General features: G+C 41.1%; 3 protein-coding genes across 4 annotated transcripts; all 3 read left to right on the top strand.

Moving 5' to 3' along the window:
* The first annotated feature begins 3,248 nt into the window (after positions 1-3,248).
* Positions 3,249-8,131, top strand: LOC148115918 (vomeronasal type-2 receptor 26-like). Its single transcript, XM_087885289.1, has 3 exons — positions 3,249-3,359; positions 5,417-5,543; positions 7,094-8,131. Exons 1-3 carry the CDS (start codon positions 3,249-3,251, stop codon positions 7,996-7,998), a joined length of 1,143 nt encoding a protein of 380 aa, XP_087741415.1. The 3' UTR covers positions 7,999-8,131.
* Positions 8,132-17,857: 9,726 nt separating this feature from the next.
* LOC148115917 (uncharacterized) lies at positions 17,858-30,544 on the top strand. Of its 2 annotated transcripts, XM_087888180.1 has the most exons (9): positions 17,858-17,884; positions 20,323-20,358; positions 22,545-22,580; positions 23,247-23,285; positions 25,271-25,342; positions 26,000-26,038; positions 28,171-28,206; positions 30,052-30,087; positions 30,183-30,544. In XM_087888180.1, the coding sequence occupies exons 1-9, from the start codon at positions 17,870-17,872 to the stop codon at positions 30,462-30,464; spliced, it is 591 nt and encodes a 196-aa protein (XP_087744306.1). In that variant the 5' UTR covers positions 17,858-17,869; the 3' UTR covers positions 30,465-30,544. The 2 variants fall into 2 exon arrangements, with proteins under 2 accessions (XP_087744306.1, XP_087744307.1); XM_087888181.1 differs by lacking the exons at positions 28,171-28,206; positions 30,052-30,087; positions 30,183-30,544 and adding an exon at positions 28,263-28,339.
* Positions 30,545-33,233: 2,689 nt separating this feature from the next.
* On the top strand, positions 33,234-56,116 carry LOC117658627 (galectin-9-like). Its single transcript, XM_060690037.2, has 14 exons — positions 33,234-33,296; positions 35,051-35,083; positions 38,055-38,143; positions 38,554-38,752; positions 39,663-39,794; positions 41,032-41,120; positions 42,680-42,890; positions 43,431-43,562; positions 45,229-45,317; positions 46,285-46,483; positions 47,812-47,946; positions 53,050-53,138; positions 54,655-54,814; positions 55,765-56,116. The coding sequence occupies exons 1-14, from the start codon at positions 33,294-33,296 to the stop codon at positions 55,909-55,911; spliced, it is 1,707 nt and encodes a 568-aa protein (XP_060546020.2). The 5' UTR covers positions 33,234-33,293; the 3' UTR covers positions 55,912-56,116.
* The last annotated feature ends 15,744 nt before the right edge of the window (positions 56,117-71,860 follow it).

Genomic DNA, 71,860 nt, shown 5'->3' with positions numbered 1-71,860 from the left:
AAGTTACTTTCTCTGGAGAAGGAATACAAGGGAGAAAGGAAACTATCTCAACTTTTTGTGCTTCAAAAGGCCAACAAGTTTGGCCCATCTAATCACTTGTGGATAATTTTCCAAAGAGCGGGTACCATGACCTATACATTTTGATATTAAACAGTATTCATTTTATAATCCATGCATTTTTAGATGAATTCCTATCTTTGTTTAATTTGTGATTAGCATTTTAGATTTTTATGCTCATAAATTTGAAGGAGACCCTGAGACCATGTAGCACCACACCTCTTCTTTACAAAAATCCCAGTTAAAGCTTCTTTAAGTGATGGCTGCTGGGTCTTTGCATTAAAACAACCAGTGAAGGGGAGACTAAACTTCTCTCCTTCACTGGATAAGCTCTATAACTGCTCCTCTTTTTAGGATGTTTTTCATCTCCTTCAGCCAGAATCTCCTCTCTTGTGACAGAGCTCAGTTTCTCATTTTACCATGTCCAACACTCTGGAATAACAGGAAGCTTCCATCTTTCAGTTAGTAGAAGAGTACTGTATCCTCCCTTTTCCAATCAAGAGGTTCTTTCAGTTGGAAAAGGTGCTTCCAGACTTCTTCTGATTTTCAGCCTTCAAAGAGCAATTTGGTTGTTCTCCTCCTTGTCTTCCCTTAAGGCTAAGATCAACTCCTTTGATCTCTTCCTTGATTTCATTGCCTTTCCTTAAAGCTGATCCAGTATTTGTACAATGGCTTCTCAAGAGTGTGGTGCCTGCAAGGTGTTTTTCTACTTGACTTAGTGTCTCTCCAAACCAGGACCTTCACTCCTGAGACTTTTATGGATACATTTGCCTTCTTTCCATGAGCATCACACTGCCAAGTCACATTTGGTTTGCAACCTACTATTTTGAGATCATCTTCACAAATATTCTTCTCAAGTGCAGCTTCCATCGTCCTTTCTGCAGTGCATCATTAATGACATTATTATCCAACTGCACACAATTATTATCCAATCATTAATACAGTACTACTAATTTATTATAATCAGTGACCAGTATGAACACAAACACACAGACACAGACACACACACACACACGAAAGCATACAAATGAAATCTTAATGAAAGATTACGTTAAAGCCACCATCCCTTTTCTCTTATGTCATACTTCATCAAAGTCCTAGTTGCTACAAATCAGATATTTTTCTAATGGCTTTCATTTATGCATTTATCTATATCAGGAAATCATAAATATTTTTCTTGAAGTTTGGCATTTTTAAATAAATTCAAAATACCTTTATGTATGACTTGGTATAAATGTTTTATCCAAAAATCATGATTTGTCAACTCTACTTTTCTGTATTACAAAAAATGTAGAATAGATGACCAAGGACTAATTGCTATTTATAATTAGAGAGTTTTATAAGGAACATTGAAAATTATTGAGTGTAATAGTACAACAATTTTTATTCACATCATCCAGCCGTCACTTACTAGATTCCTAATCGCATCAAAAAAAAAAATGTTTTACTGAAATCAAATTATATCACCAGCATTTCCATAATCTATTTAGGAAATATAATGATATGTGAGAATGATGTTTGGGACAGGTAGAAGAAATGCTGCCTATGGAAGGATCTGATAAGAGGATGGGAATATGCAGGTTCATAATGGGTAGAGAAAGAAAATTAGAAATAATCCTCTCTATTTTTCAGGCTGTAAAAAGAGTTGGTGTGAGAATTGGACTTTAAGACTTGCAAGTTTCTGTTAATGGAGCTTTACAGTACAGTGGAATTAGCTGATGTGGTTGTGTTTTATGTCTGCTCTACCTGGTAGATCATTAGCTTTGTAACTTTCTTCTTGACAAATCTGTGCTTTCTGGTAACTACCCTGTTGTTTTCAAGGGCCTACAGCTGTATAATATGACAGAAAGAAAATGAGAAAGGATTCTCCTAAATTTTCAGGGTGAAAACAAGTTGGTAGGAGAATAGAATAGAATAGAATAGAATAGAATAGAATAGAATAGAATAGAATAGAATAGAATAGAATAGAATAGAATAGAATAGAATAGAATAGAATAGAAAATAACAGAGTTGGAAGGGACCTTGGAGGTCTTCTACTCCATCCCCCTGCTTAGGCAAGAAACCCTATACCATTTCAGACAAATGGTTGTCCAATCTCTTCATCAAAATTTTAAGTGTTGGAGCATTCACAAGTTCTGGAGGCAAGTTGTTCCATTGATTAATTGATCTCACTGTCAGGAAATTTCTCCTTAGTTCTAGATTGCTTCTCTCCTTGGTTAGTTTCCATCCATTGCTTCTTGTCCTGCCCTCAGGTGCTTTGGAGAAAATCTTAACTCCCTCCTCTTTGTGGCAACCCCTGAAATATCAGAACACTTTGTACTTTCAGAATTGCAAAATTCTGTTATAGTAGCATTACAATAAAGTAGAATTAGCTCATCTGGCCATATTTCATTTCTAGACTACCTGGGACAAAATTAGCCTCACAACTTTCTTCCTGACAAATCCATGCTTTACGGTATTTATTTATTTGTTTGTTTGTTTGTTTGTTTGTTTGTTTGTTCAACTTGTATGCCGCCTCTCTCCGAAGACTCAAGGTGGCTTACAATGCATTTAAAAACCATATATAAAAACATTAAAAATTAAAACATTAAAAACAATTAAAACCCATTCACACCATTTATGGCCGGATCTCGCCAGATCACAAGAGCGAGATCAACGGCCCCAGGCCTGCTGGAAAACCCAGGTCTTCACTGCTTTTCGGAAGGCCAATACGGTGGGGATGGTCTGGATCTCAGGAGGTAACTGGTTCCAGAGATCAGGGGCAGCCACAGAGATTACCCTGTTGTTTTCAAGGGCTTTATGAATAATCTTTGCATTTGTCTGTTTGTTCAATTTATTTGTGACCCTTGTGATATTTTATCAGTTTTATCAATTATTTATTTTATCAATATATTGTTTGTCAATATATCATTGACAAAATTTGCTAAGCCTTTCTTTTTCTCTTTTGAGGATAGTGATAGCACTTGTTCTCTGAACTCAGGATATTTGCAAGTTACACAACTTTAGTAGAAAGATTCAGTTGTGAAAAGAACATGTGGAATAAGAAACCAAAGTTTCTCCTTTTAAGATTCTTGGATGTTTCATTCCAGCTTCATCCGTTTCTGAAGAAGAATGAATTTTGCAATCTTTCCCTTTTTAAACTGTACTTGGACCAAAATGGTGATATAGCAGCAGATCTGAACATTAGAAGCATGTTAGTTTTTTCCGGGGAAGATCCCATCAGTAAACAACTAGGCAGTTTTGAAAGACAAAGAACTATTATCAATCCAGATGCACTTTCACAGCTAAAGTTGCTCAACAAGGTGGGTGAAATATCGATGTTTTCCAAAGCCTTGAGACACATTTCAAGTGGCTAAGCCTATTCACCAAATACAATGACCTTCAGTGAGAATATAGTTTATAGTTTTCTTAAATGGCTTGGAAGGCTTCAGTACAATTGGTAAGGTGTCCTTCAGATTAGTGGTGGAATTCAATTTTTTTTACTACCGGTGGGCGTGGCAGGGGAAGGATACTGCAAAATCTCCATTCCAACCCCATTCCAGGGGAAAGGTATTGCAAAATCCCCATTCCCACCCCTCTCCTGGGGGATGGATATTGCAAAATCTCCATTCCCACCCCTCTCTGGGGCCAGCCAGAGGTGGTATTTGCAGGTTCTCCGAACTACTCTGATATCGGTTCTCCAGAATCTGTCAGAACCTGCTGAATTGCACCCCTGCTTCAGATGCTGTAATATGGAACACTGTTTTAAATTGACTCAGTTGTGTGCAACATGGGTGATGATTCTCTAGGACACAAATCATGGCTATTTTGTGTCCCCTATGCAATCTGGTATCAAAACTGGTGAAAGGGGACATCAGGTGTTGTGGGTTTTGGTGCTGATAGCATCAACTTGTCTTGTTTCCTTGCCTAAGATAAGCAAAATACAATGAAAGTCTTTTGTCCAATGCCAAAGTTCCCAATGCGGTGAAAGAGGCAAGAATAAGTCTAATCAAGACTAGACATACTTCTTGTTGATACCATTGGGAAATTTGCTCTGAATTCAGGTTTATCTTGCCATGGTTGAGCAGGTTTATAGTCTGTGATGTTCTTAAATAGAACATACATGTTCAGAGTTGTCCGTAGTTGTCTGTCATGCCAAGTGGATAGAACAATAGGCCTTTTGCTCATGGGGAGAAAGTCCAAGGCTTTCCATTCATCTAAAATGATAATGACTCTTCTGATGTGCCCTGAGTGAGAAAACTAAAGCACTGAAACAAGGTTTGATTCAAAGAAAAGAAAAGACAAGCCCTTCTTTGTATTGGAAGGAATGAGGGACAATTTTTTTAAAAAATGGTTTTTAGCTTATCACTTCATATAGAACATCCTTGAAAGCAATTGTTTATTTTCATTGTTAGACACCTTAAATCTCTCTGGAAAAAAAGAAGGATACAAATTTAACCAATAATAAATGTAGCTCTGTCTTTTCATGCCAATTGCTGTCACCTAATTGTAGTTTTTCAACAGAAAAGACCTTTTTTTGGATTGACTTCAGAAACATCTCTCTCTGTCACAGGGATCATATTCACGTCTCATGTGATACAGCAAAAAATGCCTGACTTACCATTTTTGAGGAACACATTCTGAGGACTCACCTCCATCTCATCTCATTCCAGTTCTGGAAACTAGGCAGTCAGTTTAGTCTTAGTTCACCAGCATGGTGACCATATAAAATTATCAAATAAGTATATCAATAAACAAAGAACAGATGCATTAAGGTTGACAGCACTAATCTGTAATGAAGTTTTTCTTTATATCTTAATTGGGAGATTTTCCTTTATACCTTAACTTTCAAATAGGGCTGGCTTTGCAATGATACATATAGTCCAGAAGAAACCTTTCCAGATCCATCTGGTCAGAAGTTTCTTTCTTCATCACAGTTTTATTCTATTTTGATAAATTTAATAAAATAAAAATTTCATAAACTTTTCACAATAAATTTCATTCTAAACATTCATATGACTAAAGCATCTTAATTTAAATTCATGGGTACATGAAGAGAGGAGGAATGTATGCTAATATAACCATGTGGAGGAACCACTAGTTATTAATCCTTAAATCTTTCCTCCATTGCTTCTCTCCAGAATTTGTTAAGTAGAAATGTCCTTTCTTGCAATGTGATAGAACAAAAGCAAAAGGGAGGAACTAAATGAAGAATCTGCAATAGTTTTCTCTCTTGCAACATTGGGAGATTTCTAAAGATTTCTTATTTACCTAAGTGAAGTCCAGCAACTACTTGACTAATGATCATGTTTACCTCCATTTTTAATTGATGGTTAGTTCTAACATACATCATTTGTCATTCCTTGTTTTTTCTGCTTAGTCTCTGCCTCAGTCCAAATGTGTGGAAAATTGCCGGCCTGGATTTTTCAAGAGGGCTCGGAAAGGAGAGCCAGTTTGCTGCTATGACTGTGTTCCTTGTCCAGAAGGGACCATCTCCACTCAGGAAGGTGGGTGACACCACAAAAAAGGGTACTGGATTAAGCCAAAGCATTTTGATCTGTGTGTGTGAGTGTGTGTGTGTGTGTGTGTGTGTGTGTGTGTGTGTGTGTACAGCTTCTAAACGAGATAAGAGCCTGAAGATGACAGGGTTTTGAGCCTGTCGAAACGTTGCTATAAAGAAAAAGTTTTAAGGTACTGGTAGGATTTTACCTAAGGTTTTAAAGGACCTTGCAGAGTGCTCTGTAAGAATTTTTAGAAGATTTTAAGCTAGGATTTTAACCAGAATTTTAAACATTTTAACTAACTTATTTAACATGACGCGGGAAAACACCAGAGATTTTAATTTTTTGCATATATATATTTCTTTTAGCCAGGTTTTTCTTACGTAACCAAGGTTTTTCTGCAGCCCTAGCTCAGTGGAGTCACATCCACTCAATTCTGGGCTTTTTTCCTTCTGGCAGCCAGCAGGCCCTTGCTGCCTGGTGAGAGACTTATATAGATCTATTTCTGGCTCGTTAGCCACCATCAGTAAGCCACGCCCACATCTCAGTTCACAATAAACTGTTTTTATTTACATAATAATAAAAACAATATCTATTCAAATACTAAATAGTATGTCATTCCTTTTCTTAAATATCCTGTCAGATATATATATGTAATCGCTCTATGTGATTATAGTTCTGGCTATTCTTCCTCAGGAGTCTTTTAATACATCAGATCTACCTCTGATATCTAATCTTAACTCTCCTAACTGCCAATTTACTGATGACTAACTGTCTTCAGAACTGCCCTTTAGAACTGTCTTCTAACTGACTACTAACTGACATTTAAAACTGCAGAGCTGCCCTCTAACTGAAAACTAACTGACTACTAACTGATAATAGTTTTTCTGTGAGGAATCTCCTTTTATACTGTCATGGTGACAGTTAGGGGAGGGAATATAAAATCCAGGGAGTTTCAAACCCATTAGCTGCTTTCTGATTGGCTTATTTACTTGTCCATTCCAAATGCCATTAATAGGCACAGCAAATGAGAAATAACTTTTCTATAACAAATATTTGTTGAGAGTTTGTTGAGAGCATGATTGTCATTCAGGTACAGTACTGGTGGCTGAGGTACAGTTCCAAGATGGCATTGGTTGCTTTCACAGATGATCTCTGATAGGAGTCCTGCAAACATTCTGACCCTTCTGGATTTCTCAGTGGCTTTTGATAATATAAATCATTATATCCTTCTGAACAGGCTTCAGGGTTTGGGAGTGGAGGCAGGGTTTTCCAAAGGTTTCCCTTTATTGATGGTTGCTTTCAGTTGATGGGTTCCTAGGGAACAGAGGTGAAAACCTAGGCCCTGCAATAGGCCATCTCTCAGGACTGGAGTCTCTCTCCTTTATCTTTTACGTGAAATTGATAGGTGAGGTCATTTGCTGCCATGGGCTTGTTATCAAAGTACACCACCCATGGCTTGTTAGATGGTAGTATTGTGATGCTGAATATGACATCCGTAGAAGATCTTCCTTGAAAGGTGAAAAGAGATATAAAAGAACTTTCTGTTTTCTCAGATACTGAAAAATGCACCAAGTGCCCAGATGATCAATATTCAACCGGGAGCAGAGTCCAATGTATCCCAAAAAGAATAACCTTCCTCTCCTATGAAGAACATCTGGGCATTATCCTGGTGTCCATTGCCCTACTCTTGTTCCTATCCACAGGATTCATTTTAATCATATTCATTAAATACCTTGAAACTCCCATTGTCAAAGCCAACAACCAGGACCTCTCTTACATCCTCCTGATCTCCCTCTTGCTTTGCTTCTTGTCCTCCTTTTTCTTCATTGGACGACCAAGGAAGGCCACCTGCCTTCTCCGACAAACTGTGTTCAGTATTGTCTTCTCAATAGCTGTGTCATCTGTGTTGGCCAAAACTATCACAGTGGTGCTGGCATTCTTAGCCTCAAAACCAGGGAACAAAGTGAGAAGATGGTTGGGGAAGAGCTTGGCCAACTCTATCATCCTTTCTGGTTCTGCTGGACAAATTTTCATATGTGTCTCATGGCTTGGAATTTCTCCCCCATTTCCTGACTCTGACCTGCACTCCCAGCCTGGAGAGATCATCCTTCAATGCAACGAAGGCTCTGTCACCATGTTTTATGTTGTCCTTGGCTATATGTGTTTCTTAGCTGCCATTTGCTTCACTGTAGCTTTCCTGGCCAGGAATCTGCCTGGGGCCTTCAATGAAGCCAAGCTGATCACCTTCAGCATGCTGGTCTTCTGTAGTGTTTGGATCTCCTTCCTGCCCACCTATCTGAGCACCAAAGGAAAGTCCATGGTGATTGTTCAGGTCTTCTCCATCTTGGCCTCCAGTGTTGGACTCTTGGGCTTCATCTTCTTCCCCAAATGCTACATTATAATCCTGAGGCCAGATCTAAACACTAAGGAATGTCTAATGATAAAAGTAGGGAAATGACTGTGATATTGTTTCTTAGGCATGTAACATTTAATTTTTTCATTGCAATTGTTGGGCTTTTGTATTCTTCCTTTGCATTTGTGTGACAATTAAGATTATTTAAAACTGAAGGAAATAAACATATAAAGACTGTAAGACTAATGAAATTAAATTCCAACATAATCATCAAACAATAAAATAAAAAATTAATAATTAAAATTGTCATGCAGCCAGAGATGAACAAGCTAAGAAATCATAGTTATATTAAGTAAAAACAGCTGAATAAAAGAGAGAAGTCTCCCCAAAGAGAGAGGGAAGGAGTCTTTTGCCTGAGGTGTCTTGAATATGAAACTCTAAATCTGTGTGAACATGGACACTTTCTCTCTACTGTATGTGACTTTCTCTTCAAAGTAGGTGTGAGCAGTGGAAACTGGATATCAAGATCATGCAGATGACTCCTCATCCAACACTCTGGATATCTACATCAGTTATTTCTGGAGGTATTAGGTGAATTACAGATCTTATGGGACCACAGAATTCCATGACTCTCTGTGGAGTCACAACTATCCTAGCATCCTTTCTGGACATGTCCAAAAAGCAGTGACCCTGCTTCAAAACAGCACCTGGAAAGACCCAGAGAAGGAAACGGAAAAGAAGCTATAAATCCAACTGACCTCTTATCCAAATAAGGCATAGAATCCTCTTGTCCCCAAATCAGAAGCTTTCAGCATTCTGCTATGTGAATGGAAAAATAATCCCATTTTCTATAGATAGAAAATAGCAGGAGGGCATTTTCCCTGAGACTTCAATGTCTAGACTTAATTAGGGAGCTTCAGGAAGAGTCCACCTTCTCTGGAAGCTATCCAGAGACCAACTGTGTTTGCCACACCCAATCCTAGGGAATTTTTAGAAATGCAAATTTCAGGCATATGGGAGGCTATGTGTGATAGACGATAGATAGATAGATAGATAGATAGATAGATAGATAGATAGATAGATAGATAGATAGATGATGGATGGATGGATGGATAGATAGATAGATAGATAGATAGATAGATAGATAGATAGATAGAGCGGTGAAATCCTTCCAGTTCTATATGGCTTGCCAAACTGGTAGTGCAGGCGACGGGAATCTCCGCCCACCCACCAGGACATCATTACATCCCTTTTTTTAACCATCTGGTGCGTAGTGCATGTGTGCTCCCGTATGCTCCCATTCCTGAACTGGTAGTGAAGATAAGTGAATTTCACCACTGGATAGGTAGGTAGGTAGGTAGGTAGGTAGGTAGGTGGGTGGGTAGGTAGGTAGGTAGGTAGATAGATAAGTAGATAGATAGATAGTATTAAATTAGCGAGGGTGGTAATTACTGAGGCAACATGGGCGGCAGAGAACATCATTTATTGAGTAACGAACATAACCCAGTAACAACAACAGAAGAAAATGCCTGACAGCACTTATATAGCTTGTGTCAGAATCGCTCTAACCAATCAGGAACTGCAGAAACTCCCTCTTAAACAAAAGGAATAATGTGACCAATTAGGACGAGGCGGCTCCATTGTCTGGGCAATGTGCCGACACAACACCCCTTCCCCCCTGGATGGCACATGCATAATCCTGCAAGTAAGCAGGGTGCCTGCACACTCGCTCAGATTGCCGTGGCGCAGGAACCACTTGCAGCACAGATTCCTGATCCGTAGGTGGGTTGGGTGAGGTTTCCACCGGGGATTCAGCAGGAGTAACTTCTCCAGGTAAGTCCAATGGCCAGTTCTTTGTTATGGTGGGCGGAGGATCAGCAACAGATGGGGGGCGGATGCCCAGAGGCGGCTGACGTCTGCCTCATCATCTGTGGCCTCATCGAAATTTACTTCCTGGAAATGAACGGCTGCAGGCTGACTAATTTGGGTTTGAAACCGGCATATGTCCACAGTAGATTTATCGGACATCCCAAGGAATCCCTTTTTTTATCATCTGGTGTATGCGCAGAAGGTTCTGTGCATGCGCAGAAGAGGGGCGCATATGTGTAGCGCATGTGCACTCCCACATGCTCCGGTTCCTGAACTGGTAATGAAGATAAGTGGATTTCATCGCTGGATAGGTAGGTAGGTAGGTAGGTAGGTAGGTAGGTAGGTAGGTAGATAAATAGATAGATAGATAGATATTCTTTTTTTTGAACCACTGATAAGTAGATGTTACAGACTCAATACTTCAAAAGGATTGGAAACTTAAACAGGTGATTTGGGTTTTCTGTCTACAGTGGTTGAAGAGAGATTTTCATTTCACAAAAGGAAAGCTTACACATTTTTTCAAAAAAGGAATTATAAATTATAAATGCTTTCAACTAATACCAAAATTAATCTTAATACTAAAACTGTTTTCTATTCCAGCTCCCTATTTTCTATAAGCTCTTCATTAAGACTACAGTCATGTCAAAAAGAAAGTACACCCTCTTTTAAGTTCTATTCACACCTGGCTTCTCCATGTTGGCTTTTTTTTTGTAAAATGAATGATGACATGGTGTAATACGTCATGTGTTGCTATTCATCTGAGGTTGCATTTATCTACTTTTAAGAACTGCTGAGGATCAGGTGAGTTTTACTCTGTCCTGATATAAAAAAACATGGAACTCAGAGGGTATAGTTATTTTTCAATGACTGTGTTTTCTTTAACATCCAATTTCACTGCATCTTCCAATCTTTTATCTGTTTTTAGTTTCTGTTTTCTATTTTCCTTCTGTCAGTCTTGAACTTTTCCTTCAATTTTAAAATATTTTTTAAACAGTCTTTTATTTTTATTCTCTATTCTTCTTCTGATTCTGAGCTGCATCTGATCAGAGTTTCCTAAAAGAGAGAAGATTTTCCACTTCAACTCCTCCAGTGCTGAGGGAAGACAAGAGACCCACTCTCTCTCTCTCTCTAGTGGCTGCCTCTATTCCTGGCCTGTCTGTGTCGTCCTGGCAACCCGGCAGCAGCCAATCAAAAAGGAGGGAAGAGACAATGTTTGCCTGGGAACTCAGCCACCAATCAGCTGCATGGAGAAGAGGTTGAACAAACAAAAACAAGGAGGGAGGGTATCAAATAAGAATAAAATTAAAAGTTTTATCTTTTTAAGAAAGAGACAAAATTCCCAGAAATGCAGAAGGAGGGGAGGCTTAAGTGTTGGAAGGTCTCCATTCCTAAAAATGGCTGCCGTGAAGAGATTCTCCCCTAGTTGAAGCTGAGAGACAAGTGGGAGCAATGGATGCCAAGGACAGTCTGGCCGGAGAGGCCATTGGGGACGCTTAGGATGCATCTTCCTCAGAGTCCTGGAGAGTCACCTCCAGGGAGATGCTGATTGCATGTTTATAATCACCATTCACCTATGAATGAATGGTGATTATAAAGTGTTCACATTAAATTTGGCTGATAGATTAAAAACATTTTCCAAGAGTTTATTCCGTAAGATCAATGTGGGTTTTTACTTAAATGACAAAAGATGACAATGTGAGAACTGTATTGGATGTTATAGTATACTTAAAACAACATAACAAAAAAAAAAAAAAGAAAGAAAGAAAGAAAAAGCCGCATATTTCTTCTTAGATACAGAGAAAACCTTTGATAATTGGCATTGGCCTTTTTTGCTTAAAGTTCTGGAAGATATGAACTTTGCTGAGAATTTTATTGAGAATGGAACTTTTCAAAGGTGCAAACAAATTCCCTATTTTCCTAGAATGTCTATAACTGTATCAGTTAAAGACCAAGCAGCTCCATTCACACAGCTTGATTTAACCTTGGTTAGCTTGGAAACCACAAATAGGGAGTTGCGAAATTCCTCTCCATTTGAATGAGATATTCCTCAAGGGGACCTTAGATTTCCCCCAAGGAAACAGAATGTGGAAAAACTATTGAACTAGATGTTTGGTGATCTATGCATCTGTCCATACCGTCACCCTTTTTTCTCCAATCTAGCCAAAAAAAAACATATATAAGACTTTCTAGCAAAGTGGGCTTTACTGATGGCAACAAATATGTGAAACCCAGAGGTTTCATCATCATAGTAATAGAACCGTGCTGGTGAACCTATGACACACGTGCCAGAGGTTGCACGCAGCACCCTCTCTGTGGGCACGTGAGCTGTTGTCCCAGCTCAGCTTCGCCACGTATGCACATGCCTCCTGCTGGCCAGATGGTCTTCGGGTCTCTGCTGCACATGCACGGAATGCATGTGGGGGCATGTGTGCATGTGGGGCCATGCGTGCATGCATGAGGGGCATGCAGGGGGCCGTGCGCGTATTGAATTTTGGAGGTTCAGGCAGGTGCGCACACACTTTGGGCACTCGGTCCACAAAAGGTTAGCCATCACTAAAATAGAAGGTTCTGGATTAGTTGGCATAGGCTGCATGTCTTTCTGTCTTGCCCATTTTGTACATTTTCTGACTCTTCTTCACAACTTCTGTCATTTATATCAGCTTCCCTGAGAAAGTCATCTCCCCTTTACTTTTAATAATAATAACTTTATTGTCATTGTACGTGTATACACAGTATACTCATACAACGAAATTCAGTTAACACCCAAAGACCAGGTCCAACACACATAACAATCCCCAAACACACTCCCACCCACCACAATTCCCCACCCCTAAACCACCCAAACATCCACACAACAGACCAAGTAATGCTGTCCAACAGCTCACTGATGGTGGCCCTTTAGCTCTGGGATAAAAACTATTCAGAAAACGTGTGGTCCGAGTTTTCTGCCAGAAGGCAACAGTCCAAAAAGATTGTAAGCAGGATGGGAAGAGTCTCTGAGAATGTTATGCCACTTCAAGGAGACATATTTTAATGAATATGTCTCCTTGAACTAATGTACTGTATATAGTTGTCTAAAATGTAATTGGGCATTGGTTCAATTCCTAGTAGAAGTTTAAATCCCATTTAATAATATATGGTTAGTATATGTCTGAAGAATCTCAAATAGGATGAATCTCAAGTGCCTCCTGGTGGACAAGTCTAGATAATCAGCTGTGTCCCATGCTGGGCTGATTATTTTTATCTCATTCTCCTCAGAATCAGAACTGTACTCAATGTACAATAACGATAATCTAATAAAAATAATAGCGTGACATGTTAAATGTTGGAGTAGGGTCAGGCAACTACAGATTATGGGGCACTTTCAGGTTTCCATCAGTGACTTTGATTCAATCACTCTCTTCGTTCAATTTTGTATGGCAAAATTATAAGAAGATTGCTTTACTTCATGGTGGCAGAAAGACAGCCTCTGTATTTTAGTTTCAATTTGAACATGGATGATAGAATAATTGTGCATGATGCAATAGAAGTTTAATATTTCCTTGTAAATCAAGTAACAATAAAAGCATTGGATTTGGGCAATGAGGCCTAAGGATTAAGGTATTAAAAAGTGGCAAGGCAACTGAATAAAGTCACTTAGAAGAGCAGCCTGGACCAGAAGAGCTGAAGAGCAACAAATGCATCTCCTTTTAGTCTTTGTTTTGACTTTTACGCTTTCTACACAGGGGGTAAGTAAGGCTAAATTTTGTGAGTTGCAATGGTCTTTCAGCTGAGATGCCTGCAGATGAAATCAGTAAGCATTTTGTAAAGTTTGTCCCCATACTTTAGTCAATCCTTTTCTTTAGGAAGGGATTGAAAAATCAGGCAGAGGGCTTTAAGTACTCAGTCTTTTAATCATTGGGAATTCAACTGTATCAATGGTTCTGGATTCAGATTGGCATCTGTTCTCTGCATTGGCTTTCTCAACGTTTGCTTTGCATGAGAGTCAGAGGCAGTCAATCTCTTGTTGGACCTACTGAGTTGGAACAATACAAAATGCTGAAAATTATTTCGGTTGATCAGATATCAGTAACTACGCAAGGTATGGAAAAAATTTGAGATAAATTAAAATAAGGAAGAGAGCAAAATTCACAGGTTCATTGGCACCTGAGCTGCATATCCTAGGTGGCTATGTTACCTGTAAACATCTAAGGAAGCTTAATGTTTTACATTTAATTCACATATTGTGTCAAGGCTTATTTGGATACCCAAAAAACTTTATATATTTACTTAGCTACATCAACAACATCTTTGAGGCAATGCTTGGAAGAATGGCGGCAGTACTGGGGGAGGCTTATGATTTTTTTATTCTGCAGTGGAGTCTCATCATAAAAGGTAAAGGTAAAGGTTCCCCTCACACATATGTGCTAGTCGTTCTCGACTCTAGAGGATGGTGCTCATCTCCATTTCAAAGCCGAAGAGCCAGACAGTGTCTGAAGATGTCTCCGTGGTCATGTGGCTGACATGACTAAATGCCAAAGGTGCACAGAACGCTGTTACCTTCCCACCAAACATGGTCCCTACTTGTCTAGTTGCATTTTTTATGTGCTTTCGAACTGCTAGGTTGGCAGAAGCTGGGACAAGTAACGGGAGCGCACCCCGTTATGCGGCACTAGGGATTTGAACCACTGAACTTCCGACTTTTCAATCAACAGGCTCAGTGTCTTAGTCACTGAGCCACCACGTCCTTAAAAGCATGTAGCAATTTCTCAATAGCTACTGGATTCATTTTCCCCAGTGCTTCTGATCCAAATTTAATTGGTTTGGCCCATTTTTTTTAAAGAAAGAAACTGAAGGAGATTTTAGTGAAAGAAAGAGTTATCTTAGTTTTATTGATATCTGGCTAATAATATACCGATCTTACACAGAAGAAAGAAATCTTACATTCTTACAGGAGAGAGATATTCTGTCAACTCTGAAACTGGCCTGACTGAGGCCGTTTTTGAGGCTTCAGCATTGCCACAGTAGAGATGAGGATAGAGATAGCTGGGGTTTTGTAGCCAAAATAAAATAGTTTCTTTTGTGAACCAAGGGCATTCCAACAGCTGGCTGGACAGAGGAAGAGGAGAGCAGTAACCTGGCAACTTATTATTATTATTATTATTATTATTATTATTATTATTATTATTATTATTATTATTATATTTCTATACCGCCCTTCTCCTGCGGGACTCAGGGCGGTGTACAGCCAAGATAAAACATTGCATATAGAATTTAAAAACAATTTAAAAAACAATTAAATAATTTCGGCCCAAGATATTAAAAACAACCCAATTAAAACCAAATTCAATTAAAACTGAGAGGATGGGATCAAGCCAGCCCAGCTAGATGGAATAGGTGTGTTTTCAGGGCCCGACGAAAAGTCCGGAGGTCTGATATCATGCGTATCTCAGGGGGTAGGTCATTCCAGAGGGTGGGTGCTGCCACAGAGAAGGCTCTCCCCCTGGGGGTCACCAGCCGACACTGTCTGGCCGACGGCACCCTGAGGAGGCCCTCTCTGTGTGAGCGAACCGGTCGGTGGGAGGCTATTGGCGGCAGAAGGCGGTCTCGCAGATAGCCCGGCCCTAAGCCATGGAGCGCTTTAAAGGTGGTCACCAACACCTTGAAGTGCACCCGGAAGACCACAGGAAGCCAGTGCAGCTCGCGCAGGAGAGGTGTCATATGTGAGCGCCCCGTTGCTCCCATAATCCCTCGTGCAGCTGCATTCTGGACTAACTGTAGCCTCCGGGTGCACCCCAAGGGGAGCCCCATGTAGAGATATCACTATCAATATGACTTATTGTTTGGGGGCAAAAGGGAAGCTTTCACTTTTTAATTAGGTGAAAAAATGCAGGAACTCTCAGAGTTGGTTTTTCACCAGTCTGTGCCAAGATGATATCTCCAGAGCTGTTCTTTGAGGATTCTACCTGCCTTGCAGTTCTGTTTGCAATGGGTGTAACCCTGACATTTTCTATCCATCTATGTCTTTATATCTCTTTGACATATCTATACAGGGAATCCACTTGTTTAACCATGGTTTGAATTTACAGTGCTCTGAAAAAAAAAAATAGCTTCGACCATCCTCAAAGTTACAATTGTCATGTGATCATGATTTGGGTGCTTGGCAACCAGCTTGCATTTATGCAGTGACCTGACATGGTGATTGTGATTGTGGTTTTGACCTGCAACCTTTCCAGCTGGCTTCTGACAATCAAAGTCAATGTAGGAAACCGGATTCTCTTAACAATTGTATGATTCATTTAACAACTGCAGTGATTCAGTTAACTGTCGCAAAAAAAGTCATAAAATGGGGTACAACTCTCTTAACAATTGTCTTGTTTAGCAATGGAAATGTTGGGCTTAGTTGGTCTCATAAATTGTGGATTACCTGTATGCTGAAGTCAATTGCATTTTCCTTTTTAGTAAAAATAATTACTGTATTTCTAAAATGTGTATAGATATACAAAATTTCTTGTGTCTTCTTCCTTCTCTCTGCTGATGGTGTAATTTTGCTTTATTTTGCAAATGGGCAAATGATTATAAGAAAAACCATAATCAGAAACTGCAAGAATAAGGAAATTTTCTTGTTTTCTTTTCAGTATAACTATGGTGATGCTAATGCTGATGCAGAATATATAGTAAGTAAATTACATTACGCTGGATTTCCTGATTCCCCCCACCCCCCTTTGGCAAAATGCACTTTTCTCCAAAATGTACTTTTTCTTCAAAAACATCTAATTTGAGAGACAAAAGTCAGTATAAATCACCCAGTCCAGAATAGTCTGCAAGAGGTTCCTCTCTGGTATTGTAGCTAAACTGATGGTCTATTTTATTTTATTTTATTTTATTTGTCAAGAACGTATTAGGTAATAAGTATAAATGTAGATTATATACATAAAATAGATACAAATAGAGGAAACATTAGGACAGGGACGGTAGGCACGCTGGTGCTCTTACAGATCTCTAGGGAATGGGGTGAGGTCAACAGTAGACAGTCTAAGGTTAAAATTTTGGGGGTTTTGGGATGAAACCACAGAGTCAGGTAGTGCATTCCAGGCATTGACCACTCTGTTGCTGAAGTCATATTTTCTGCAATTGAGTTTGGAGCAGTTCATTTTAAGTTTGTATCTATTGTGTGCTCGTGTATTGTTGTGGTTGAAGCTGAAGTAGTCATTAACAGATAGGACCTTGTAGCAGATAATTTTATGAGCTATGCCTAGGTCATACCGAAGGCGGCATAGTGCTAAGGTTTCTAAGCCCAAAATTTCAAGTCTGGTGGAATAAGGTATTCTGTTGTGAGCAGAGGAATGGAGGACACTTCTTGTGAAATATTTCTGGACATGTTCAATTGCATTAATGTCCGAATATGTAGTGTGGGTTCCAGACAGATGAGCTGTATTCGAGAATTGGTCTAGCAAAGGTTTTGTATGCTCTTGTTAGTAGTGTGATATTACCGGAGAAGAAGCTATGCAAGATTAGGTTTACAACTCTTAATGCCTTTTTGGCGATGCTGTCTATGTAGATAGCTCTGGCCTGAGAATTCTGGGATGCAGAAATAGTTTTTGGGGGACACACAATTCTGTTTGTGAAATCTACTGAAAGAATAAATTGTAGTCCTCCCTCATCTAGGATACTTTGGGCTCAGGCAGGTCACCTCCTATAGCAGGGGTGTCAAACTCAAGGCCTGTTTAAATCTGGCCCATGGGGTCAACCTCTGGCCGTGATGACCTCCTGAAACACTTTGAAAACACTGCACCTCATTTTGGCTGGCAAAGTGCTGCAGGAGGCTGTCCAGATTGTCTCCCCCCCCCCACCGGTTGGCCCATGGAGAACTACAATGCTGATTCCAGCCCTCGAAGAAATCCAGTTTGGCACCCCTGTCCTATAGTCTCAAAACACTATTAATTCATGCTTAGGTTTTTTTAGCCCTGTCACATCCTCTTTTAGCAAGAATCATATGTTTCTTATTTGGAGAATGCAGCCATTCATATGTGTGTGATGTAGTGATGGAACATTTGGAGATATGTTACCATGTGAGGATCAAACTCATAACCCTTTATTTCCCTTGTAGGAAAATGGCGATGCAACGATGGCAAAAGTTATGGTAGGTAACTCATAGTATAATGCTTTTTGCATCCGAGGTGGCACAGTGGTTAGAGTGCAGTACTGCAGTCTACTTCAGCTGACTGCTAGCTGCAGTTCAGCAATTCAAATCTCACTGGCTCGAGGTTGACTCAGCCTTCCATCCTTCCGAGGTGGGTAAAATGAGGACCCAGATTGTTGGGAACAATAGGCTGACTCTGTAAAATCGCTTAGAGAGGGCTGTAAAAGCAGTATGAAGCGGTATATAAATCTAAGGGCTATTGCCTTGGTGGCGCAGCAGACTAAAGTACTGTTAAGTAACACCAGATGCCTGCAATTACTGCAAGTTCAAATCTCACCAGGCTCAAGGTTGACTCAGCCTTCCATCCTTCTGAGGTAGGTAAAATGAGGACCCGGATTGTGGGGGCAATAAGCTGACTTTGTATAAAAAAGAACACCACTTGGGGGGGCTGAAAGCCCTACTAAGCAGGTATATACAAAAGTATGAAGGCTATTGCTTAACGCATTGTAAGCCACCCTGAGTCTCTGGAGAAAGGCAGCATATAAATCGAACCAATAAACAAACAATAAATAAATTGCTATTGCTTGGGTATTCTAAGTCCCTAATAACCAAATTTCCTGGAGGGTAAAAAAACAACTAACAGCAACCTTTGGATTCTTATTTCCACCCACACTCATCAAACACCAATTCATATTTTCTGCCATGAATGTGAGCTCCTTCATTTTAAAATTAAACTGACATCTCCACTTCCCTGCTTAATTGATCAGTTCCACTCCAGGAAATACCACGAAGGGAGCCACAGACCACAAGGAAAACCATACCATGCTCCACATTCTGGCATGTCCCCAAAGGTCCCCTTTGTATAGGTAGGCAGAAAGCCGCCCATGGATTGCCAGTGCTCTTTAGCTATGCCTCACAATCAGGAGGTTGGGAGTTCGATCCTAGGTAGAGGCAGATGTAGGGTCCCTTGCTTGGGGAGGGGGTTGGACTAGATGACCTGCAAGGTCCCTTCCAACTCTGTTAATCTGTATCAGTGTCCCCCAGCCAGCCCCACTTTGCCAACAGTCATCTTGTCACCCCTTCGTGTTCCCGCACCAGCCACTGCCATTAAGAGATTTCAGATTTTGGCCTTAGTTCCAAAGCAGCCAATGACCTCTAGCCCATTAGCCTTGCTACCAGCTGATTGGGCACAGGGGCCAGAGGGAGGCAGGAAAAACAACAGGGTCACAATGTTCCCTAATTTCATTCACATGGGAATCACAGATCCCGGCATCATATAAGTTATTCAATTTTAATTACTTGTTTCAAGAATGGTTGCCAGTTTTGCCCAATTGAAGGTTACAGATGAACCAACACAGGTGTTTGAGTTGTATCTGGATGAGGAAGGGAGAAGCAAAGGAGATGGAGGGAGGGAGGGAGGGAGGTGAAGCTGAGATGGAAACAGTTTCTCAATGACAGGGGGCTCCTGGTCATCTTAGGCCAAGGAAGTCCTTGGTTCACAGAACCTGCCAACTCCTGCAATTCACAGAATGCAGCTTCTGCCTTCAGAGAATGCTGAGTCCCAGCTAAACATTCCTTCTTTTGGGGTCTGTGTTAGCAAAGCCATTGTGGAACCTTCCCTGGGGATCGTTTTGGAACAGAGGTGAACACTTCTAGTGAAGTGTTTCTCAGCCTCAGCAATTTTAAGATATGTCAGATTATTCATGAACTGGCAGAAACATGGTAACAATGTCAGCCAATGAATAGGCATAGCAACTAAGTCAACCAATGGGGGCTGAAACAATTTGGAGGCTGGGCGTGGCTCAGCTCTGTGCTGGGCTAAGAAATGAAACTGAAACCAGTCTGGACTTGCATCTCTGCTGTACTGCTGCCTGTGTGTTTTGCTTGTAACTGCTACTACGTTGAAGAAGAATCTATATTGGTATTGTAAAATTTACTTCATCTGTTATTATGTATATAAAGAGAAGTTAATGAATCCTGCTGAATCAGTTATCTGGGTGTGCTTCTGGATTTGATTTTTGCAAGAAGATGTGTGGTCTAGGCACTCCCCAGCCAAGAAAGGGAAGTTATTGGAAGTTATATATACTTGCACTAACCCAAGTTACTAAGCCAATGCATAAAAACAATGCATGAACCAACCCAAATTACAGTTCTCCAAGTTTGGGCAGTTATACCAACACAGCTGTTAGGATTTTTATTTTGATGAGATAATAAATATGAATCTAAGTTCACATATGAAATGAAGACACATACGGCATATTCACAGAAAAGCTTTAACTCCAAGAGATGTGTTGATTAAAGGACCAATTCTTTTATATCTGAAGAAGGAAGGAATTCATTGTTATCATGTATGAGATGACAGAGATCAGATTGTTGCAGAAGGCATGTATGTTGTTGTCGTGTGAGAATAAAGCTGATACCTTTTGTTTCCATTGTAGAATGCAATTGGTGAGAAAGGTCGGGAACAAGTAATCGTAAGTAGCTCTTTGACTGTGTTTTCCCCTTTCCTTGTGAAATAACTTTGTGTGTATTCAAGCAGCCCTTATATCTATCTAGATCTAGAAATAGATCTATTTCGGACTCTATCTTAGTCTCCTTAGTCTCCCAATGGGCAGCAGGGTGCTTGCTGGCAGCCTGAAAAAAGCCTAGAAACTAGTGGATTGTGATTTCACTGAACTAGGGCTGCATAAAAATCTTGGTTTACATAGGAAGAACTACTGGTTCTCCAGAACTGGTCAGAACCTGCTGAAACCCACCTCTTTATATATCTATATATGTATATATATATCTGTTGTGGCTCCGTTACCTGAGCCTGTGTCATTGGCAGGAGAGGACTCCGAGAGTGAAGGAGAGGAGTTGGCAAGGCCTCCCTCTCCAGGACCCTCCTCTCTGGCAATGCCTTCTGTGTCCACCGAAGGGCAAGAGATAGGGCCGGGGCCAAGCACGTCCACGCAGCCACAGGTGGACAGTGATGAGGGTAATGAGTCTTGGCATCGTCGCAGAGATAAGCGCGCGCAACAGAAGAAAAGGCGTACCAGAGATTAGGCTGAGTCACTGGACCACACCCCACAGGGTATAAAAGGGGGTGAGGTGGCCATTCAGACTCTGTGATGGACAAAACTAACTACTATCGAGTCACATTGCATCTTTGGAAACAACATTATCGGCCTTGGATTTATTTTACGAAATGGACAATTCTTGACTGTGTGTATTTTTTTTATTGAATAAAAGTTCTTCGCAAGCAGCTACTGGGTTGCTGCCAAGCGTCTTATCAGAAAAATTGGTTGTCTGCCAGTTTATTTAACCTCCAGCTGTCTGTTTGTGTGCGTGTGTGAGATGGGGACACAACAATATCTATATATCTATATATACACAGATAAGTATCTATCTATCGATCGATAGATAGATAGATATATGATATAGAGACAGACAGACAGACAGACAGACATATTTCCACTCACCCCCAAATATCCACACACACCACCCCCCATTGACAAAGTTGGAAAGTGAGTAGGGAGTATGTTGAATACTGATATAAGGATTTTAGGACTCAGGATGACCTAAATCTTTTTGTGAACTTTTTCTAACCAGAAACTGCTCTGAATTTGAGCTGACACTCTTGAAGCAGTTGGAAGAGGAAATAAGATGCCATTGTGGGATTTCAGTATCCCTTTTTCCTTCCTTATAAGAGCACTTATAAGCAGAGACAGAAATCTGCAAATTTAATCATGAGTATATTTCATATTTGAACCTACTTGGAGGAGAAAGAAGCAGAGACGGTAGCAGACAGGGGGTCTAGGTGAAATGGAATAAAAAAACAGCATTCCACCATAAGGATGTCTTACATGTGTAGATATATAGCTAATAGGAACTGAAGTAAAGTGATTGGAGATGGCTGGTAAAGCTCCTCTTTTCTAAGCAATCATCTTGTATGTTGATGTATAGGGAAACACCGTTATTCCCCAGGCTTCTCAAAGCATATTACATTCAGTGAATGTAAAAGGACATAGAAAAGATAAAGAAAAGAAAAAGGATTCCTCAGAATTCTATTAATTCAAATTGTTTTTAGAATTAGAATTCAATTCAAATTGTTTTTTTCTTTAGAATCAATCTCTGTTGTGATAAGGAATGTGTCTTTCCTAAGTGGCAGAAAGCAGCAGTTCATGCAAATGCTATCTAAAATGGTGTCAACTCTGAAGTTGGCCTGACTGAGGCCATCTTTGAGGCTTCAGTGTTGCCACAATGGTGCTGAGGGATAGGGAGGGGAGAATAGAGATAGATGGGGTTTTGTAGCCAAAACAAAATAGTTTCTCCTGAGAACCAAGGCCAGAACCACAGGTGGCTGAAAGAGGAGGAGTGAAGTTTCCAAGCAACGGACAGCACTCTGATTGGACCATGTGACTGATTGTTTGGGAAAGGGGGAATAACTTTTAATTAGGTGAAAACCATGAGAACCTTTATAGTCGGTTTTCACCAGTCTGTATCAATATGATATATCCAATAAATCTGTTCTTTGAGGAACCTGCTTGCCTTGGAGTTCTGCTTGCTATGGGCATATTACTTGGAACCTTGACAGATAGTAGTGAGGCCATGGACAGATAGAGACGTCTTGCATGTGTTCATGTCAGTATAGAATTTGACTTGTTTGTTTACCTTGTAGAATGCTTTGGATGACTATGATCGTCAAAAATTAATGGTAAGTAGCTTTTTTTCCCCCAAAAAAACAGAGCATGGTGAGTGAACAGTTAAGACACTGGACTTGTTGAGCAGAAGGTACTGAGTGATGGAGTGAGCTGCAGTTCCTTGCCCCAGCTCCTGCCAACCTAACAGATGAAAAGCATGCAAATGCAAATAGATAAATAGGTACCACTTTGGTGGGAAGGTAACAGGGTTCCATGCACCTTCAGCATAGAGTCATTCTGGCCAAATTCCCATGGAAGCATCTTTGGACAACACTGGCTCTTCAGCTGTGAATCGAAGATGAGCACCATCCCCCTAGAGGTGGCCCTCCTGAGCTCCATTTTCGCTGGCAAAGGCACTGTGGGCCAGTCCTTTACTGTTTCCAGGGGTGGGGCACAGGCCAGATCTAAGCACTCTGTGAGCCAGATCCGGCCCATGGACCTTGAGTTTGACACCCCTGTCCTAAGTCATTATTCCACTGGATTCTCTGTGCAAATTTTGAATGTGTAAAAGTGGAATGTTGAAAGTGATTCACATGTGTAATACAAGAGATGGTAGTAATAGCATGGCTATTTCTTTATTTCAAAGATAGTTGCCCATGTTGCACAGCAGTACCTGGATTAGGGAAGCCATCCGTGATGTCATGTCACAACTGAAGTAATATGTTTTGTTTTTTTTGCAGGATTGTATAGAAAGTGAGTGTGGAATGGCTGATTTCCTGGTAAATGCCGCTTTGTTCATCCTCTGTTCTTTCCTTGTGAAATATTCTCCTTGCATGAGAATTTAGTGCAGAAGACTGCCAAATGAGTAAAGAGCGTGGCCAGGGAAAAAGATGGTCCTATTCCTGCTATATAATGTAGGGATTTAGTCAGATCTCATTTGGAATCCTGTGTCCAGTTCTGGAGACCTCCTTAAAAAAATATATTGCACAAGTCCAGAGATGAGCAATAAAAAAGATATAAAGTTTGAGGAACAAAACATATGAGGAGAGATTGAAGGAACTGAATATGTACAGCTTGGAGTTGATGTCCACATATCTTAAAGTTGTCGAAGTTGAGAAACACTCTCTAGGTTGACTAATACATTATAGCAAGGGTGAAATGCTGCCGGTTTGGACCGGATCGCCCAATCCGGTAGCGATGGAGGCGGGTGGTTCGGAGAACCGGTAGCAAAAATCCCTGCCCCCCCACCATGCCCAGCTGAATCATCAGAGGCTTTTTTTAAAAAACTTTTAAAAGCATTTTTTCTACAACCTCTTCGGCCGAAAAAATTCTTTTAAAAGTAAAAAAAAAAAGCCTCTGATGATCGGGCAGCTCAGCTGGGATCGTCAAAGGCTTTTAAAAGAACCCCCCCCCCTTTTTTTTAAATGCCTTTGATGATCCAAGTTGAGTTGCCTGATTGGCAGAGGCTTTTTAAAAAAACTCAGCTTGGATCGTCAGAGGCATTTAAAAGAAAAAAAAAAACCCTTTTTTTTAAAAATACCTCTGATAATCCAAGCTGAGTTGCCAGATCGGCAGAGGCTTTTGAAAACATTTTTTTACAACCTCTTCGCCGAGGAGGTTGTAGAAAAAATGGTTTTAATATTTTTTTTAAAAAATGGCCATGCCCACCCAGTCACATTACCCCCCCACCAAGCCACGCCCACAGAACCGGTAGTAACAAATTTTAGATTTCACCACTGCATTATAGTTGTTATAATCATATAACTCTAGCTCCTTACCCTACTGTATCTTCACTTTGTTGTATGTCATCAAGCCAGTGGTGAAATCCAAATTTTTTTACTACTGGTTCTGTGGGCTTGGCTTGGTGGGCGTGGTGTAGCTTGGTGGGCGTGGCTTGGTGGGCATGGCAGGGGAAGGATGCTGCAAAATCTCCATTCCCTCCCCACTCCAGGGGAAGGATATTGCAAAATCTCTATTCCCACCCCACTCTGGGGCCAGCCAGAGGTGGTATTTGCCAGCTCTCCGAACTACTCAAAATTTCCGCTACTGGTTATCTGAACTGCTCAAAATTTCCGCTACCAGTTCTCCAGAACCTGTCAGAACCTGCTGGATTTCACCCCTACCTCAAGCCCTTTGGAAACTATCCCTGGCTGAAATGTTTGGTATGGGAAAGGTCCCTACAAATTTTATTTTCTGATTGTTTCCCTTTGCAAAATGCCAAATGATTTGAACTTAACTGTGAGATCCAAATTGCACTCAGATTTAAGACTGAGTGATAAAAACAGAGTTTCAGTATTCAGGTCAGGTTATGGCTTGTAGGGAAATTCAGCTGTGGCCTTGAGAAGGGGAAGGAGAAAAAAAAAAGGTTGTTCAGCTCTGGGTAAGTAGAATGGATGAGAAAGTGAGTCAGTGTAGCACCAGCTTGACTTTATTGTCTTTAAAAAGAAATAATGTAGGCTTTGGATGGTAGATTCTGCTACTAAATCTGACAAGAATATAGTAGCATTCCTGGAATCTCTGGCACGGCTTCCCTTGACCTTGCCTACCTCAAAGGGTTGATGTGGCTTTATGTACCTTCTCTGGTGATGTAGGGCCATTTACATTAATATCCTCTGTGTCCCTCAAGGGGTTCACCAGTTTATTTTAATGGGCTACCGTAGCCAAGGCAAGGGCCATCCAGATGCTCATATTATGCACTGGTACAGCGTACTTATGAAGGAATCTATAAAAGAGGATAATGGTTTTTTTTTCCCCTTCCTTGTAGGACGTCATGCAGAAGATGTTAACTGTTTTTAAAAGAATATCACATGGTCATAAACTGATATATAAATCGCTAGTAAGTAGACACACACTTAAGGTCTCTCATTCCTTCTACGTTTTGTAGGTTATCCTTCTTAGATATGACCAGATCAGCTCTCTTGAGCAGGAATTTATCAGTTCTTAGGAGCATTTCAAGGAGGGCATCCTTTTGAATATTGTTGGAATAGGAGAAAGTCTGGTTTCACAGGTCTTCCCTGTAACTTAGGAGACAGGCTTAAATGAAGATGTCAGGAAACTTTTAGAAGAGCTGCACAATCATGTCTCTTTTAAGGGGGGGGGGAAATCACAAAAAATCACCTTTTTGCTCACAAAAGCAAGTCTCAGATTGCTAATTCATGCATCTTTTAGGCTTTATTACTCCGTTTGTGATTAGAAAAGCATAGCTGCTATCTGGAGAATGAAAAATATAGTTGAAATTGACATATGGTATTGAAGTTATCTGTGATGATATAGTAATCGTTAGTGATAGTTATCCCAAAGGTTCTTTTTCAAGAGGCAACTGGACTTTCTTTGTTTTTTCCTTGAAGACATTTCGTTTCTCATCCAAGAAGTTTCTTCAGATCTGAAGTTCACCTTTGGGACAACCATGATCTGGATGACTGAGAATCTCCATAGACATTTAGTGATAATTATCTTATCAGAATAGAACTGATCCCCTTTGTTTCCTTTGCAGAAGGCATTCATCAAACATGGTCCTCTAGTTGAATTCATAGTAAGTAGCTTTGATGTATCTTCTTCCAGTTCTTTATTGAATTTCTTCTTGCGTCTGAACAAGGATCTTTTTTATTTTCCTTCACTCAGTACTTAGAGCATCTTCAGAGTCCTGAGAGGACAAACCCAGCAAATAACTTGTTTTTACATTTGTTTTTAAGCAGCTTAAAGCAACCAATTGATCCCCTTTGAAGCCAAAAATTTTAAAAAATCATCATCTTCTTTTAATGACCCCATAATCCCTTGTGGGGTAGAGTCTGGGCAACTGAATGGAGTTGAGTGTTTACTGACCAGATGCCCTTCCTGTTGCCAATACAGAGTTTTGTTCAGCAAAAATATTCTCATTGTGCCCAGAGAAAGAAATATCTGCCTCTACCTAGGATCGAACTCACAGCCTCCTGATTGTGAGGCAAGAACTCCACCTCTAGGCCACCGCACCACTCCCCAAAAAATAATAATAAAAAATGCACCAGCTAAATTGGACAGAGGTTTGGGGCTGAGGATGAAAGAAGAAGATTTTGATCTCAGACATGGATGTCCTTGTATGGAAGAAGGACAAGTGATCATGTGTGCAAGATGTTGTTATGCTGCAATTGTAAGGGGTGTTGGCAACCTGGCATTTCTTTTCTGTGATGACATCTTGGCACTCATCATTTTTGCGTCACAGTTGCGGAAAAATCTACTTTATGTAGCACAGGATGGCCCCTCATTTTCTCATATCTATTTTTTGTAATAGATATGAATTTCCTACAGTTTACTGATATAACTCGGTCATGGAATAAATATCAAGATATGCATAAGAATCTAGATTCACCTATGAAATGAAGACACATAGTGCATATTCCCCAAAGAATTTTAACCCCAAGAGACATGTATATCAAAGCACTCTTTTCTCTCAAACCCTCTTTTGTATATACATTCTGTTAAGGATATTGTTGTGTTAACCAATCAGCAGAGCAGAGAGCACAAGAAAACGGTGCTGAGAGCGATGAATAAAATACATACAAACTGGTTTATCAAAGTTTTTACTGTGTAGTGAAAAACAATCTCATAGCCTTTAATCAATCCAAGTCTTTGCCAGTCAAATCAGTCCAGTGATACAAAAGTCTTCTTACCATACAAAACAGCAGTAGATAATAAACAGCAGCACATTCACGCTGGTAACAGGTCACAATGGTAGCATATCCACCCATGATGATAGCATATCCACACACGATGGTAGCATATCCACACACGATGATAGCATATCATCAACGACTACATTTCAGCTCCCTTCTTAAATACAGTTACAACAGAGCTTATCCAATCAGGATATAATGACTCAGCATTACAATGACTCAGCAGTACTTATTAAAGTCATAGAATACATATTCATGTTAAAGTCATAGAACACATATATTATCCATATATTGCCTGGACAACCTGTTAGGCTTACACCATATCCTAACACATTCAATACAAGCATTTTGATCAGTTGTGAAATTCAATTTGTTTTTACTACCGGTTCTGTGGGTGTGGCTTGGTGGGCGTGGCAGGGGAAGGATATTGCAAAATCTCCATTCCCACCCCATTCTGGGGCCAGCCAGAAGTGGTATTTGCCGGTTCTCCAAACTACTCAAAAGTTCTGCTACCGGTTCTCCAGAACCTACCAGAACCTGCTGAATTTCACCCCTGGTTTTGATTCAGATTTCTCTGTTCATATTGTACTTGTGAGAGGTCTTGGTGCTCTCTGAGTTTGAGTGTTTTCTTGGTGACATTTTATTACCCAAACTAGGTAACATCATCAGTGTTACCTAGTTTGGGTAATAAAACATCTGCAAGAAAACAACTGAGACCAGAGAGCACCAAAGACCCCTCATTTCAACTCTAAGCTACAAATATTCTCATTTTTCCCCCATATTGTGGGTTGTGTGAAAGGAAAAGCATTGAAAAGAGAAAGAAAAGAACAAAGGGCCTCACAATACTATTAATTTTTGCTATCTGGAGATAGCAAAATGTATGTTTGCTATCTGGAGAATGAACACATTTATTTTTAAGATATATGAGATGGCAGAAACAGCTTGGTTGGAAAAGTCACATATGTTCTCATATGTGACTTGTTTTCTGTGATGATACCCTCTGTTTCCCTTGTAGAATGAACTGAGTGAGGAACATACATTGAAAATTATTGTAAGTAGATCTTTGATCATCTTCTCCCTTTTCCATGTGAAATATTTTTCTTGCAGGTGATCAAGCAGCTGTTTTCAGATTCCTGTTTTGGATTCCACCTCACCAAAATTTAGCAGATAAATACAATGGAGGATACCTATCTTATTGTATGATGAAATCTATGATACTCATCTTATTCTTCAAAAAAATGCCCACCTCCAACAGTTCCCAAAGTTTGCAGGGTGGGGGTGGCTTGAGTGGTAAAAAAAATAAGGGTTTTTAGGGCTCAGGATGACCTAGATCTTTTTAGGAACTTTTTCTGACCAGAAAATGTTCTGGATCTGAGCTGACATTGTTGTAGCAGTTGGAAGGAGGAAGTAGATGTTATTCTGGGATTTCATCAGCCCCTTTTTCTCACATGGCTACATTGAAAATGAAGAAGAATACATCTAGGTGGGGACATAAGTCTTCATATTTAATAATGAATATATTTCACACTAGCTGAACGCCGGTGCTTCACTACAAAACTATGTGATCGGGTGTGATAAACTGATTAAAGCCTGAACCTTAATTTAGAATGTGTAGCATCACAGCATATTAATATAAGGCAACTGGCAGTTGGAACAGAGGGGGAGGGGGAGTAGAATGTCCCAGCCCGCAGGCCGGATGAGTCACTTGCTGGCCCCACCCATGCCTGGTGTAGCGAAGGGGTAGCATCAGAGCATGTTAATGTAAGGCAACTGGCAGTTGGGACAGAGTTCCTTTCAGGTGGGGAGGGGGAGTAGAACATCTAACCCAGCAATGAAATCCAGCATGTTCTGACAGGTTCTGGATAACTGGTAGTGGGAATTTTGAGCAGTTCGGAGAACTGGCAGTGGAAATTTTGAGTAGTTCAGGGAACTGGCAAATACAACCTCTGGCTGACCCCAAAGTAGGGTAGGAATGGAGATTTTGCAATATCCTTCCCCCAGGAGTGGAGAGAGAATGGGGATTTTGCAGTATCCTTCCCCTGGAGTGGGGTGGGAATGGAGATTTTGCAGTATTCTTCCCCTGCCGTGCCACAAAGCCACAGCCACCAAGCCACACCATGCCCACCAAGCCACACCCACAGAACCAGTAGTAAAAAAAAATGGATTTCACCACTGGTCCAACTCCTTAGAATCAGAGCATGTGAAAATAATACTGTGTATGAAATACTAATGATCTGATGGTCATTTTGAAAAATCCTTTCTTAGCGAGCACCTAGAAACCAAGAGGAACATACGTGCCAAATTTCAAGTTTGTATGCTTTACCATTCTGGAGATTCTGTGATGAGTGAGTGGTATTTGGCTTATATATATATAGATTTGAAGTTACTTGGAGGAAGAAGAAGTAGAGAAGGTAAAGGAAAGGGTGGCCATGTGAAGTTAAATTAAAGAAATGATTAAAGGATGTCTTTCCTATGCAGATGTATAACTAAAGTGAACCTAAGTTCAGCCATGAAATGTGAATAAGTAGGGCTAACAGTGTTGTCCCCCAAATGCCATGTCTGTTAAAGCTTCCCTTTTCTAAGCAATCCTCTTACCTGTTCGTGCAGGGATACAACCATTATTCCTCAGATTTCTCATGCATATTTTGGTTCCGTGAATGTTGTGGAAAGTTCAAAAGAGAAAGAAAAGGAAAAAGACGCCTCAGAATACTCTTAATTCAAATTTGGTTTTTTAAAGATTAAATACGCCCTGTTGTGATAAGAAAGGTGTGTTTTCTAAGCGGAGGGAAGCAGCAATTCATGTAAATGATATCCAAGATGGTAGTGATGGCAGGGACAGAGAAGTCCTGGGTGTCTTCACATCAGAATAGAATTTGATGTGTTTTTTCCTTTCTAGAATGCTTTGAATGCAGAAGAAATTGGAAAATTAATGGTAAGTAGCTCTTTCTTCACTTTCTGCCTTTTTGTTGAGTGATATTCTTCTTGCATACAGTGAAGCCCCCACTTTTGTGATTGTACCCCTCCCAGAAAGCATCTCCAGAAACTCCAGAGCATGAACAGAGCATTCAAGGTAGAGGTGGTATTCAGCCGGTTCGGACCAGTTCGCCCGAACCGGTAGCGGAAATCGTGGGTGGGCCTGCCCACCCACCCAGATTCTATGGCATACTACTTAACCGTGTTTTTGAGGCCAGGCACATGCGTAGAAGGCCAAGTACATGCACTGAAGGCCGGGTGCATGCCTGGAAGGCAGGCATGTGCATGAACCGGATGCACATATGCACGAAGCGAGCATGCGCAACGAACCGGTAATAATATAATAGGAAACCCACCACTGATTCAGGGTCAAAACATTGCACCAGCTTACTTTCTGAAACAATTTATCCCTTAAATAAGTGCCAAATTGGGGTGATGTTTCCTCTGGGAATCAGTAGCAAAGGCAAGGCCCAGGTCTCAGCCGTGGGTGTGCCTGTGGAAAAGAGGGGCAAGCCATGCCATGTGCTTGATTGTGTCATCTTGCAGTTGCTGGGATTTGTGTCCCCTGTTGATTTCCTGAAATGCAGCCATGTGACCACAGGGGCAGGGGTGGCCATCAGAACTTTCAAACAGGTCTTCAAACAGTTTTTCAAACAGGTCTTCGGTCTGATCTAAGCATAGTATATAAAATCATCTGCTACAATGTCCTACCAGCCAATGAATACTTCAGCTTCAACCAAAACAATACAAGAGCACACAATAGATACAAACTCAAGGCAAACCACTCCAAACTCGATTGCAGAAAATACGACTTCAGCAACAGAGTGGTCAACGCCTGGAATACACTACCTGACTCTGTGATTTCTTCCCCAAATCCCCAAAACTTTAACCTTAGACTGTCTACTGTAGACTTCACCCCATTCTTAAGAGGTCTTTAAGGGGCGTGCATAAGTGCACCAGTGTGCCTACCGTCCCTGTCCTGATGTTTTCTTTTATTCGTATCCTTTTCATGTATTTATAATTATATTTACACTTGTATCTGTCAGAAAATACATGCTTGATGAAATAAATAAATAAAAAAATAAAAAACAATACCCCAAGAGAAGTCAAACATAACTTCAAAGGGTCGCTAAGCAAACAATTGTAAGTGGAGGATTACAAATATGGAATGTAGAGATTTAAAACCAGGTTCCCAAACATTTTGAACACCAACTGCCCTTTTCTATTAACGGATCTCTTTTGTCAGCAAGCATCTTATCTTTTGAGGGAGAAATTCAATGCAAGAATAATTCCATTGGATTCTCTGTGCAGATTTTGATTGTGTGAAAGTGGAAGAATAATGGAAAGAAAATGAAATGTTTCAGAACACAATTCATTCATTTGTGCCTTTTTGGCAGGGGAGAAATCCAGCAGGTTCTGGAGAACCGGTAACGGAAATTTTGAATAGTTCAGAGAACCAGCAAATGCCACCTCTGGCTGGCCCCAAAGTGAGGCGGGAATGGATATTTTGCAATATCCTTCCCCCAGGAGTGGGGAAGGAATGGGGATTTTGCAATATCCTTCCCCTGCCAAGCCCACCAAGCCACACCTACCAAGCCACACCACACCCACCAAGCCATGCCCACAGAACCGGTAGTAAAAAAATTTGGATTTCACCACTGCTTTTGGGGCCTATCAGTCCCTGTTCTGGTAAGAAACACATGTATCTTATTTATAAAGCGATACACATATATGTTATCAAAGATGGCAGTGGTAACACACTTAGAGAAATCATGTGTAATATCTTTTCAAATAAAAGTAATATATTTGGTTTCCCTTACAGACTATGGGTACAGATCAAGTTAATATTTTTGAGTTAATAGTAAGTAGATTTTGTTCACCTTCTGTCCTTCCTTTGGGTAATATTCTTCATGCATGCTCCCTTTTGTTATTTCGCATCTTCCAGATTAACAGAGTTGGAAGGGACCTTGTAGGTCATCTAGTCCAACCCCCCCCCCAAGCAGACCCTACACCATTTTTCACAGATGGCAGTCCAATCTCTTGTTGAAAGCCTCCAGTGATGAAGCTCCTACAACTTCTGAAGGCAAGCTGTTCCACCGGTTGATTGTTTTCACTGTCAGAAAAGTTCTCATTTACTAGGTTGAATCTCTCCTTGTTCAGTTTCCATCCATTATTCCTTGTTTGGCCTTCAGGTGCTTTGGAAAATAGCTTGACCTCCCTCGTCTCTTTGGTAGTCCTTCAAATATTGGAAGACTGCTATCGTGTCTCCCCTGGTCCTTCTCTTCTCTAGACTAGCCATGCCCAGTTCCTGCAACCATTCTTCATGTGTTTTAGCCTCCAGTCCCCTAATCATCCTGGTTGCTCTTCTCTGCACTCTTTCTTTCTGCACATCTTTTTTATAGTGTGGTGACCAAAACTGGATGCTCTTTAGAGACCCCAGAGCAGAAACTGAACAGGCAGGACCAAAACATTTCATCTCTTTCAACTTTCCTTTTTAAAGCAGCTTCAAATATCTATTGTGCCCCTTAAATCAACATCGATTCCCAACCTAGGGTGATGATATCCCTGGGTACCAAGTAGCAAAGGGAGAAACTTATATTTTGGAACTGTCCCCAAGTATCACTTTTTGGGTGGGGTGGGTTTCTTCAAAGTTTCTTTTCCCTTTCTTGTGGTTTTTCTCTCTGCGAAATGGTAAATTGTTTGGCTCAAATGTCAGATGCCTTTCCCCATTTCCCTTCCATGGGTTAATTTTATCAGAATATATTTTGGAAAGCCAGCTTGACCTTGTTCTCCTTGAAAAGAAGTAGTGAAGTTTTGGATAGGCTAACAAGTTTCTGCTGATATACCCAAAAGCCCTTTAATGGTTTTCCTTGAATCCCTGCCATCACTTTCCGTGACTTTGCCTACCTCAAAGGGTTGATGTGGCTTTATGCACCTTCTCTGGTGTTGTGAAATCATTCAACATCAATATCCTCCATGGCCCTCAAAGGGTCACCAGTTTATTCTAGTGGGCTGCTGTGGCCCAGGCAAGACCCACATGTATCATGCATTGGTAAATCTTCTGAAGGAATCCATAATGGTTTTTATTCTTCCTTATAGTCAATTGGAGAAAAGATAATACCTATTATCAAGAAAGCTAATGGTGGCAAAGGACTGTCTAAACTGATGGTAAGTAGATACACACTTAAAAGAGATGCAGTGACTCAGTGGCTAAGATGCTGAGCTTGTCAATCGAAAGGTTGGCATTCAGCGGTTCGAATCCCTAGTGCCGCATAACGGGGTGAGCTCCCGTTACTTGTCTCAGCTTCTGTCAACCTAGCAGTTCAAAAGCACGTAAAAAATGCAAGTAGAAAAATAGGGACCACCTTTGGTGGGAAGGTAACAGCGTTCTGTGCGCCTTTGGCATTGAGTCATGCCGGCCACGTGACCATGGAGACATCTTCGGACAGCGTTGGCTCTTTGGCTTTGAAATGGAGATGAGCACCATGCCCTAGAGTCGGGAATGACTAGCACATATGTGCGAGAGGAAACTTTACCTTTACCTTTAGATACATACATAACTTGTCTCATTTCTTCTATGTTTTCTATGTTATCTTTCTATGACCACAGTAGCTCTCTTGAGACTCATTCCCACCCACCCCCATCCCGCTCCCAGACATTTCAGCAGGAAATTATACATTCTTGAGAATATTTGAAAGAGGGCATCACTATGACTACTGTATTATCAAAATTTGAAAGATTCTGGCTTCACTAAGATGGGTAGTCCTATCAGTCTTTTAAAGCTATCAATTAATTAAAGAATTATATACAGAAAAAAAACCAACTCTTTACATGAGCTGATTTATAATATGACTTTTTGAAAGTAGAAGTTCCCCAAATCCTTTGCTCATGAAAACAGTAAAACGTTTGTAGAAAGTTAACACCTACCCCTCTCCTAGAAGAATGAAATATTCTAGGAAACATTAAAAAGGCAGAATATTATATTTCCCTGGATGAGAAATGGAAAAACTTGTTTTTTGAGGCAGGAAGCAGACTCACTCTTAATAGCCTCCACCTTCCTCAATAACCTACAGCAGATGTCAGCACTTAAGAGATAATGAGATGGCTAGGTTTATTCATAATAAATACCCAAGCTCCAACAAAGGTAGGATTAGTCCTCAGCCACTACAGGAATTGCCCAAAGCCCCTTCATTACATCACCCAGCAAGATTCAACCAAGCTTGGGATACAGACAGCCTACAAAGTTAGCTAAGACCCCCACCCCCTGGGAGTCTGACAGCCAATAGGATACTTGCCCTTGCCACAGGAACAGGAAGCTCAACTTCAAAGCCCAAGTGAGGGTATAAATAGTACTCACTCTCCACTCAATGTGTTCAGCTACCCAGGACTTCAAACCCATGTGGTCCTGTTCACTATTAAACCATCCTTCCAAGCAGCCTCCATGTTTCCAGTGTCTTTCTCCCCACTTGGAACTGAACCCAGATGGACATTTCTTCCAACACCTTCAAAGAACAATCTTAATTAATGTGCATCTTTTTAGCCCTGATCACCCTATGTTATGAGGGATGAAATACAAGTATAATTATCAATATATGATATGCCTTATCGAAGATGGCAACTGACAGCATGGTAAAAGAAGTCATGTAATAATCCAACATTTGGATTGTTGGATTATTGGAAAATAGCCATTTCCTTAGATCGCTGCAATCACTGTATTTGTTGATGTTGCCTATTCCTTTTGGTTGGGATGGCTTGATCTACTCTGCTCAAACCATCCCATTGACATTAATACCCTCTGTGGCCCTCTTGGACCCACTCTTGATTTGAACAAACTGTAGTGGCTCAGGCCTGATGCACACAAATTCTCATAGGATTCACAGCCACACCATATTTATAAAGGTATCATTTTGTTTACATTTTAGAGTATGTTCACTGATGATTTAGATGGAAAAATAGTAAGTACCTTCTTTTCTGCCATTGCTTTCTTTCATATTTTTTTTATCTGAACATGCATTCTGCCAACCCTGGAGCTGTCTTTGAGCGTCTTCAGGGTTGCCACAGTGAGGCTGGCTGGAGCTGTGGGAAAGAGAGTGTGGGAATAGAGATAGCTGAGGGGAATATGTAGTCAAAATAACATTCTTTCTTCTGGGAACCAAGGACACTCTCACCAGCACCTGGAGGGGAATGGATGGGAGGCATCCAGGATGGGAGAGAGACCTGATTGGGACATGTGATAGTTGTGTGTAATGGGGGGAAGAACTTTGGATTTTGAAGGGGGTGGGGAAAACCTGGGGAACTTCAGATTTGGGTTTTCACCAACTGTGTTAATATGACATGCCTAATAAATCTATACTTTGAGGAACCCTGCCTTGGAGTTTTGATTTCCTATGGGCTGTTACTTGGAACCCTGACACATCCCTCTTATCTTTATTCCACCTAAACCAAAAGCATCTCCAGAATCCCCAGAACATCATCATAAGTGGAAGAGCCAAAATATTCTGCCTGTTTTTAACCTTCCTTTCCAATAACTGATCCCTTCAAAATAGATCTAGCGGCCATATTGGGGGTCAAGATTTCCCCGCCCCAGGAACTGATCAGCAAATGGGGGAGGGGAATTTAGATCTCAGTCAAGGAGGTCCATTTGAGGAACAATGGCAAGGAATGAGATGTGCATGATGCTGTCTTCTGATTTGTGGTGAATTGAGTCAGGAAGGAAGGAAGTTCACATTGTATGTGATTTTTTGCTGTGGCGTGTAGGTTATTGTTTTTCAATTGTCAGCTTTGAACTTCAAAGGAATCCACCCATGTTATCAAAAGAAAGGCACATTTCCATCTGGTGAATTGAAAGATATATCTTGGAATGCAAGTTTGAAGATAGCAGCAATCATATAATTATAATTAGTGATGGTTAGTGACGGTTTCAGGCTGGAAAGATTAGATTCACACATGAAAATCCAATTAAACTGATTTGTTGCTACTCATGAATAGTCTCAACTAACAGTTAGCATCTGCTGGAAGGTAGACAAGGGTCAATAGAATTCAATGGGGTTGGACTTTGTCCACTTCTGACTATGTAGTCATCTCAGTTCTATCCCTCTTTTAATGCCACCTCCAGGCTCAGCCATGCCTTCTCTCTTTCTGCAGAGTTAGGCATCACTTCCCCAAAATACCCCAGCCAATTTAAACCATCTTGATCTTTCTACAAAACCACACGAATATCTAAAACCCTTTTAAATATTTGGAGGGGAGGATATTAAAAGAACAACAAATAAATTTGCACCTACTATAAAGATTGATCAGCCATTTTCAATCCAGGGGGGTTAAGCATAACTCCAAATTAATCCAGTGATTAATCCTGTCAACCCTAGGAATGAGGCAAAGGTAGACCATTTCCAAAATACTGTCAGGAAAATTGCAACCCTTCCCTCCTTCTCTCATAGGTAAAAGAAGGGAGGGGGAAGCAAATTCAGACTTTCAAGACTGATGTCAGCCCTTCAAAGCAGACCAGATTAAGAAATCAAATCCCCAAATGTTATTACTGCCCAACTGTATTCTCTTCTATTGGGAGAAATGAAAATATTTGCCACTTATCTCTCAAATTGGCCAAACTTCCCACACTTGTTTGGGGTTTCATTCCCATCCTTGAACTCATTCCTTCCACCAAATGTGCACAGTTGCAGCAGCCACCCCACTTGCCTACAGATGAAACATGGTTCTCCTATAAAAGCTCCAGAAATGCAGAGGAAAAGACAAACTTAGCGCATTGTAAGCCGCCCTGAGTCTCCGGAGAAGGGCGGCATATAAATCAAATTAAAAAAAAACAAAACAAAACCACTATCTTGGTCCCACCAGCCTGACCAAATTGGCACTTTGCAATGTTTCTCCTTTCCTTAGAGGCTCCTCCAGTTCAGGGAGAGATCTGATATTCATGTAAACCGCCTTGAGTCACCATGTGTGACTAGGCAGCAATATAATTATAAATAAATAAATAAATAAATAAATAAATAAATAAATATGAGTGAGTGAGTGAGTGAATGATTGGCATCCAGCCAGTCATGCTCAATCCACTGATCACTCAATAGAAATGATATACGGTTTTCTGAAATGCTATAGGGCCATGATGGCGAACCTATGGCACCTGTGCCACAGGTGGTACGCGGAGCCCTCTCTGTGGGCACGCAAGCCATCGCCCAGCTCAGCTCCGCCATACATGCACGTGCATCTCCCACTAGCCAGCTGATTTTTGGGTCTCTAAAGATTTTGGGGGCAGAGTGCATGCAGGAGACATGTGCGCATGTGCGTGGGTTGCACACACATGCACGAGGATGGGGGGACCGGCGCACCCCCCATACCAAAATGGGTCATGGGGGGTATAGCATGCCCCCATGGCCTGTTTTTAGTCCCAGGAGGCTTCAGGAAGGCCTGCCAGGTCCAAAACAGGCCACAGGAGGTCGCACACGCATGTGTGGGGGACGAGTGGGGGGCATTGCATTATGGGTGTGGGCACATGCATGTGCAACCCCTGTGCGCTCCCCCCGCTTTTGGCATGTGACGGCAAAAAGGTTAGCCATCACTGCTATAGGGTTTACCTAAGCAGGGAGTTGGACTAGAAGACCTCCAAAGTCCCTTCCAACTCTGTTATTCTATTCTATTCTATTCTATTCTATTCTATTCTATTCTATTCTATTCTATTCTATTCTATTCTATTCTATTCTATTCTAGCTAGTCTAGTCTAGTCTAGTCTAGTCTAGTCTAGTCTAGACTAGTGGGGGGATTAATCTTTAGCAGAGGCTCTCTCAGGAGGTGTTCAGTTGACTTGGAAGCAGTATAGAAAGGCTGATGCAGGTTGAGGTTGGCTGGTTTGAAAGTCAAAGTTGGGTTTTGCAATAAAGTCATTGGTTTGGTTCATCATTTCCTGTCTTCCAGATTCTCCCTTACCATCATCCTGTCCACGGTGGACTTCACCCTGGAATATTTGTATATGTGCAAGGCACAGTGCCCAAAAATAGTGACAGGTAAAGCTCACAGGAAGGGCAAGATTCTACCTTACTCAAAATAATAATAATAATACTATTATGTTGTTAAGGGTGGTTTATATAATTCAAACTATAAGTCAAGACTAAAGCTTGTCTTAGTTCTTCAGATAGTTCCACTTCCTGTTTCTTGCAACTCCAACTAAGCCATGAAGGGCAGGAACTTGATTGTTCTCTTCAAGCCAAAAACCAGCATCCTAGTGCAGGGGTCTCCAACCTTGGCCACTTTACGATGGGTGGACTTCAACTCCCAAAATTCCTCAGCCAGCATGCGCTGTCCCAGAGAGTCTAGCTTCAGGGCAAAGGAGAAGGGGGTGGCAGAATTCTACTCTGAGATTCCCACATCATCCAATGTATTTCCCTCTTTTTTTCCCTCTTTCTTTCTCTTCTAGATTTGAGATAAACTTAGCCTCTAACCAGAATGATGGGGCCAACATTGCTCTCCACTTCAAAATTTACATTGCTCAGAAGAAAACTGTACTCAACACGTTTCAGGCTGGCAGGTGGGGACGCCAAGAGAGTCATCAGGTGCCCTTCAGAAAGGGCAAAGATTTTGAGGTCATCTTCATTGTCACTGAGGCTGGATACCAGGTTGGTACACATGATAGAGGCTCCTTTGGGACTGCATCTGCATCTTCATCCACCTGCTGTGGCCCGCCGGTGGCCAGCCGAGCTGGCAGCAGAGTTGGACAGTGAGGAGGTTGGGGAGGAACTTGGGCCAGTCCTGGGGGTTGGGGAAAGCTTGGACGAGGGCTCTGCATCAGAGGCAGAGAGGGGGCCAAGGCCATCTGATAGTTATGTACTGCCTCCGGAGCCTCCAGAGCCTCCAGAGTCTGACATCAACTAGTCAGAAGAACAGTGGGGAGCCTGTTCCCAGTGTGCATATGTGCAGAGCTGCCAGAAAACAAGAACAATTAAGAAAACAGGGTCAACTTGGGAGTAAGGCTTGGAGATGATTGGCCCTTCCCATAAGACATAAAAGAGGAATGAACGGGACATGAGCTTTTGCAGAAAGCAATTAGTCCATCTAGTCGGTTCAAGCTTTGAAAAGTTCTGTTTGACTCTGTGCCAAGTTTGCCCTTGCCCTGCTTTGGCAATTAGTTCTCTGGCAGCATTCCAAGGGAGAAAAGGTGGGTGTTTATAAACATTCTCTTGAAAGACTGTTTGTGAAGCCTTGCGGACTGTGAATGACAATAATTCACAGCCATGTAAATAAAAGAGGTTTTACCAGGACTAATATTGTGCTTTATACTTTCTAAGGAAGCCTAGGTCAGAACACCATCCTAAAATGAAGCCAGCTTTCCTAACTTCATATCTTCCAGATAGTATTTAAGTGATGTACAGGTAATCCTCGTTTAGCGACCACTGGGACCAGCAACTTAATCATTAAGTGATGAGGTCGCTAAGTATTTTCCTGGCAAAAATAAACAGTTTTTTTTCCTGCAAACAGAATGTATGACCTCAACTGAGACTTGATCTCTTCGGGTTTGCCCTCTGACAGATCCGGTTGAACAAGAAGCCCTTCTGCACCTACAGGCATAGAATTCCACCACAAAGCGTGAAGGTCATCCATGTGAAAGGAGATCTGGAGCTGAACTCTCTGACTGTGACAGAACCCACAACACAGAACATGGTAAGTGATCAGTCGCAACAAGTCAGCACCTCTTGATCCTTGATCTCTCTTTGGGAATTGATTCTGGATTTGTTCAATCCCCAAACTGCCACAATCTCTTTCTCCCCCACCCCAATTGCTCTTCTCATACATCTTTCTTGATTTCTGAGTGGTGGTATACTAGGAGACCTAGATCCTCTCACAGTTGCTGTTACTGAGCCAGCTACCACTTCTTCTATCTGTGCATTTCATTTTCTTGCCCATGTGGACGTTACTTTTCTCATCACTGAATTGCACTTTGCTGGATAGGGCCCAGTGTTCAGGTCAGTCAATATTTATTTATTTATTTATTTATTTATTTATTTATTTATTTATTTATTTATTTATTTATTTATTTATTTATCGAACATGTACTAGATAACAGGTATAAGTAGAAACATAAATATGAACATAGTAAATGGGTACAAATAAATGGGAGACATTAGGACAGGGACAGTAGGCATGCTGGTGCACTTATGCACGCCCCTTACAGACTTCTTAGGAATGGGGTAAGATCAACAGTAGACAGTCTAAGGTTAAAGTTTTGGGGGTTTGGGGATGTAACAACAGAGTCAGGTAGAGCATTCCAGGCATTGACCACTCTGTTGCTGAAGTCGTATTTTCTGCTATTGTGTTTGGAGTGGTTTACCTTGAGTTTGTATCTATTGTGTGCTCATGTATTATTGCAGTTGAAGCTAAAGTAGTCATTGACAGGTAGGAAGTTGTAGCAGACAATTTTATGTACTACACTTAGGTCAGACCGTAGGCGGCATAGTTCTAGGTTTTCCAATCCCCAAATTTTGAGCTTGGTGGCATAAAGTCTATCATTGAAAGTATTTGCTATTCCCCCAGCTTGGTGTTGTCTGCAAATTTCATAAGTTCCCCTTCTATCAATGCATCTAGATCATTTATCATCTAAATAATTTATACCTGATAAGATGCTGACATTTAGCCAGGTTTGTTCAATCCATTGATCAACTGATAGAGCTAAGGCAGAACTGCTCAATGGCTGCGCTTATGGTGCTTCCTCCACACCTCCCTTTCCCTGCCATGTTGGGGATTAATCCTTAGTAGAGGTCCCCTCAGGAGTTTTTTGTCTGACTCAGAAGCCAAATGGAAAGGCAGATACAAGGGACAGGTTGCGGTTGGCTGGTTTGAAAGTCAAAGTTGGGTTTTGCAATAAAGTCATTGATTTGGGTCATCATTTTCTGTCTTCCAGACTCTCCCTTACTATCATCTTGTCCCTGGTGGACTCCGCCCTGGAATATCTGTATATGTGCAAGGCACAGTGCCCAAAGACAGCAACAGGTAAATTTCCTTTGCAGGCTCATAGGGAGGACAAGATGCTACCTTATTCAAAATAATAGTAGTAAGATTATTATTATTTTTTTAAAATTTGATTTATATGCCGCCCTTCTCCGGAGACTCAGGGCGGCTTACAATGCGTTAAGCAATAGCCTTCATACTTTTGTATATTTATACAAAGTCAGCTTATTGCCCCCACAAACTGGGTCCTCATTTAACCTACCTTAGAAAGGATGGAAGGCTGAGTCAACCTTGAGCCTGGTAAGATTCAAACCTGCAGAAATTGCAGGCAGCTGTGTTAATAACAGGGTGCATTAAACCACTGTACTACCAAGGCACCGACGATCTGGAATGAGCTCCCCCCAGAGATACGGAGGATTCCGGATCTGCGCACCTTCCGCCGCGAGCTGAAGACTCTTTTATTTCATCAAGCTGGCCTCGCCTAAATCTTCTCCCTTTTAAGTGTAAATTTTAAATTTTTACTGTATTTTAAAATATGGGTATTTTAAATTATTGGTATCAATTCAGCCAAATTTATTTAATTCATTTTATTCGATTTTAAATTTTGTATATGTATGTGTTTTATTTCATGGCTGTTCACCGCCCTGAGTCCTTCGGAAGTAGGGCGGTATAGAAATTCAATAAAATAAATAAATAAATAAATAAATAAGGCTCTTATTATGTTGTTAAGGGTGGAGTGGAGTGGAGTGGAGTGGAGTAGAGTAGAGTAGAGTAGAGTAGAGTAAAACAGAACAGAACAGAACAGAACAGAACAGAACAGAACAGAACAGAACAGAACAGAATAGAATAGAATAGAATTCTTTATTGGCCAAGTGTGATTGGACACACAAGGAATTTGTCTTTGGTGCATATGCTCTCAGTGTACATAAAAAGAAAAGATACATTCGTCAAGAATCACAAGGTACAACACTTAATGATAATCATAGGGTACAAATAAGCAATCAAATCTTATTAGGAAACAATCACTATAAAACGCAAGGATACAAGCAACAAAGTTACAGTCATACAGACATAAGTGGGAGGAGATGGGTGACAGGAACAATGAGAAGATTAATAGTAATAGTAATGCAGACTTACTAACTAGTTTGACAGTGTTGAGGGAATGATCTGTTTAGCAGAGTGATGGCGTTTGGGAAAAAACTGTTCTTGTGTCTAGTTGTTTTGATGTGCAGTGCCCTATAGTGTCATTTTGAGGTAGGAGTTGAAACAATTTATGTCCAGGATATGAGGGGTCTGTAGATATTTTTACAGCCCTCTTTTTGATTCGTGCAGTATACAGGTCCTCAACGGAAGGCAGGTTGGTAGTAATTGTTTTTTCTGCTGTTCTAATTATCCTCTGATAAATCTATATCCTGCTTCCTGTAACTCCAACTAAGCCATGAGGGCCAGGAACTTGATTCTTCTCTTCAAGCAAAAAAACACAAGCATCTACAGTTTCTAGCTTCAGGGCAAAGAAAAAAAGGGGGGAGCAGAAGACTCTGAGTCTTCTGCATCTCTCATTTAATTTTCCTCTTCTTTTTTCCTCTCTCTCTCTCGTCCAGATCCTGGGTGTACTTCAATGTGGACTTTGCATGTGGCCAGCATGAGGGGTTTGACATTCCCCTCAACTTCAACCCTTGCTTTAATGTGAACAAAGTTGTGCTCAACACATTTCAGGCTGGCAGGTGGGGACATGAAGAGGGTCATCAGATGCCCTTCCGAAAAGGCGAGCATTTCGAGATCATCTTCATTGTCAATGAAACCGGATACCAGGTTGGTACATGTGACAGAGGCTCCTTATCCTCATTCCTCCCCCCACCCCCAGAATTCACAATTTGTTTGGAATGAACCATAAAGACATTTAATACCAATTTTCCTAATTTCATATTTTCCACATGGGTTTAAGTGATGTACAGGTAATCCTCATTTAACAACCACTGGGACCAGCGACTTACATGTTAAATGAAAATGTGACTGTGTTCATGATTCAGCTTTTTCTTTGTTTACTGTCTGGTAAAGGTTTTAAATGACAGGATTTGTTGCAAAGTTACTGCTTCACCACTGTCCTAATTGAAAAAGTCACTAAATGAGGACAACCTATAATTGAAGGGAAAACATTTTGCTCCAGGGTGGAAAAAAGTTGGGTATTGTTGAACTAAAGGTTTCTCCCTCCGTACATATACACATTTTGACCTCTGCTCAGCTTTGAGGTGGGTTGTTTTCTTGGCAAAAATAAACCGGTTTTTTTTCCCCTGCAAACAAAATGTATGATCCCAATTGAGACTTGATCCTTTGGGGTTTGCTCTCTGACAGATCCTAGTGAACAAAAAACCCTTCTGCACCTACAAGCATAGAATTCCGCCACAAAGCGTGAAGGTCATCCATGTGAAGGGAGATCTGGAGCTGAACTCTCTGAATGTGATAGAACCAACAACGCAGAACATGGTAAGTGACCAGGTATTGACAAGTCGGCACTGTTGGGAGGAAATACTCCCCTGTTGGGATTCTTCCAGCCGAGATGCAATGATCCACGCTTTGAAAAAATAATTGAATAATGAAGCAGAGCTGCCGGAAAGAAGCTTTTAATGACAAGGAACCAAGATGAGTGACATTCCGCAAGGCTTCTTGGCTAGCTAGAAAGATTGACATTCAAACATGAATTTATATACCCTTTCTGGGTTTTGGTCTGAAACTGGTTTTGGGTGACATTTAATTCTTTGTTTATTGATGGGATAATTTCCCCTATTCACCTTTGTTTGGAAGGAAAAAAAGTTACACTCTGTTCCTGAAAAGAAGTAGAGTTGAGAAATCTGGCTAGTTCCTGTGACTATTTGTTCTGGTAATTGGTTTAACAAGCAGCAGCTATTGTGTTTGCTCTTTCACTACATTCTAGTGCTAATTGCATTCTTTATGGTTAGGCTTATCTTAAATGTTTCCACTTAAGGTTACCTGGGAGTGTAAGCTCTAGAATGAGCTAGACAGGGCTTTTCTTCTTGTGTAAACAGTTGTGATTTAATTATTTGTATTGTGTTTGGATTATTTGCTGTCTCATGTCTTCTTCCCCTGGGGGGGAGGGGCTCCCTTTAGCACCTCCTGATCCTTGATCTCACTTTGGAAATTGATTCTGGATTTGCTCAATCCCCAAACTGCCACTTTCTCTTTCTCCCCTCTAATTGCTCTTCTTGCACATCTTTCTTGACCCCTAGCAATGTCCTCCTTTCCCAGGTCCTCAATTGCCTTGGCTTACAACTCTGCATTCTAGCAAAAATAGCCATTCTAGGATGGCACTAGGACCAACAACTGAACAGGGAGAAAATTTACCCCAGGCCAATGTCCTGCTTTCCCCCTTCAAGATTCTACAAATCAGCATTTCTCAACCTGGCAGTTTTAAGATGTGTGGCCTCAATTCCCTGAAATTAGAAGGTTGCAAAATGCTTGCATCTACTGGGGTCTTCCCACCCACCCACAAATGAAACACAGTTCTCCTATAAAAGCTCCAGAAATGCAGAGGAAAAGGCAAACACTCTTGGTTCCACCAGCCTAACCAAGTTGGCAGTTAGAGGTTCCTCCAGTGCAGTGAGAGATCAGGTATCCAGCCAGTCTTGCTCAATCCACTGATCAACTGATAGAGTTAAAGCAGAACTGTGGCTGCAGTTCTGGTGCTTCCTCCATGCTTTCCTTTCCCTGCCATGTTGGGGGATTAATTCTTATCAGAGGCTCCCTCAGGAGGTCTTTGTTTGACTTGGAAGCTACATGGAAAAGCTGATACAAAGCACAGGCAGGGATGGGATTCAGCCGGTTCGGATCGGTTCGGATCAGGTGGGCCAGCCCTCTCACCCCTGTGTTTTACTTATCTTTATCCTCTCAGCTGATTCACACAGCAGAGCGGATTGCTGCGCCTCAGCTATGTTACTCCCCAGAAGTAACATGGAAGGTTAGTTTTGTTAAAACTGTGCATGCGTGTGCACACATCTGATGCGCGATCACCAAATCGGTTGTTAAACCGGCAGGATCCCACCACTGGGCACAGGTTGTAGTTGACTAGATGAAAAGTCTAAGTTGTGTTTTGCTGTAAAGTCATTGGTTTGGTTCATCATTTCCTATCTTCCAGGCACTTCCTTATCACCAATCTGTCTCTGGTGGACTCCGACCTGGGATGTCTGTATATGTGCAAGGTGCAGTACCCAAACACCCCAAAAGGTAACATTCTTTTGGAGGCTCACAGGAAGGGCAAGATCTATCTGTCTCAAAATAATAGTGATAAGATTATTATGTTCTAAGGGTAAATTATATAATTCAAATTGTATGCCAAGATTAAAGGCCTTCTTAATTTGTATTTATTTATTTAATTTGTCAAACATGTACTAGATAACAGGTATAAGTAGAAACATGGACATGAGCACATGAAATGAGTACAAATAAATGGGGACAGTAGGACAGGGGTGGTAGGCACTCTGGTGCACTTATGCATGCCCCCTTTATGGACCTCTTAGGAATGGGGTGAGGTCCACAGTAGTCAGTTTAAAGTTGAAACTATGGGGGTTTGAGGAAATAACAATGAAGTCAGGTAGGCATTGACCACTCTGTTGTTGAAGTCGTATTTTCTGCAATCGAGTTTGGAGTGATTTACCTTGAGTTTATACCTCTTGTTTGCCCATGTATTATTGCAGTTGAAGCTGAAGTAGTCATTGACAGGCAGGACTTTGTAGCAGATAATTTTGTGTACTACACTTAGGTTAGATCATAGCCGACGTAGTTCAAGGTTGTCCAAGCCCAAAATTTCAAGCCTAGTGGCATAAGGTATTCTATTGTGAGAAGAGGAGTGGAACTCTCTTCTCGTGAAATACCTCTGGACTCGCTCAATTGTATTAATGTCCGATATAGTGTGGATTCTAGGCAGATGAGCTATATTTGAAGATTGGTCTGGCAAAGGTTTTGTATGCCCTAGTTTGCAGTACATTGTTATTTCTTTGGATAGTTCTAGTTCCTGGTTCTTGCAACTCCAACTAAGTCACCAGGGCTAAGAACTTGATTCTTCTGTTAAACCAACAAAGAGCATCCTATGTATTCTAGCTTCAGAGTAAAGGAAAAGGAGCAGAACTCTACTCTGAGATTCCTGCACCTACCAATTAAGTTTTCTGCTTGTTTTTTCCTCTGTCTCTTCCAGATTTGAGGTGAACTTTGCCTGTGGGCAGCATGATGGGACCAACATTGCCTTCCACTTCAAGATTTACTTTAATTGGCAGAAAACTGTGCTCAACACATTTCAGGCTGGCAGGTGGGGACATGAAGAGCATCATGAGATCCCCTTCCAAAAAGGAGAGGATTTTGAGGTCATCTTCATTGTCAATGAAGCCAAATACCAGGTTGGTATATGTGACAGAAGCTACTTTTGGGGCTGCAGGTGGCCCTTCATTCGCCCCCCACCCACCCAAAGAATTTACTGATTGTCTAGAACCATGATGGCAAATCTATGGCACGCATGCCAAAGGTGGCACGCAGGGCCCTCTCTGTGGGCACGCGTGCTGTCACCAGCTGTTCTTATGGTTTCCGGAATGTGCATGCCCGTCAGCCAGCTGGTCTTCATGCATGCCAGAGCACTGGAAATCTGAAGACCAGATGGCCAATGCACACGCATGTGCCGACGACCCCCTGGTCTTTGGGCACGCCGGAAACCTGAAGCCAGCATGTGCAGCACTCCAGCATGCACACATTCTGGTTTGGGCACTCAGTGCCGAAAAGGTTTGCCATCACTGGTCTAGAATGAACCATTAATTAATTAATTAATTGGTTCAATTTATATGCCGCCCTTCTCCGGAGACTCAGGGTGGCTTACAAAGCAATAGCCTTCATACTTTTTGTATATACCTGGTTAGTAGGGCTTTCGGGCCCCCCTAAGCGGTGTTCTTTTTTATACAAAGTCAGTTTATTGCCCCCACAATCCGGGTCCTCATTTTACCTACCTCAAAAGCCTGAGTGGCATAGGAGGCTAATGCCTCCTAAGGCAGCATTTAACATCCAGCTGCCTGCAATTACTGCAAGTTCAATTCTCACCAGGCTCAAGGTCGACTCAGCCGTCCATCCTTTCTAAGGTGGGTAAATTGAGGACCCAGTTTATGGGGGCAATAAGCTGACTTTGTATAAATATACAAAAGTATGAAGGCTATTGCTTAGCGCATTGTAAGCCACCCTGAGTCTCCGGAGAAGGGCGGCATATAAATCAAAAAAAAAAAAAAAAAAGGATGGAAGGCTGAGTCAACCTTGAGCCTGGTGAGATTTGAACTTGCAGTAATTGCAGGCAGCTGGTGTTACTTAACAGCACTTTAGTCTGCTGTGCCACCAAGGCTCTTTAATACTGACTATCCCAACTTCGTATCTTCCATATATTATCTTAAGTGATGCACAAGTTGTCTTCATTTAGCGACAATTAGGAACAACGATTCAGTCACCGAGGTCACTAAATGAAATCCTGACTATCTTTATGATTGGACTTCAGCTTTTCTTTGCTTTACGGTCCTGTGAAGCTTTCAAATGCCAGGATTTGTTGCAAATTTACAATTTGAACACTGTCAAAATGCAAACAGTCACTAAATGGTGTGGGATATATTCATGGCAAGAATAAACAGGTTTTTCCTGCAAAGAAATTATATGATCCCAATTGAGACTTGGTCCCTTTGGCTTTTTCCTCTGACAGATCCTGGTGAACAAGAAGCCTTTCTGTATCTACATGCACAGAATTCCACCACAAAATGTGAAGGTTATTAATGTTAAGGGAGACGTGAAGCTGCAATCTCTGAATGTGACAGAAGGGCCAATGAAGGAGAACATGGTAAGCATTATCAATATCGACAAGTTGGTACCTCCTGATCCTTGATCTCTCTGGGAACTGATTTTCAGTTTGTTCAACCCTCAAGCTGCCACATTTTCTTTCTCCCTTTCATTTGCTCCTCTTATACTTCTTTTTCGACGCTCCCAAGAATGGCTGTCCTTCTGGGTTCTCAGTTGTCTTGGCTGATGACTCTGCATCCTAGCAAAAAAACAACCTAATACTAGTATACTAATACTAGCAACTGAACAGGGAGCAAATGTACTCCTTTCCCCCTTGCAAATGTCCATGAAGCAGTGTTTCTCAATACGGCAATTGTAAGATATGTGGCCTCAACTCCCAGGAATTCTATCATGCTACAAAGAATGAAAAAAGAACAGACCCAGATTCTGAGTCAGGATCAGCTGGACAACCACTGCAAGGTTAATATAAGATATTTAACCTGTTTCCTGCATTCACACACTAAGGGATTTGCAACAGACCAAATTACCTCCACAACAGCAATCCAGGTTAGAATAGAATAGAATAGAATAGAATAGAATAGAATAGAATAGAATAGAATAGAATAGAATAGAATAACAGAGTTGGAAGGGACCTTGGAGGTCTTCTAGTCCAACCCCCTGCCCAAGCAGGAAACCCTACACCACTTCAGACAAATGGTTATCCAACATCTTCTTAAAAATTTCCAGTGTTAGGGCATTCACAACTTCTGCAGGCAAGTTGTTCCACTTATTAATTGTTCTAACTGTCAGGAAATTTCTCCTTAGTTCTAAATTGCTTCTCTCCTTTATTAGTTTCCACCCATTGCTTTTTCTTCTACCCTCAGGTTTGTTTGTTTGTTTGTTTGTTTGTTTGTTTATTTATTTATTTATTTATTTATTTATTTATTTATTTATTTATTTATTTAATTTGTATACCGCCCTTCTCCAACAGGATTCAGGGCGGTGAGATATCATTATTAGGCAGAATCGCGGCAATAAAAATGAGCATATTACCCAAGTTATTGTATCTATTCCGAACGGTCCCTGTTAAATTAGATAAAAAATTCTTTCTGGAGCTCAATAGCATCATCAGGAAATTTATTTGGGAGGGAAAGAAACCAAGGATAGCGATTAGGAATTTACAGGACAAGAAGGAAAGAGGGGGTTTCGGATTACCTAAATGGGAGTTATATCAAAAAGCTGCAAACCTAGTATGGCTGAAAGAATGGGCAACCCTAAGAAATAAAAGACTGTTAACTCTAGAAGGGTATGATCTCCAGAAGGGGTGGCATGCATATCTCTGGGATACTGGGAAGAAGATAAAAACTTACTTCCATAGACATAAAATAAGGGACATCTTGATACAAATATGGGGAGAGATGAGACAGAAGCACTATAGGAAAATTCCGAGATGGCTTTCCACCATGGAGGCTATAATATATCCAAATGTATTAGAAATGGGTAAAACGTTCAGATACAATGAATTATTAGATGGGGGAGGGAACCTTAAAACAAGGGAAGAATTGATGGAACAAGGTATTTCTATAGACTGGTGGCCATATAACCAAATTAAATCCAGATATAAAAAAGATAAGGAGGAATTCGGCATTGAAATGAGCATAAATGGATTTGATAAGATATGGATGGGTACGGACGACAAAATTTTAGCTAAATTATATAATTATTTATTGGAGTATGATATGGCAGAGGAAGTAGTTAAAGAACCGATGTTAGCATGGGCCAAAAATATAGGACAGAATATAAATTTGAACGAATGGGATTCAATATGGAATAACAACCTTAAAATGACAAAGGCGACGGCTTATAAGGAAAACCAATACAAGCTGTTTTATAGATGGCATATGGCCCCAGCCAGGATAGCGAAGATCTACCCCAATTCGAGCCCTAAATGTTGGAAATGTGACCATCAGCAGGGTACTTTTTATCATTGCTGGTGGACATGTAATCAGGCACAAAAATTCTGGAGGATGATATGGGTATGGATTAGAGAAATAATAAAAGAAAATTTTGATTTTGACCCAAAAGCTTTTCTCCTGGGAATTTTGAAAACTGAATATGCAAAAAAGAAAAAGTATTTAATTATACATATTCTGACAGCCGCTAGAATTTCCTTTGCCCAGTATTGGAAAGAAAAACAAATACCACCTCAAGAACATGTTATTGGAAAAATATTGGAGTGCGCCGAAATGAACAAATTGACTTCAGAAATTAATGACAGAGAAGATTCAGAATTTTATAGCGTGTGGGACATGTAGTACGAATGGATGGGGGAAAGAAATAAAGAAGGTAATAGAGATTAAATTTTAACTAATTAACAAAATCTATATGAATAGTATTAGATTTAGTCTTAGGGAGTTGAGCACTATTATTTTTAAATGTTTGAAATTAAATCTAGCTCCAAGAAACAATATCAACAAAAGACAAGCAATAATGTATGCAGATGTATATATGTATATAACTGCACCAATGAACCGAAAATGTACCGATTGTATTACTATATGTTATAATAAAATCAAATTCAAAAAAAAAAAAAAAAGGATTCAGGGCGGTGAACAGCCATGATAAAACATAACATATAAAATTTAAAAGCAATTTAAAAAACATTAAATAATTTTGGCTATCCATTTAAAACAACCCGGATTAAAACCAATTACAAATTAAAACCGAAGGGATGGGATCAAGCCCTGAAGATGTGTTTTCAGGGCCCGACAAAAAGTCCGGAGGTCTGGTATCGAGCGTATCTCTGGGGGTAGGTTGTTCCAGAGGGCAGGTGCCACCACAGAGAAGGCTCTCCCCCTGGGGGTCGCCAGCTGACATTGTCTGGCTGACGGCACCCTGAGGAGTCCCTCTCTGTGGGAGCGTATTGGCCGGTGGGAGGCTATTGGCGGCAGAAGGAGGTCTCGTAAATACCCCGGCCCTAAGCCATGGAGCGCTTTAAAGGTGGTCACCAACATCTTGAAGCGCACCCTGAAGACCACAGGAAGCCAGTGCAGCTCGCGCAGGAGAGGTGTCACATGGGAGCGCCCCGTCACTCCCATAATCCCCCCCCCAATTGAAGAATAGTTTGACTCCCTCTTCTTTGTGGCAGCCCCTGAGATATTGGAAGACTGCTATCATGTCTCCCCTAGTCCTTCTCTTTATCAAACTAGACGTACCCAGCAACTGTTCTTCATATGTTTTAGCCTCCAGTCCCCTAATCATCTTTGTTGCTCTTCTCTGCACTCTTTCTAGAGTCTCAACATCTTTTTTAAAACTAACCAGTTTTATCAAATGGTAAAAAGGCACTGATGAAGAGGGAGAGGGCAGCAGGCAAGGATATCCAGGGCTAGCAATTTTAGGGAAAAAAAAACCCCATGGAGTTCAGAGGTGGAATTCAGCTGGTTCAGACTGGTTCAGGCGAACTGGTAGTGAAATCACAGATGAGCCAGCTCACCTGCCCCAGCTCTATGCCATCCTATTTAGGCACATTTTTGAGGCCGGGCGTATGCATGGAAGGTGCGCATATGAGCAAAGTGCATGCATGGACCGGTAGTAACAAAATGTGAAACCCACCACTGATAGAGTTGGTAACAGTCTCTTTGAATTCCTTTCCAACCAGATAATAATGGGCCTTGCAATCTAGCATCCAGTAGTTATCAAGAGACTTGCTAACCCAACCTGTCTCTCTTTATTGTAGCTTTAATTTGTGGGATGGGACAGAAACCAGGAGATGAGAAATCTGTGTGCATTCAGGTGCAATTCAAAGAGCCTAGTATTTTCTGATGTTTGGCTTAGATTATACTCATAGTGAACACGAAGGACTAGAAAATGGGGGAGGGGGAATTACAAAGTAATCTGCCAACTGCTTAATGCTTGGTTTAGTTCATCAAGCTTCTAAAATCACAAGGAAGGAGAAGAAAAGGAATAGTAAATGGAACATTTTAGGGAAAATTAGGGTTTTTTTTTTATGGTTAACGAGGGGATTACTGTAATATAAATCCCTTTTCCCCATGTCCAAAGCCAGCTACTCCCCATCACTCAGAAATATCTCTATTAAAAAAAAAAACTTGGAATAGAAGAAAGCCCTTGGGCAAATGTGTGACTGAGTGGAAAGAAAGATCTATATATTGCACAAGGAAATCGGGATTTAGAACCAAGGTTGATGATTTGATCTATAAACTCAATCTTTTGCAATGCCATAAACCAGGGGCTTTCACAAGGTTTAATCAATAAAGTCAACAGAGCAATCCCACTGACACTATCACAACCCCATCTATTTTTTTTTTGTGTTCATTGCACATAATAGCAATAGCAGTTAGAGTTATATACCACTTCACAGTGCTTTACAGCCCTCTCTAAGCAGTTTACAGAGTCAGCATATGGCCCTCAACAATCTGGGTCCTCATTTTACCAACCTTGGAGGATGGAAGGCTGAGTCAACCTTGAGCCTAGTGAGATTCGAACTGCCAAATTGCAGGCAGCCAGCAATCAGAAGAATTAGCTGCAGTACTGCATTCTAACCACTGCGCCACCGCTGCTCAAGTAACAGACCCAACGCAATCAAAACTCTGAGGCCTGAATGTTCCTCAAAGTATAGATTGTCAACTCGCAAAGCATCCTTGGCCTGCTCTCAAGTTGCCATAGGCAAGGGGGATGGGAAACCAATGAAACAGCATGGCAGCCAAAGACAGATGCACATTCCAGACTTATCTCTCTCAAGGCTGTCTCCCAGGGTTACCCACAGCAACCAGGGGGGGAGTGATCTCCAACCCATGAAATTGCTCCATTGGCAAATGTGATCGATGACATACCCTGGGGGGAGGGGCGAAACGGTCATGATTGGGGCGTAAATTACGTGGGGTCAGAGTTGGCTTAACTTGGGAACATGCCAACATGACGCTCCTAATAAATAACTGGATTTCTTTTGAAGATTGGCTTGAAGCTCATGATTTAATTAGGGCATCCGTTGGAACCCTGTCAAATTTATTAGGCATATCAGCGAGTGAACCGGTCCGAACCGGCTGAATACCACTTCTGCTATGTACTACAACTATTTTGACCCCAGCTAGCAGCCTCATGGGGGGGTGGTGGCATTGAGTGTAACCTGGATGCTTGTCTATTTCAGCTGGTGCCCTACACAGGTGATATTCCTGGAGGTTTGGAAGCCAACAGGAACATCACAGTGCGAGGCTCTATTCCGAAGAATGCGAAAAGGTTTGGGCTCCCTTTTTTCATGTGTTTTTGGATGCAGTCAGAGGAATGGAATTGTAACCATTGGGCATCGCTGCCTTTCTACAGTCACAGCCAGAGGTCCCAACCTGCCAGTGCCTTCCAGGCATCACACATTTCAGTCCATTCAGCCCACATTTTCCCCCTGCTCACAAGTTATACACCAGGGCTCCAGTTTATCTTTGGCACAGCAAAATGCCAGTCTTAGGGCCTTTCATAGACCTTTCCTGCTTTATCTCCTTTATATGCCTTTCCCATCTCTTGTGCACATCCACAAGGAAAGCCCAGAGGACAAGGGGAAGGGGAAGCACAATTCCGCACATAGTATGTGGAACTCACTGCCACAAGAAGAAGAAGCAAAGCTTAGGGAAATATTTCCCCAAAATGTGAATATGAAATATCATGAAAAGATCGATGAGTTGAAGAGTTTGGGGAACTCTAGCTAAGGAGATGGATTTAAAGAAAGATTTGGACTCAAATCATCATTAAGCAGCAATCAGCTTTCTTCATTAGAAGAATGCTATTCACAGTTAGAGTGCTACTGAATATGAATAACAGAGTTGGAAGGGAGTTTGGAGGTCTTCTAGTCCAACACCCTGCTCAGTCAGGAAACCCTATTCCATTTCAGAAAAATGATTGTCCAATCTCTTTTTAAAAACTTCTGAAGCATTCACAACTTCTGAAGACAAGTTGTTCCGCTGGTTAATTGTCCTCAATGTCAGGAAATTCCTCCTTAGTTCTAGGTTGCTTTTCTCCTTGATTAGTTTCCATACATTGCTTCTTGTCCTGCCTTCAGTTGCTTTAGGTGCAGGGGTGAAATGCTACCAGTTCAGACCATTTCGCCCAAACCAGTAGTAAAAAAATGCTACCAGTTTGGTCGAACCGGTATTTCCGATGATCAACTGTGCCGCATGATTTATATTTGCTAGAAATCACACGAGACAGCTGTTCCCCCCCCTCACTGTCCTACTTACCTTTGCAGACTCAGAAAAGGCTTCTTAATCCTCCTTTATCAGTGCTGCGCAGCAGTGCATGTGGTGCGCATGCACACAAAGTGCGCATTTGGCATGCACCGCGCATGCACGCACGAAGCAAACCAGTAGTGAAACGAACTGGTAGCAGACTTCAGAGCATTTCACCCCTGTGCAGGTGCTTTCAAGAATAGACTCCCTCTTCTTTCTGACAACCCCTTTTCATACGTGTGACTTTTTATACCTATATTGCTCACTAAAAGTTTGATTGTGGCAGAACGCAAATGCAATGAATGAATAAATACCTAAAATGATAAATAGAACTTACGCATTCAGCAGCAGTCAACCAATAAATAATATTTGCAAAGAGGAACAAGATCTGTCTCCCCCCCACCCCTCCCTTAGCCTTCACCCATGGAAGCGTCTGGCAGGCTGCTATTGAATTAAGAGATTGGGGTGAGGAGAATCAGATTTCCTTTTATTTATTCCAAGGGTCATCTGAGACACTTGCTTTGATCTCTCTTTTCAAGGTTTCAAATCAATTTTATGGCTGGCCAGGATATTGCTCTGCAGATTAATCCACGCCTGGAACAAAGAATCGTGGTCCGTAACAGTTTTCTATATGGCAGGTGGGGACCCGAGGAAAGGAACTTGACCTTTAACCCTTTCCAACCTGGGCAGACCTTTGAGGTGAGTTGGCTTTGACTACAGAAAGGAGGGACATCTGCAGGGAGGCAATAAAAAAAATAATATGTCAGCCATAGAGATATAAATGGTATCTGGCCCCTATTTTAACCATCTCATGTAGATGCCCCTGGATTCTAGCAGAGAGTTTGGCTGGTTGGCCAATGAGAAAGTAGGGAGGCAATGGGGGTGGGGGTGTAGAGAAGATCCAGCTGATGTCTTACAGAGGTGTAAAACTCCATCTCCCATAATTCCCAGTTAGCACAGGAGAAGAAAATCCAGCTGCCTTCTGAAAAAGGATCTGTCAACTCGTAAAGCATTCCAGGACTGATCTCAAGTTGCCGTAGGCAAGAAGGGGGAGAAGCTCATGGGGCAGCTCAGCTGGCATGACTACAAGCACATTCCACGCATACCTTTCTCCAGATTGTATCCCAGGTTACTGGACCCAGCAGGAGGGGCGTGTTTCCTACAGCCCGCGAATGTGCTCCCTTGGAGAATGTGATTTATGACACACCCAGGGAGGAGGCTGGAAACAGGGTCATTGTGGAGTCATAAACTATGTGAGGGCAGAGCTGACTCCACTTGGATAAGTGCCGACATGCTGCTCCTAATAAATAACTGGATTTCTTTTGAAACCTGGCTCGAGGCTGATGAATTAATTAGGGCATCCATCGGAACCCACACAGGACCTTTGGGTCATTTAGAATCCCATTTTTACCTCTCTCTTGGAAAATTGTCCTTGTATTGCCCTTGGGGCTTTGGGGAGAGGAGAGGAGAAAAAAGTGTGGCAGTTATGACTCCCCCCCATCAATGAAGCCCCATATCTTATGTATTGGTGGTACCTTTTGATTTTGATGCAAGTTGCAAATGGTGTGGATTGCAGACCCCTTGTCAGAGGACCAAAAGTAATCCAGATGTACTGATTTGCCACACTAACATTCTTCCTCTCTTCCCAGCTCTTGATCCACTGTGACAACCACAAGTTCAAGGTTTACGCCAATGGCCAACCTTTCTTCAACTATGCCCATCGTTATGTCCCTATTGAAGACATCCACACTCTAGAGATCAATGGAGACGTGACTCTTTCCTACATCAAGTACTAAGCAATTGGGCAGGGGGAACAGATCAGAAACAGCAGAGACCCCCCCCCTTCTCTCTCTCTCTCTCTCAGTCTGCCAATACACTTAAAATCTTGCTGATGTCAAGTGGTCTACAAGCTCCAGTCAGACAGTCAATCAATCAATCAATCAATCAATGAATCAGAGATTCAAGTGTAGTTGAGCAGCATTTTTCAATAAAGCATCATGATCAAGTAATGCCTTTCTGTCTTCTGATTTTGATTTGTGGATGATAGTGTTGGAAGAAATGTCCATCTGGGTTCAGTTCCAAGTGGGAAAAAGATGCTGGAAACATGGAGACTACTTGGAAAAATGGTTTTTAATTGTGGACAGGACCACATGGTTTGAGGTAAAGGTAAAGTTTCCCCTCGCATATATGTGCTAGTCGTTCCAGATTCTAGGGGGTGGTGCACATCTCTGTTTCAAAGCCGAAGAGCCAGCGCTGTCCGAAGACGTCTTTGTGGTCATGTGGCCGGCATGATTAAACACCAAAGGCACATGGAATGCTGTTTCCTTCCCACCAAAGGTGATCCCTATTTTTCTACTTGCATTTTTTACATGCTTTTGAACTTCTAGGTTGGCAGAAGCTGGGACAAGTAATGGGAACTCACCTTGTTACGCGGCACTAGGGATTCAAACTGCTGAACTGCCAACCTTTCGATCGACAAGCTCACCATCTTAGCCATTGAGCCACCGCAACCCTATTACATGGTTTGAAGTCCTGGGCAAAAAAAGCACATGGGTTTGAATTTGAGATTGTATTCTGATTGGTTTTCAGACTCCCATGGGGCCATGCAGGAGTAACTTTGTATGTTGTCTTTTGAGTCCCAAGCTTGGTTGAACCTTGCTGGGTGATGTAATCTTCCCAGGTGCCATGTGGTGAGATGGGTAGAGGGCTAATCCTATCATGTCCTGAGGGCCATGTCTTAATCCCATCACCCTAAAGATGAAGTGGGGGCAGGGAGCTGCAGGAAGCTACTTTGTCTCTAAAAATGTGTTTCTCCTTTTCTCATCCAGGGAAACGTAATATTCTGCCTTTTTAATATTTTCCAGAATATCTCATTCTTCTAGGAGGGGGTGGGTGCTAACCACCATCTTTATAATAATTTTACTTCCCCCCCGAAACAAAGCTGATTATTCTATTGTACACTATTAGTATCATATTTTCATTACTTTTTAGGTCAGCTCTGCCTTGAAAGACAAAATCCAATGTCATTCAGGCCCCTTACTCTTCTATTCTACAATTTGCAGATAAAGCATTTCCATTTTCTTATCTGAAACATCAGTTCTCTGTAGAAGGCTGGGCAAGATGACTGTAGAGGAGGAGGAGGAGGAGGAGGAGGAGGAGGAGGAGGAGGAGGAGGAGGAGGAGGAGGAGGAGGAGGAGGAGGAGGAGGAGGAGACTGAAAAGATCTTGTCCTGAAAACCATCTCATAAACTTCATGGTATGGATTGTGGCACAGGTCTTAAATGCTGCATATTAATTTAGATCCAAGAAGGGGATGAGAAAGGATGAGAATTTGTTCAATGTTCAGAAAAAACAATAGTTACCAACCTGCCTTCCATTGAGGACCTGTATACTGCATGAGTCAAAAAAAGGGCTCTGAAAATATCTACAGACCCCTCACATCCTGGACATAAATAGTTTCAACTCCTACCCTCAAAATGACGCTATAGAGCACTAAATACCAGAACACCTAGACACAAGAACAGTTTTTTCCCAAACACCATCACTCTGCTAAACAAATAATTCCCTCAACACTGTCAAACTATTCACTAAGGCTGCACTACTATTAATCTTCTCATCATTCCCACCACCCATCTCCTTCCACTTATGACTGTATGACTGTAACTTTGTTGCTTGTATCCTTACAATTTATATTGATATTGTTTCCTGATTGCTTATTTGTACCCTACGACTATCATTAAGTGTTGTACCTTATGATTCTTGATGAATGAATCTTTTATTTTATGTACACAGAGAGCATATACACCAAGACAAATTCCTTGGGTGTCCAATTACACTTGGCCAATAAAAAATTCTATTCTATTCTATTCTATTCTATTCTATTCTATTCTATTCTATTCTATTCTATTCTATTCTATTCTATTCTATTCTATTCTATTTGTTCAACATTCAGCCAATAAGAAAGATCCAGACAGCCACTTGTATTTCTGCTTTATTTGGAAATAAATACGATTCTTTTAGGATAACTTCATTTTGTGAATAGAATCTCCTTGCAAACTTCCATTTTAAGAGGATAAGAAAAGACAAATCACCCTAATTCGTCTGGAGGTGTTTCTCTTCTCTCCTTATGCTGATGATGTTGAGATTTTGAGTACAATATTGCAAAGAACCACAACTGCACATGCACAATGTTGTTTTAGTTGTAAATAACAACTAAAACAATGGCATATTACAGCCCCTTGAAATTATACAGTTATTTCTGAGATATCAATAAAATTCCCATTGTACAAGTGTTATGTTTAAAATACCTTGGTGGGAAATTTCAGAACTCCTCTAAGGGCATAGGACAGATATGATATCTTGACAGCTCAAAAGAGCCATTTTGCAATTCTAGAGTACAAGGAAGGAGGACTATTGTACAATTAACCCTTAAATTATTTCAAGCAAAAATATTGCCATGCTCATGTATGGAGAACAGCTTGGATTATTTTCTAGGACTGGCCTGTTGGAAACTCCTGTCTCATATTACTACATTTCTTGCGGTCGTAAGATGCTCCTTTGTATTCAGATCTGGCCTCACAATCATAATGTAGCACTTGGGGATGAAGATGCAGCCCAGCAGAGCAGCATTGGAGGCCAAGATGGAGAAGACCTGAACAACAACCATGTATTTCCCTTTGGTGCTTAAGTAGGTGGGCACAAAACTAACCCAGACACTGCAGAAGACCAGCATGCTGAAGGTAATTAGTTTGGCCTCATTGAAGCCACCAGGCAGATTCCTGGCCAGAAAAGCCACCGTGAAGCAGATGGCAGCCAGGAAGCCCAGGTAGCTGAGGGTGATGTAGAACATGACAACAGAACCTTCATTGCATTGCAGGATGATCACTCCAGGCTGGGAATGGAGGTCAGAGTCAGGGAATGGGGGAGAAACTCCAAGCCAGATGGAGCAGATGATAAGTTGGACAGTAGAAGAAGAAAGGATGATGGAGTTAGCCAAGCTCTTCCCCAGCCATCTCTTTACTTGGTTTCCTGGTTTTGTGGCCAGGAAAGCCAGCACCACTGTGATTGTTTTAGCCAAGAGAGAAGAAATGGCAACTGAGGAGATGATGCTGAAAACTGTTTGTCGGAGAAGGCAGGTGGCTTTCCTTGGCTGATCAATGAAGAGAAAGGGACACAAGGAGCAAAGCACAAGGGAAACCAAGAGGATGTATGAAAGGTCTCGGTTGTTGGCTTTGACAATGGGAGTTTTTCGATAATTAATGAAAATGAATAAGACAAGGCTTGTGGTTAGGAACAAGAGTAGGGCAAAAGAGACTAAGAGGATGCTCAGATGTTCTTTATAAGACAGGTAGTTTATATTTTTGGGGATACACTGGATTCGGTCCTCATTTGGATATTTATTATCTGGACACTTGGTGCATTTTTCTATATCTGAAAAAAAAAAACCCAGCATTTCTTTAATATTCTATCTCAGGAAGGGCTAACCTTTTTATCCTTGTGTGTCGAAAGTGTGTGGGCATGTTGGAACCCATAATGCAATGCGCCCCATACGCATGCTCACGTGACTCCCCGCCCCCTATTTGGGCCAAGCAGGCCTCCCTGGAGCCTCCTGAGCCCAAAAATGGGCTGGGGGGGCGCGCCGCACCCCCAACCCCCAGTTTGGGCCTAGCGGGCCTCCCTGCAGCTTCCTGGCCAGGGGGCCAGGGGGGGAGGTGTGGCACCCACCCTCCCCCCATTTTGTATAAAAATATACAAAAGTATGAAGGCTATTGCTTAACGCATTGTAAGCCGCCCTGAGTCTCCGGAGAAGGGCGGCATATAAATTAAATTTAAAATAAAAAATAAAAAGCAGAAATTTTCTCTGGCAGTATTAAAGCTTGACCAGTCTGCCACACTCTCCGATCTCTATCCAGCTCCTCCTTCAGAGTCTTTTGGGTATTATCCCCTTTAGATCATCAATTGAAATTAAACATGAAAGTTGAGCTTCAAACTTTCTTTTAACTTGCAGTTCCATGAAAATGCTCTAAATGAATTTCCTTCCACAAGCCCTTTCAGTGCAACCCACCTTCCTGAGTGGAGATGGTCCCCTCCGGACAAGGAACACAGTCATAGCAGCAAACTGGCTCTCCTTCCCGAGTCTGCTTGACAAATCCAGGATGACATTTTTCCACACATTTGGACTGAGGCAGAGACTAAGTAGGAAAAAACAAGGAATTCCAAAGAAAATATGTTACCATTAACCATATGCTGACATGCTAACATGCGCTTGAAATAAGACTAAAAGTGACTCATCAGTTTCTAGAACTGTATGATGTGAGATAAAGTTGAGGTCATGAGAACATGTCCCTCCAAAAGAATGAATCAGCCATCTTTTGCTTCAGAACGTGGGACATGCATGGGCATTCTTTGTCAGAAGTCAGAAGGAGGTATTTCTAAGGCCCATCTAGGTATCAAAAAATCATCCGTTTAGAATTACAATTAGGTTACAATAACTGGCATGGAAGAACAAACCCATATTTGATATTAGTTAAATTTGGAAGCTTGAGGAGACTAACAATCAAGGTGAACCATGAATTAAAGGGTTTTCAGATGAGGTGAACTCTTAGAAGCTAAAGACCAAATCTTAGCTGCATTTCCTTTCATATTGTCCCTCATTACTTCAGACATCAAGAAACACTTTTTTCTGTATCAAAGTCATTTTTCAATGCTTCAGTTTCTGGGGTCAGAGCTTTATCTCTCATCAGACCAATCACTATGATTCCATGTAAAGAGAAATTCTTGGACCTCCTTCATAGAAGCAGAAGATTTTTTGCACTATCCCAGTGGGGTGAAAGATTGAAATGGATAACTCTGCCCATGTGTGGATTGCTGAAAAACCTCTTGCCCTGTCCTTTCATGAGACACTGGGCTCAATCAGGATAAGGGGAACCCTAATTACAAAACTAATTTTCCATTGGGCAGGACCTCCATCCAGTATTGATTCAATTTCACCGACTTCAAGCCTAAATTGAATTCAGGGAGCTGGTCAACAAAATTGCCTTCTTCTTTGCAATTTGTGGGGAAGGAAGCAGCAAACCAGAGGCTACCAGCCCCAGCACTTGATATGTAATCGCTCGTTGATTTTCATGCATCTTCTCCAATTCAATGCTAAGCCATGGCACATAGGCTTATCCTAACTGAGATAGGTTGGAACCATTTGGAAAATATAGAAAAGAAACCAAAATGTCTCCCACCCTATTGAGCAACTTTAACCTTGACAGATAAGCTTGATTGATAGTAAGTCTCTGTCTTTCAAAAGTCACCAGAATCTCTGCGATACGTCTCCTTTTTGGGAAAAACACCCAGCTCCTGATTTCCAGATCAGCTGCTAAATCACCATTTTGGTCCTGGTACAGTTCCCATGTGGAAAGATTTAAGAACTCATTCTTCTCCAAAAAGGGATGGAACTAGAATGGAAAGATCCAGGAATTCTGAAAATAGTAAACTTGGTAACTTATTCTTTATTGTATGTTCTCAACTGCATTTTTCTTCTTCAGATCTGTCTTGCAAATAGTTTTATCACAATCTTCAAAAGTGAAAAAGAAATGTTCAGCAAAATCTGTCAATCATATATGGACAATATATGTATTGAAAAACAAATACAACTGACAAAATTTATCTATGATAGGGAACATATAGAGCAGGTGAGAAATAAATTGGACAAAGAGAATATTCATAAACTCATTGGACAAAACAGGGCAGTCAGCAGAAAACATAGATTGGTCACAAAGGAGTTGCCACGCTAATCTTCTCCCAGGCAGACCAGATGGGAAACGTGACCGATAAGCTAATTCTAGGGTTTTTTGTAAGGTTGAATTAGGTGAATATTTATAATTCATATGCTGCCCATTTTTCTGTGTGAGTCAACAATGTATGTCTGAAAATAAAAATGTCCCACCAACTCTTTTTAAACCTGAGAAGTTAAGAGAGGATCCTTTCTGAGTTTCTTGCTCTTGTTTCAGTTGTGTCTCTGATTGCACATATTTAACAAATTGTGTCAGAGCTGCCATCCTTCACTCAGGTCTGTGCTTTCCTAGATGTCAGTTTGCCATACATTAAGGGAGGAGTGAGTGAGAGCCAGGAGGAGAATAAGGGGGACCTGAGACAGAATCCTGGCAAACCAAATGTAATAGTTATTCTGTTCCGAGACATCCCAAGGCCATGGGAATGGGATGTAGGATCTAACTATCTAACCAACCAACCAACCACAATGGGGACAGTTAAAAAAACATTTTCTCTGAATGTGGCTGAACAATGGGATGATAATAGGGGGTGGGGTGGGGTGGACCAGGGAATGGAAACTTAACTAGGGGAATTTTTATGCTCAAGCTCTTAGTACTGGCTTTGCTTAACTGCTTTCCTTTTGTAAAAGTAACCTTTTTGCTGCATATGGAATCAAGAACGTTTCTTTCTTAAGGGATCAAGTTAAGCCAGGTCTGACATGAAGCCACAACCACAGTAACAATTTTCCCAGAGCCAAAAACTACTGAGGAAATTGTGCAACCAGGTCCACTCCTGAGAGTGAAGAGTCAGTAGTGAAAGGAGAATCTAAAATCTTGGGAATGGGGCAGGGAGCTGAAACAGCCAACTTGAAGTTGACGCTTGGCCCAAAGCCATTGAGTGACTTCCAACTGTCAGCTGAGAAAACAAATTGCTGAGCACATTGTAAGCCGCCCTGAGTCTCCGGAGAAGGGCGGCATATAAATCAAATTAAAAAAAAATTGGGTGTCTAAAGGTATATCTTAAAAGAAGATGTAAACTGCAAAAAAGATCTTGATGTTTTATCAAAATAAGTTGGAAAAAAACCCAACCAAATGGAATTTAAAAGAGAGAGAAGTACAAAGTCCTCCACACAGAAAAGAAAAACTGAAAGCAATACAAGAAGGATGAGGGATAATATGAGGGAATGTTATCTATTTGGGAGACTCCAAATAAGGTCAAGTAGAAGGTCTACGTGAGGAGAAAAGCAGAAGAAGTTTGGAAGCACCTTTCCCAACTAACACAATCTCTTAGTTGGAGATGGGAGGATACAGCATTCTTCCAATAACTGAAAGATGCTGCACAGAAACTTGGGATCTGTTTATAGCTATTCCAGAATCAATAAATGTCTGAATGAAAGGAAAAGCATTCCAAAAGGAGAAGCGGTTTCAGAGTTGAGCCAATGAACCAGAGATTTAAGTCTCCCCTTCACCTATTTTCTAAATGCAAAGACTGAGCAGTAGGTATCTTCTCTCCTTTCCAGTTTTTAGCAAATACAATTCTAGCTGCTGTTAAAACATTCACAATTAAATATTGCACTTCTTTATTGTATGTCTCTGGTAAGATCCCTAATAAAAATGTCTCAGTATTTTTCTTTATCATCACAATATGTCTCTTTATCATTTTTTCTAACTACGTGTGTATCTTAGTCCAATATCTCCTTGCTTCTACGCATGTCCACCACATATGGTAATATGATCCTGGAGTCTGATGACACTTCCAACGCTTCTCCGATTTATTCTGGAACATTCTGGCTATTCTCGTCGGGGATAAATGCCACCTGTAAAACATCTTGTACAAATTCTCCTTATATACTATAGACATTGTCATTTTATAATTATGCGACCACAATTTTTGCCATTTCTCTAAATCAATACTATAACCAAAATTTTCCCCCATGCTATCATTGATTCTTTAACTTGTTCTTCTTCCAGTTTTACCTCTAATAAGTAACCATATAGCTTTTTAATTACATGGTCATCAAACCCATTAGAATCTTGTCTAAATTAGTCAACACATTATAAAAATGTTTGAGATATTCTCGATATCTAGAAAATATTTGCATATATGAAAACCAGTCCATTTTACATCCCTGATCTTCTAGTTCCTGCTTCAACTTAAGTTCACCCTTTTCATCTATTAATTTACTATATCTAACAATTTGTTCCCTTTTAAATATTACTGGATATGAAAAAGCTTCAGTTGGAGATACCCAGACTGGAATCTTCAAATAATAATGTTTTTTTAACTTTCTCCCAATTCAAAAGTAAAGCCTCACATATCTGATGTCTTCTAAAGTACCCCTGTATTTTTGTTCCTTTATACCATAAAAAGGCATGCCATCCCATCAACAAATCATGTCCCTCCAAATTCAATAATCTGGTATTTCTCAATTTATGAAGGTAAAATTCTACGATGCTACTCTTAAAACCACACATAAAGGAATGTATTTAAAAATGCAAACAGCTTTTTAAAATTTAACAGGTTTAATATCGAATTATATGTATCCTCTTTTCCACTGTTTGTAAAATTATAACCCATGTCATTAGATTGGCCAAACCTGTTGGCCTCTTGTAGCACAAGAAGGTTGAGATGGTTCCCTTCCTTCTTCTTTCAATTCCTTCTCAAAAGGAACTAAGTTGGATGAATCCTTATAGGGACTTCATACCTGCCACGGCTGCAGCCTTGGAGCCCCCAAAGTCTCTGTGCCATCCTTCATCCTCTTCCTGGATCTAGAGGAATATGCAGCATTCAAGGCATAAGACAGAGTCTTAATGACACTGTAAAAATGGTGGGAATTCCGGACCACTTCCAAATTTTGTCCCTTTTGGGTTGCCAATGGTGCTTTCTGGATGCATCTTCTCCGTCCTTTGACAGAAAAGACATGCTTTGAAAAAGAACAGTGAAATGACTGATACTTAAAAGGTGGTTCCACAAAGAAACTGTCTACAAAGGCATCTGCCATTGGTTGTTTTTTTTTCACTAAACCAAGGGTCCACACATTAGTCACATATTTGAAAAGTCCCTTTTTCAGTGGATTTAATCCAATGACTGTTGTGATCCAGACTTTCCCTACAACAGGTCCTGAAAAGCCATCAAATATTAACTGGAAAGTAAGAAGTCTGTCCCAAATGGCACGATATTCTATGTGGTGAACATTGACATTGACTTCTCTCCACTTAGAGAGGGCTGCCATGAGGGATGCTGAATTTCCAGTTGTTGAGAATTGTTGTGATATAACCACACAAATTCCACTCTTGACCAACAGAGGAGTCAAAGTCCTCATGAAATTCTCTCCATTCTCTGTGTCTGAAGCAAAGAGGCCAATCAAGGTCCACCCAAAATATAGAAGCACTTGAACAATTTCTAGGTAGAAGCCTTTTTTGGGGAACAGGGAATGATAAAATGGCAAGTGACTTTTATCACGCAGCAAATCTGAAAACAATTGAAAATTCATCTAAAAAAAGCAATGAAGAATACTGTGTTATATTTAGAGTCAGATCAATTCCAAAATCTTAGCTTTAAAAAAATCCAATTTGGTTCTCATAAATATATTTGAATAGTTTATTGTTGATTAGTCATTAAGCCGTATGAAAATAAGGAATAAAGAAAAACATTAACAAAACTGTATAAAACTTTAGTAATGTAAAAAATATATTAAATTAAAAAGAATAAGAATAGAAATGCAAATTGTATTTCTGTATCACCCCTATTGTTGACCACAATCAGACATGCATATGCAGATCTCATCTGAAATGTTTTGTCCAAACAAAGAGCCGTTGGTTCCATAAATGCAATGGGGATGATGTCATGAGAGGCTATCACTGCTTTGATCCTTTCCCCCTCCACAATGTGGATCCCAAACCCTAACCTTGAGACCTAAAATGGCCATGGGGACAAGTAGCTCTTAATTTAAAAAGAAATAGATATGGTTGGATCTATCATTCATGCATCCACCACCCCACTCAATTTACTTATAGAAAACACACGTACAAACCTGAGGGACTTTGTAGGTGCTTCCTAATCTTGACATCTCAATGGAGATGTCATCAGCAGCTGCATCAACAAGAACCAAAATGTTGTCCTTCCTTCCACAGCCGTAGTTGGGAACATTGGCTTCTCCAGTTGAGAGCATGTCCATCAAGGCATCTGAAGTGCCAAGTATGTTCAGATAGTTATCATGAACATTGTATCCAAGTGTGAGATTTCGTGGAAGCCAGGGAGTCTTGTTGGCTACTTGAATGTTAAAAATGTACTGTAGAAATGTTTCTTTATCACTAAGTATACTAATGAAAAAAAGTGTTCATGTTATCATCATCATCATCATCCACAGCAATAACAAAATATTTTTTTCAGTTGAATCCTCTTTGTCTCCACAAGCCTTCTGAGGCTAAAGCTAATATTGACCCCAACTCAAATGCAAATTATGGTCACCCATCACCATTTCATTTTAATGAATGTTCGGAAGATGGGATTTAAATAGTGTTGCACTAAGCTTAAGAATCACAAACACACCATTTTTGTAGAAAACACCACCCTTTATTCCTATGTATTAGGCACTGAATATGAATAATCAGTCATAAAAATATGGAAATATGCTGGGTACAACCCATTACTCAAGACCCTGCTGTTCCGCCAAGCCGGGCTATCAATGTAATGATTTTTAAATTGGGTGTTTTAAACTTTTGGGGTTTTAAATCTGAGCCGAAATTATGTAATAATTTTAATTATTTTTAACTGATGTCTGTCTTTGTGCTTTTAATAGGCTGTACACCACCCTGAGTCCTTTGGGAGAAGGGCGGTATAGAAATTTATTTATTTATTTATTTATTTATTTATTTATTTATTTATTTATTTATTTATTTATTTATTTATTTATTTATTTATTTAAAACTAAAATCAGTTTTCAAGTGATAACTCAGGACTGAACCGGGAAAGTTTTATAACCTGGACTTGTTTCAAAGTTATCCCTCCCCCCTTTATATTTCAGTCTCTTCCAGGATAGAATAGAATAGAATTTTTTATTGGCCAAGTGTGATTGGACACACAAGGAATTTGTCTTTGGTGCATATGCTCTCAGTGTACATAAAAAGAAAAGATACATTCATCAAGAATCATAAGGTACAACACTTAATGATAGCCATAGGGTACAAATAAGCAATCAAATCATACTAGAAAACAGTCAATATAAATCATAATGATACAGCAACAAGTTACAGCCATACCGTCATAAATGGGAGGAGATGGGTGATAGGAATGATGAGAAGATTAATAGTAATAGTAATGCAGACTTAATGAATAGTTTGACAGTGTTGAGGGAATGATTTGTTTAACAGAGTGATGGCGTTCGGGAAAAAATTGTTCTTGTGTCTAATTGCTCTATACCACTGTTTTGAGGGTTAGGGATAGGGTTAGGGTTTCCCACAACATTTCCACAAAATATGGCAAGAAATGCCATGGAAATAAAAATGGTTCAGGAAATTAGACAAGTTTTGAAACATAGGAATAAGGGAAAGAAGAAGAAGACAAGAAGAAAGTTAGAAGTGCAAAAGGAGGGAATGCATCACACTGTCTGACTTACAAGCTTGCCTGAGTAGAAGGAGCCCTGTTGAAAGGCAACATTGTGGTATTGGCTATTATTGTTGCAGTGGTGATTATTGTAATGAGATGGTCTCCTGGCCTGTAAAAATTCCTTGATATTTTTTCATCCTGGTACTCCAAATTCAGTGGGCACTTCATTCCAAGCTTCCCAGAGTTTGGCTGGGACATCAGCAGCATCAGAGTCAGGAGCAAAAAATTCATGGGGGCTGAACTGATCCCCTTCCTGTTTCTAAACAAGAACAAGAAGAGTGAGAAGATTTCAAAGTATCCTCAATCAGATGGAAATGCCACTGGCTTTCCTGATTCAGGCAGACAAACTGAGCTTCACCTAGAAAGGAGAGAAAGAGATATCTTTATGCCTGTTCTTTATCTTGTGCCACACAACATGACCAAAGGCATTTATCCTTTTCTGATGCAAGATCCCTTTCATGTTTCTTCAGTCTGGTGTTTACAGCAAAGGCAAGAAGTAGCGTAAGAGGTCTCAAAGACCAGAATTGTGAAGATTACAATGAGAAACAAGTTTTCCTCTTGGGATCCTGAACTTCTTCCAGGGCTCCACATGTAAAGGGACAGCTGTAGGAAAGCATCTTAGTGAAAAATTACAAATCCATCCCTTGGGGACACTGTTCTGTAGTGGTTGTGATCCTTCTTGTCAGGACATGTCCAGAAAGTGATCCTGGGGGAAGATAGCACAATACCCAGATAATGTCTTCTGCTGTCCTTTAATGTGGTAATTTGTCTCCAGAGAGAACTGGGGACAATATCAGCCAGAGCTATGGAATTTAGTGACATGCTAGATTAGTGGCATTTAACTCTAGTTCTGCCTGCCTACTAATGCCAATTAAGTAATCAGCACCCTTGAACCCTGTATATTGTTAAGAGTAAGGCCTGTTTGGGATTTTCTTTTTTTTTTAATTAGATCTCCTTATATGAATCCTAACTGGAACTGATTTTAAAATTGCTTGTGTTGGAAATGACATTTTATTTCCCATCTTTTCTAGAAATATTTGTTATTTAGTCAACAAGAGTTAACTAAAAGGAAAATGCCAAACTATGGACTCTACCATTTGATTAATATCAATGGTGAAATGCAAACTATTTTACTACCAGTTCTGTGGGCGTGGCTTGGTGGGCATGGCAGGGGAAGGATACTGCAAAATCTCCATTCCCTCCCCACTCCTGGGGGAAGGATACTGCAAAATCTTCATTCCCACCTCACTCCAGGGAAAGGATACTTCAAAATCCCCATCCCCTCCCCACTCCTGGGGGAAGGATATTGCAAAATCTCCATTCCCATCCCACCCTGGGGCCAGCCAGAGGTGGTATTTGCCGGTTCTCCGAACTATTCAAAACGTCCGCTACCAGTTCTCCAGAACCTGACAGAACCTGCTAGATTTCACCCCTGGTTAATATGGAGAAAGCTATAGAGTGGATAGATTCTTTTTTCTTGATGATCTCTTGGATGTCCTTCCATATTTGTGTAAAACACTGAGAAACGTTATATTTCAAAGTTTATTTTTTACTTTACTAAATAAACAGAGGGCTGTGGTGTTTATTTCTTGTCACATCCTCTCAGAAAACTCTTTGGGGGAACCTTGTGGTCCCTCTTTTTCTGTAGATGTGTTTAGTGGAGCTTGGGCCCTTCTGGCCAATCCATCTCGGAGACTGTGAACCACCCTCAAAAAAATTGCCAAGTGCTTGGAAGATGTGGTTGAGAGTTCCTGTGTTCCTGAGGTCTCTGGGTCAATCTTGGGATTATTTATTTAATTTTATTTATTTATTTTGTCTAGCACATATTAGATAACAAATATAGGTATAAACATGATTAATACATGAAATGGTTACGAATAAATGGGGACATTAGGACAGGGATGGTAGGCATGCTGGTGCACTTATGCACGCACCTTACAGACCTCTTAGGAATGGGGTGAGGTCAACAATAGACAGTCTAAGGTTAAAGTTTTGGGGGTTTGAAGAAGAAACCACAGAATCAGGTAGTATATTCCAGGCATTGACCTGACTCTGTGGTTACTTTCCCAAACTCACAAAATTGCCTTATTATTATGTTTCTTATCTGGAGAGGGATGATAGTGATATGTTCATCAGTTCTATTCTGCCTCTTTTAAAATCCTGTCAAATATTTTATTCTGGGGAGGGGGCTGTTCCCACATCCCAAAGTTGCATTTTCAAAAGGCAACTGGACTTTCTTCTTCAGTTACGAATGGGTGCGAAGAATGGAAGGATATATAGTCCTTGAAGTCATCTGGTCATTAGCACTCTCTTTGGGAGTCATTGAGGCCACTTGGAGGTTTATCTGTGCCCTTGGGGGTCATCTGAATAATGCAAATGGACATGGAACCTTCTTGGAATTGCTAAGAGGGTCTAACTGTTCATTTTTCTATTTTCCTTTGGTTTTAAATAACCTAAATTACCAAAAATGCTAACAGAGGATATAAACCAACAACAATTGCAATGAACTGTTAAATTTTATGAGCATAAGAAATAATTTCACAATCAGTTCTCTACTTTCATGATGAAAGTAGGGAACTTCTTTGAGAAGAAGATGTAGTTCAACAGACCAACACCAGAGGCCAAGATGGAAAAGACCTATACAGCCACCATGGACTTTCCTTTGGTGCTCAGGTATGCGGGCAGGAAGAAAACCAAGATGCTGCAGAAGACCAGCATGCTGAAGGTGATCAGCTTGGCTTCATTGAAAGCACCAAATGGCAGCAAGGGAACCCATGTAGCCAAGGACAATATAAAACATAGAGACAGAGCCTTTGTTGAATTGAAAGATGAACTCTCCTGCTTGAGAGTGGAGATCAAAGTCAGGAAATGAGTGGAAAAACTCCCAGCCACATCGCAGAGATGAACATTTGGACAACAGAATAAGAAAAGATGATGGAGTTGGTCAAGCAAGAGAAAATTATAGATTTGGTAGAAGTTTTTGTTTTAGTTTCCTTGACACTTTCTCTGTTGTCTTTCCATATTGATAAAAACATATTGAGAACATTTAAAGTTTGAAATTTCTTGATTTCTTAAATATATGCTGTGAGTTCTGCAGCTGAGATGGTGTGCACCAGTGGTGGGTTTCAAATTTTTTTACTACTGGTTCTATGGGCGTGGCTTGCTTGGTGGGCATGGCTTAGCGGAGGTGGCTTGGTGAGGGATATGTGACTGAGTGGGTGTGGCCAACTTGGCATCACTCACGGCAAGGTGAGGCGGCACCTTGCTGTGAGTGACATTGAGTTGGTCACGCCCACTCAGTCACATGACCGATATTGCAGAGACAGGGTGATTTCCTAAGTATCTCCCACCCCCTTGGGCTGACAGAATAAAAGCTTGCCTGCCGAGCCTGCTGCTGAGCAGCCCGGACTGGAAAAAAACATGGCTGGGACGGAGGAACGTTTAACAAGCTCCAAAATCTTGCTGCAAATCTGGGTTTTGTTTTGGGGTGTTTTTTTTTTTTTTTGCCAGAAGCCCCTGGGAGATGCACTATTTTTTACGGAACAATTTCTGCACTGCCAAATCTTATTGTACCTCATTGTTGTGGCGCTGCTTGTTGCTGCTGTGGTCATCTGGGCTGCCCAAGGAAAGAACCACACCGGCTCAGCTCAGGGCGACTGTGAGGAGCAAGAGGGGAAGTCAAGGTGCTCACCCCACAACGGCCAACTTCTTGCGCTCTCGCTCCCGTGTGTGCTTTCCCACTCCGGTTCGGCAGTTCCAGCATGCGCAAGGAGTGAAGGGAGGCAAAAGTAGCAGCGGCGAGGGTGACAGGGGTGTGTGACATGTCCCTCCATGGTATCCTCCCGGGTGACAGCCAAGGTTTCACCACCTCCTCTTTTCCTCAGAGGCATGGTGTCTGCCTCTAAGTCCTTGTGGAAGGGAAACACACACATACACACACGTCCCTGTCGTCCTCACTGCCACTACTTGTCCTCTCAGCTTCTTGGTGCTCTTAAAGTCAATTGCAACGCCTCTTTCCCCCCAGAGGCATGACATCTGCCTCCCTTCAGACTCCTTGCAGAGGGCCACATAGACACACATGCCCCAGTAACCGCCACTTCTTTTGCTCTCAGCTGCTCGGTGATCTTAAAGTTGATCTTGAAGAGCTGGAAGACATCTCCTTAGATCGCTGCCAAACTCATTGTTGGGAGAGGTGTAGGCTAGCCCCTGAATATACAAGAAATCTTGGGCAAAGTTCTTCCAAACTTCGGCCAAGTCTTCTCCTCCTTCTCGGCCTTGTATCACAGAGCAAACAAGCACAGTTGCATGCACCTCATGGCGCACACACCTCATGGTGTGTGTGTTTGCTCACAAATGTTAAGGCCAAGAAGGAGAAGA

The sequence above is a fragment of the Pantherophis guttatus genome, chromosome 2 (genome assembly GCF_059756535.1).
Source record: "Pantherophis guttatus breed Tessera chromosome 2, ASM5975653v1, whole genome shotgun sequence".
Taxonomy (NCBI): domain Eukaryota; kingdom Metazoa; phylum Chordata; class Lepidosauria; order Squamata; family Colubridae; genus Pantherophis; species Pantherophis guttatus.
This window is presented reverse-complemented; position numbering and strand designations above follow the sequence as displayed.

Coding starts and splice junctions, on each gene's coding strand:
- LOC148115917 (XM_087888180.1), top strand. Junction 20,359..22,544: donor AAGGTCGGGAACAAGTAATC/GTAAGTAGCTCT, acceptor TTTACCTTGTAG/AATGCTTTGGATGACTATGA. Junction 23,286..25,270: donor GTGGAATGGCTGATTTCCTG/GTAAATGCCGCT, acceptor CCTTCCTTGTAG/GACGTCATGCAGAAGATGTT.
- LOC117658627 (XM_060690037.2), top strand. Junction 39,795..41,031: donor AACCCACAACACAGAACATG/GTAAGTGATCAG, acceptor TCTGTCTTCCAG/ACTCTCCCTTACTATCATCT. Junction 47,947..53,049: donor GGCCAATGAAGGAGAACATG/GTAAGCATTATC, acceptor TGTCTATTTCAG/CTGGTGCCCTACACAGGTGA.
- LOC148115918 (XM_087885289.1), top strand. CDS start 3,249: ATGTTAGTTTTTTCCGGGGAAGATCCCATCAGTAAACAACTAGGCAGT. Junction 3,360..5,416: donor AGCTAAAGTTGCTCAACAAG/GTGGGTGAAATA, acceptor TTTTCTGCTTAG/TCTCTGCCTCAGTCCAAATG. Junction 5,544..7,093: donor GACCATCTCCACTCAGGAAG/GTGGGTGACACC, acceptor CTGTTTTCTCAG/ATACTGAAAAATGCACCAAG.